We start from the raw sequence: 60,948 nt of genomic DNA on the forward strand, positions 1-60,948 counted from the left end.
AAACACAGGAATCTTATTAACCCATAACGGCCTTGGCTTCGTATGAGCATAAATTACACATCTTAAATAGAGCATATACTCTGATACGTAGCAATAATCTGTCAAAACCTTCATGAACCAGAATAAAACAGAGCAACACAATTATACAGAAGTTAATAAAAACACTCATAGAGGTATATAACATAAGTAATACTCTGACAACCTTAAGCCGCATATATCGCTATACACTTGTGTAAACATATTTTAACAAAAAAAACAATAAACAATAATAAAAAGAACCTTGCAGCCCAAGGAAGAGGGTTGGGAAGGGAAGGGGGAAAGAGGATTTGCACCACCCAAGGTTGGAGAAAATATGAGAAAGCCCTTAATACAAAAATACAGAGATAGCGCTCGAACAAATATACAGGAGCATTAAGATAAATATGTTTGGAATCAGGGAGATTCTTTAAACCAATCCCACATAGACCAAACTATTTTAAATTGTTCCATCCTATCCTCATCTTCTGCCAGTAGCATTTCCATATAACAGATTTTTTCTAGTTGGGATACCCAGTTAGTTATAGAAGGAGCAGCAGACTGCCTCCATAATCTCGGGATAAGGACCCTAGCCGCGGCATAAAAAAAGGCCGTAGGGCACCTCTTTTAATACTTTTAAGCGAGCCCGGTATCATGGATAAAAGAGCCACATTAGGGGTGGTGGGCACTGTAGAACGGAGCATTCATTAAATATCTGAATAATCAGGTCCCAGAAACGATATATCTTTGAGCATTCCCACCAAATATGAAGCATTGTCCCCCTATGCGACAAACATCGCCAACAGCGATCCGAGTTTGTAGGAGTAATTCTATGCATATCCACTGGACAACAATACCACCTAGACAAGATTTTATAGTTGACCTCCTGGGCCCTACAAGTCAGTGCCATCTTGTGTGTGAGGGTAAATGAAGTTTCCCAGTCGTCTCCAGTTATGAGACCGGCCAAATCCCTCTCCCAATATCTGGTGTATGTAGGGGCTATAGCCTCAGAATTTTGTGTGAGTAGCTCATATAGCCTTGAGACAATATGGGGAGGGCGAGAAGGTGAGCTAACTAATTGCTCAAATTCCATCAAATTTCTGTGTAGTAAGGATGGATCAGTAAAAGAAGCCACAAAAGACATTAATTGCTTGTATGAAAGCCAGGATAGTAGCTTACTTCTGTATGGAATATCTAGGGAGGATAAAGGGGGAACCCGCTCATTATGAACTATATCCTTTAGGTGGCGGTGTTCAGAGGCAGACCAGGAAAAAAAATTTGGTAGCTCCCAATGCCGGTGGAAATGCTGGGTTATCGAACAATGGTGTCATGGGCCCTGGTCTCGTAGACAATTTGCCCGATCTAAGGAGAATATCCCATATACGTAATAAGTCCATTGAAAGTGGAGGTATGGAGGAAGACAGCCGTAATAACGACTGGTCCACCCAAGGCAGAGACCGGAGACTCACTGGGGACATAAATTCTTCCAGCAGCACCCATTCTTTCAGCTCCCGACTATGAAACCAGTCTGTCAGGTGGATTAAGACTGATGCTCTATAGTAGGAAACAATATCAGGGGCCCCCACACCTCCTCTACATTTAGGTTTAACCAGTACACCGAATGCCAGTCTGGGGTGGTTCTTATTCCATAGGAATTTAAGGAACAACCTATGTATTTTACGCAGATATGCAGTTGGTAAAAATATGGGAACCGTTTGGAATACATATAACAATCTGGGGACAATGTCCATTTTTAGAGTGTTTATGCGAGCGAACCAGGAAAGAGGCAGGGAGTCATATTTCTGAAGGTCGGATTGAATTTTACCATATACAGTGGAATAATTAAATGAGAACAAAGTAGAAGGGTCCGATGGTATCATTATACCCAAATACTTAATGGCAGTAGGACAGATCGGAAAGGACATATTATTGTGTATAGTGGACATTTGAGTCGGTTTTAAGGTAACATTTAGAAGTTCGGATTTGGAGTAGTTTACCTTGAAATTGCTAAGTGATCCGAATTTGTCAAATTCCTTCAGTACTGAAGGTATCGTAACATGAGGGGATGTTATATATAGTAAAAGATCATCTGCATATAAGGATAGTTTATAATGGGTATCGCCTAGCTTGATCCCTTTAACATCAGGATTGTTACGCAAGGCTACAGCCAAATGTTCCATAACTAGGGCGTAAAGCAATGGGGAGAGAGGACACCCTCTCTCTTCTTGATTTGAAAAGAGTCAGAGAGGTTGCCGTTAACCCACACCCGGGCCCTGGGTGAGGAATACAATGCGGCAATTCTAGAGACCATATTGGGGCCCAGGCCTACCTGGCGTAACGCTGAGTACATAAACTCCCAACAAACCCTATCGAAGGCCTTTTCAGCGTCAATGGACAGCAGGCACATAGGAGTACCTGTAGACTTAGCAAGTTGGGTCAGCAGTATAGTCTTAATAGTATTGTCCCTGGCTTCCCTTCCATAGATAAACCCAGTTTGATCCAGATGAATCAATGAGGGCATATAAGGGGATAACCTATTGGCAATCAATTTAGAAAGGATTTTTGGATCAACATTAATCAATGATATGGGTCTATAGTTAGAGCAAACCAAATGGTCTTTGCCAGGCTTAGGAAGGACCATAATATGAGCTTCCAAACTCTGTGAAGGAAACGGCATGTCGACGGATATGGAAGAAAACACCCTAGTCATGAAGGGAACAAGATTAAGGGCATGAAGTTTATAAAACCGCGGAGTAAAGCCATCAGGGCCAGGGCTTTTCCCTGTCGGTGTAGCACATAAAGCGGGAGAGACCTCCTCTTCAGAAAACGGGGTCTCCAGTTGCGAGTATGAAAGTTTTTTATTGTTTTTTTTTAACCTGCCCAATCATTTTGCTTTTTAATTTAAAATTGTTCCCTGTTGCACCACTGGAAAATAGATCATAACCGGATCTAACCAAAATCAGAAGTCCATTTAAAGGTAAAGGACACTACTTTTGTTTTCTTAGGTTGCTATGGGTTTGTGGTATACTAACTAAAATTCTCATTGTTGTTCTGAAATGAGAGAGATGGCCAAAGAGCAGATGTAAATGATAATTCAGCCTAACTATTTGCATCCAACTCTATTCCAGGCAACCATAATATTATAAGTCATGGTACAAACTGTCACCAGTTCCAAGGGATTTTGAATAGGAGGTATAAATGAAACCTTCTCATTAGTTGAGCCTCAACCAGCACCCTAGTGTTCAAGGTAAGGGGTTGGGTTTGTAACACACACTAAAATAATTACATGATATAAAAATAGTCTAGCACTTTTCAGGCGAATGCAACTACCAATCATGGTGGACTTTGATACCAAGAATTGGCGGAACACAAACATAAATATTTCAGACATTTAGTGGACATTATATCTGCTTGATAATAGATTTTCCTTTTTTGACTGCATGTTTTATTTAAACCATCATATCTCATGGGCTGGTTATTATTTATATTATTTTTTTAAATATATAATTGCAGATGAAAGGTCATTAAAGGATGCTATTATGTTTAAAATGTAGATGTTGCTATTGTTGTGTTATGTTTGAAGGTGTAAGAGGTGCAAAATTTGGGTCTGTCATACTCTGGTTGCCTAACCAGTTGTTATGAACGAAGGTGTGGACCCACTGTGCCGCTGGCCAGGTAAACTCTAGAGGGGCGTAACTAAGCAGCCACCCGGTCTTCACTAGAGCCTCTGATGGTGAGGATAGGCTTGGGCTGCGGGGTAGCTACCAGGTGCCACTCCAGAACAATCCCCAGGCCAGTGGCAGCTGACCACAGGAGTCAAGACCAGGGTGCAGACAAGCAGAGTCCAAAAACGTAGTCCGAGATCAGGGTCAGGCAGCAAACAAGCAAGGTCCAAAAGCGTAGTCCGAGGTCAGGGTCAGGCAGCAAACAAGCAAGGTCCAAAAACGTAGCAAGGTCCAGTACACAGGAAAGCAGTCAGATAAATCACTAAACACAGGGTAATGCTGGAAAGCCAGAGATTGCTCAGGCAACTTCCTGTAATAGGAGGTGCCTTTAAATCCCTGCAGGACATCAGCCATAGGCTGTGGAAAACAGAGGGCGTGTGTGTGTTACCTCAGAGACACACCCACGCCAAGCTCACAAACAGAGCAAGTCTCAGCATGGAGGAAACACTGATATGGAACATAGGTAGTGTTACCTGAGAGATAGAACCCGGCGCCCATGCCTGCGATTAGGAGCAGCGGCGCCGGCACGACCTGCAGTGCTAACACCAGTCTAATGTGTTCAGTAATAATGGAATTATCTGCTAATCCTAGTTTTTAGGATTAATTATTAATATTAATGGAATTATTACTGAACACCTGGTACAAAGTTTCAGAGCAGCAATAAATGAAATTGATAATTTTGGGGAAATAACTTTAATTCCTTGGTAATGGTGCTATGATATCCCTGTGCTGTTGCACAACTATTTACCTTTTTGGCACAATTATTTTACACTCCAATGTCAGATGTCCCCTTATGCACCAGATTACTAAAGCTGAGCAGGGTGGTTTTAGCTCAGCAGGGACAGACTAGGATTAGCAGATGGACAAGCAATCCAGAATGAGGCAAGGCAGTAACACAGAACAAAAGTCACACAAAATGTTTCAATAAACTATCCAAAGGGCCAAGGCACGTAAAAATTTTATAAAAGGAAGCTCAGTTGCTTGTAACACAGGAACTTGCAGACACCACAAAATGTCATGCTCTTCGGCACTTTTGTTACCCTAAAGTTTTAAAGTTGTGAGCTTGTTTAAAACGTGATACCCAGCAATACTGTTCATGGAAAAAGTATGGAAGTTACCAGCTGTGAACCTATATAATTACTTTTACCTGCTGGCAAAGGAGCACCCCACCTTTCCAAATCCCCCTTCCCTGGTAGTTCCCATGCATGCCCACCTGGCTTTTCTGTAAACTTGAGATTTCTACAGGGATATTCAGGATAACAGACAATCTCATTTAGGCTAAATGAATGTGGAACTGCTCAGCTCTGACAACGTCAACGAATAAGCTGCCTTAACCTCCCAACCGTTAAGCCCGTACTTTTCCGTGCAAAAAAAAGTTTGCAATTATCGTTAACCCCGTACTTTTCTCACTATATTAAAATCTCACTTACCTGGTCCCGCTGTGCTCATCCAGCGTCGGGTCCGTGTTCCAGTGTGTACAATATCTACGAACGATCGTGTCGTTACCTCTATGTGCAGGATCGGTGCTATACGATCGTTCATATATATCGTGCAGGGACGTTCGTCGTTCGTTTTCCGACGATAATAATTGGAAGTGTGTACGTAGCTTTAGCTCTTAAAGATTCCCCTATCAAACAGCTACAGAATGTGTCATAACAAATCACAAGGTACTATACATAAACCCCAGCAGCCAATGATTCACAAGGTCCGCCTGAAACACAAAATTCATTATTTCAATATACAGTGGCCATGCCTATCCTGTGACAGATAAAGCACTGCAGCAGCTACACTAGGTTCAGCGTTATTGCACGGTTTGCAGTTTAGTGGGGTATTATGTCATTCCACAGCCCTAGATCTGGAAATTTTTTATAATGGTTCTACAGTTTTCACAATGTCTTTAAAATTACAGGCTGTCCCTGAAGACTAGTGTTTGCCTAGTTAAAGGAGGTGGATTTCTTTTATTGTACATGCAAATTTATAGGCTCCATCAGTATTCTGAACGATATACTCACACACAGCCATTACTTTATGGGCATCTGCCCATACTCCAAGACCCCTCATCCAGCCTACTTCTGGGCCCTTCATTTAACTGCAGGAACAGGTGGGGCCTGTTCTAGTATGGTTCTAGGCTGCCATGTGAGCACTTTTCCTGTTCTGGACTGCACTCCTGCCTGTTACACCCAGCCTCTCTACAATGGGACATATCGAAGGCAATTTATTCTAGGTTGCAGTGTTTTTCTGGGCCTACAACTAGCCTACAAGATCAAAGGCCTGGCCTTTTCCAGCTGTGCACTACCCTTCTGCTTGCTTAGTGTAGCACTCAAAACTGGGCACTAAGAATAGGTCAAACACCAAAGGCTACGTACACACGTCAGGTGATTCTCGTCTGATAATCGCCTCAGGGCTGATATCAGAGGAGAATCTGGCATGTGTACAACGCTCATCGTCCTAGGTCTGTCCGACCATCCTGGCAGATCCACAGACGAGGAACAATCTTTATGAAAGTAAAGGCGAAAGAGCGCAATGGGGTGCCACTCTGTCGTTCTCCCTCCTCCCCTCTCCATAGAGCAGAATAGTGCTGTATGTACAGCCTTGTTCATGCATCGTTCAGTTGTTTGTCATTGGAAAGAATTTTGAAAGATACTTTCCAACAACAATTATTGCACTTGTGTACGCAGCCTTAAAGGAACCTCACTTCAGTGTTTGAGGAAAGATTGACAGATTATTCAGTACTTTTAGCATCAAGTCTTACACTAAAAAGAGGACCAGTTTCCACATGGACATTTGATCTCTTCTTAAAGCAAAGTATGCTACACCACCCAATGATTGGATTGCTTGGGAATCCAAAGTTAATTTAACAGCAGACCAATTGTAAACAACCAATTTTTTGGTCTCAGAACAGATGTTTAGTGATCACTGTTGATAAATGTCAATTCAAAGTGTTATGCAAATCCACTTTTTTACAATTAAAAAGGAACTAAAGTAAAAACTGCCAAAAAATACACTTACCTTCAATCCCGCAGGGCAGTCCGATCCCTCTGGGGGTGTCTTGCATCTGGTCCTGCATCTGTCCCGGAACCGGCGCTCCAGATGCCTCCATCTTCTTCTCTTCTACCAGGTTCTTCATCCTACGTCACCCAACCCTACGAGATCGTATGACGTAGGACGAAAAAAACAATTTCCCCACGAAAAGGCTCCTTCTGCACATGCCCGAGATGCTCAGGCATGTGCAGAAAGAGCACCCAAGAGCCTCCCAGAATGCCTGGGGTAGGTATCCCGGGAGGCTTTGCGCCCCCATTCATTCTCAATCACCTAGGCGATTGAGAATTAGGGAGCGGTAATGCACCTTTTTTTTTTAAAAGGGTGTTGCACCTAAAAAAAAAAAAAAATACAGCATTTTTACCCTACATAAAAGAGTTGTCTACTCTTTTATGTAAAGTGAAAATTCTGAGTTAAGGTACGCTCCAGGCAAATCTGATCACGCCCTTTATCTTTTAGAGTATTCTAGCAAAGTCCTGTGACTTTCTGGCACATCACAGTGTTGATCATAGTGTGATCCATTTGCCAGTATAAATTAGTCAGGAACATCATACAGGCACCTAATGACATTCTATTACAACCGCAAGTCAACAAGTTCATAGTCAGCAAGACATTCACTGACTGAACTCCCTGATGTTCACAATTCCTAAATTGACATCTCTTCTTCACCCTTTATGGATGACCCAAACATAAGGCCCTGTCATTATTCACACTGTCATGGTCAAAATCTTACTTCTGACAAAGTAAGTCCTTTGGCTTTAATACATAAACGTATAAAGTTTCCTAGGTTATATTTCCTAGGTGTCTGGCGAGTGGGCACAAATCAGCCTCTGGGGCTGACCACCATTGAGGCTGAACTCCAGCCATACCTTTTTTTTTGCATACTTTACGATAGTCGTTTTGTGCACACTGTGATTTCCACACAACAAACATCAGAGGCTGCAGCAGGTACCTTAAGCCCACTTCATTTCCCCTCTGATGGACTACAGAGATCATCCAGCCCATTCCCATCTATCTGTGTTGTCCTGACCCCAACCGTAGTGCTTTCTGTCATTTAGTCTCAGCTTTCTGTTTTGATGTTTCTTGGGGTGGGCTATATGCAAAAGCCATACCTTCAGGAATGATTGCCTGCTGATCGGTGTGTAAGAGGCAATGCTGTGAGCTGAAAAAATCCTTGCTGGCTTACTATGCTGCCATCATGGTTTCTAATGTGCAAAGGAGTCACAAAAGCAGTAAGTACACAAGCACATACTCAATACACAGGAGTGATCTTTGTAATTCATGGTGCTGACAACTGATTGTAATTAGGAACATAATATTGAATGAAAACACCATCAAGAGAAAATCACATTAGGTATGCCTATCAAAAGGTTAGGGAGAAGAGAGATGAATGATACTGAGTGCCAGTTAGCCTGGAAATTAGGCAGTCTGTAACATGCTGCAACTTCCTGTAAAAGTGCAAGCAGGCAACTCTGCAAATCCTCCAACTTCATTGCAGAATGAACATTAATACATACACAAAGAGCTCAGAAGAAGATAGGTGACAATGTCAGTGCCTGCAGTGGAGTGAGGAGTTTGAGGTGAGTTTAGTTCTCATTGTCTTCCAATAAACTATTGCACAAAGCAACTTTACAGTGCGTAAAAAAAAAAAAAAAAGTGTAGGCCATAGATGAGAGTTCTTTTCCACTTCAGTTTTTTTTGACACTTTACAACCTTCATTTGAATTTCTTTAAATGGTTTTGCAGTTTCAAAAACGTATGGGGATGCAAAACTTGTCTGAAGTAAACTATAGCCTGTGAACATAGAACCAAAACCTTATTCAGAAAAGAGTTCCTCTTTTTAAGAACTCAAACAACCAATCAGAATCGTTCTGGTACTAGTATATTGGTTACTGCAGTCAAGAAGTTGTATTTAGGAATAAGAACCCTTTATTGAATAAGGCCGTTAGTATACAGAATGGCCCCATTGTTATCATGGTTACATAACAGCCATATTTATTTTTGGTGCCAAAATTAGATGGATGTGGATTGAAAAAAAATGCAATTTGTGACAAAAATGAAACACAGGCCTCTATGTCAATACAGAACTCAGCATTGACATAACAACTAGTGGGAGGAACTATGTAGCTCAGCGGGGGAAATGCTATTTCACACAATTAATAGTGTTGGATAGCATCCATAGCTTTTCAAGAAAGTGAAGATTTGACTCACTGCCCACTTCACAATCTTTTTTTAGCTTTTTTTTGTTTTACTGAAAACTCCCACCCACATGCTAGGTAAGTGCTATAAAAATTACAAAAAAAAGTTGTAATTAGAAAAAGTGAAAATAAAGTTGATCAAAAAAAGTTGAGGGTGATGTGCTAACCTTCTGGCATGATCTGGAAGTATGAGTAGTTTGAGAAATGATTACTAGAACAAATCTTGTAGGAATGCATGTGCTGTGAAGAAGCAAGGGGCTCAGTGGTTAGCACTCTGGCCCTTGCAGCATTGGGACCCAGGTTGGAATCTCAGCTGGATACTATCTGCATGGAGTTTGCAGGTTCTCCCTGTGTTTGTGTGGGTTTCCTCCAGGTACTCTGGTTTCCTCAAACATTCCAAAAAAAACATGCAGTTAGGTTAATTAGCTACTCCCCAAAATTGACCTTAGATTGTAATAATGACATATGACTATGGTAGGGGCATTAGATTGTGAGCCCCTTTGAGGGACAGCTAGTGACATGACTATGGACTTTGAAGTGCTAAGTAATATGATGGTGCTATATAAATACTGTGTAATAAAACACACACATATTATTATTATTATACCTCTATTTAATAATATAATTTATATTGATAAATACAACTTACAAGTTGGTCTCTTAGTTTTTTAGGCAGACTTTACTTCCACTATAATAGTATTAGGTGAGTACATATAGATTGATTCTACAAGGAAATGTTCTCTCTCTTTACAGACATAAAAGCTGCCCTGAAGGCATACTTTCTGTGATGGAATCTCCTCGATAACACAGTTTATATGTAGTGTCACATTGTGAACAAGTAAACCTGAAAGTCTGGGTCTATTTATAAATGTTCTCACTAGGGCTGTGGAGTCAGTATGTAAAACCTTTAGCTCCAAGTTTTTGGTACCTCCATGTAATGCCATGATCAGTGATTTTTCAGCTTTTTTAACGAGTTATCTGTCAACTAGTTTCCCCAATTACTCTGAGAAGTGAGAGACACAATATAAGTCTTTACCCAGAGCAGTTTTGCAAAAATTGTTTATTTATGTGATTTTTTCCAGCAACAAAAGAGACGAATGCTGTTCTGTTCTATGGAGAGGGAAGGACAAGCGGGAGGCGTCCTGCTGCGTCTTCCCCTTTAAGAAACAACGGTGCTTATTCCGGTTGGTCGTTTAGTGGTCCGGCTGGATGATTTGCTAAACAATGTCAGGTAACAGATGTACAAGGTGCTAGATTTGATTTGTTCCCAATTTGGGTCATACTATAAACTTTGTTCAGCAAAGCATTGAGCTGGAGTTTTGCTTCCAACACTGACTCCACAAGCCTGATGTACGGGTGCTAGATCTGTGTGCTCCATGTGAAATTGTATCATATGTACATATATGATACCGGAAACAAAGCACAGATCTACTACCTAAGAAGCTTCAGTCAGCCATCCAAGGTGTTTAATTCCAACATAAACCAGGCTACTATATAAATCCACACCTGTTAAACTTTACATCCAAACTCCACATCTCATATCATGCCATTCTTTATTTTATCAAATAAAAATATTTCTTATACAAAATAAAACCAATCAGAAAATGAATACAAAGATGTTATATTTATTATAATTAAAGGTATATAAAGAATGAAAATAAATCCAATGTATCTTTTATTATAAGAAGCAAGAAAAAAAAGAAATCAAAATAAAACAATTGTATAAAATGTTATATAAGTGTCAGATTACATAATAAATCAGTGAGAATAACTAACAGGCTTTAATCCTATAGCAGAGGATCAATTAATTATGACTATTATCAGGGAAATTGGAGATTTAACTAATTGTATTAGTTTAAAATTTTAAAGGGCTGTGTTTATCAAACATTCCCTATTTGATATCCTTCAGATGTCTGTGTTTTAATGGCAGTAATTACCAAACAATATTTGTCAGATTCTGTTTTTTAATGGAGCCCTAAGAATAATACATTTATGCCAACTTCAGGCACCCAAGAATTGCTTCTGATACCACAAGTGGAAATGGATGAATGTGGATTGTAAGAAATAAAAGTAATGCATAGTCCAATGTTGAATGATTTGTGTGAATATATAGTGGCTGCATGTTGTGGGGTGTATAGATCTGTAATTGTGTGCTGCAGGGGGATCACATAGGATTCCATGGCTAGAAATATAAGTGGAATAATGCTTTGGGCTGAGATTGTAATGCAGCAGACCTGATTTTTTTCCTCCCCTTGACTTGCAGATCTCTCCTCCCTAGTTTCTCAACGTCATATGATCCAATGGTGAATTGGTTGTAATAGAATGACATGCAGGGAGCAGAGAAGGCATAAATGCATGGATTTGTGTGAAGAAGCCTGCACAGTGGATGTCATGGAAGGCAGCCTGCAGTGATTTGTAGGGAAGGGGTGAGAAGCAGGGTGAGGGTGGCAGAGATCGCTGCTTGTCTCTGTCTTTGGATTGGCACTCCTATATAACTGTCTATCCCTGCTTGCTTGGAGAAGGTCCGCCATATTCTGCCTTACCACGCCCGGGGAGCAGAGCCATTGGAAAAGGCTGCCTAGGAAATGATCGGCGTCCTGTGCCACCGACAAGACGTGACCGATCCGTGAAGGAGACCTTCCACAAGGACAAGAGACATTTATAAACCGTGTACTGAAAATCGGGGCGAAAGGGAAAAAATGTGTATGAGGGGGAAGGGCACAAGCCGATCTGCTTGTTAGAGGTGCTCTACCGATCTGCAGCCAACACACACAGCACACATCGCCCTAGTTATAACAAGGGATCGCAGCAGGCTGCCAAGGAGTGAGCTGATTTCGTCCCATGGATGTCACCATGTTGTTTGGTGCATGCTTGTGAGAGGAGGCGGAGCGGGCGGGTGACAGCGGATCGGGTGTTAGGTGTACACGGGTAACGGGCACTACCCACCCCGGGGTGCCATCACATCAGCCGGGGCCACCGGAGTGCCTTGGCCCCTGTGTGGAGCTCGTGTTATATTGCAGCCTCCTCTGCCTATCTCTCAGCACAGGCCCCCCTTGTCTCCTACAGCAAGGAAGCAGCAAGGCAGCGGCGGCTCGCAGGGTGGGGGTCTGAGCAGCACTCGGGAGACATGACTCTGGAGTCCATCATGGCGTGCTGCCTCAGCGAGGAGGCCAAGGAAGCCAGGAGGATCAACGACGAGATAGAGAGACAGCTCCGCCGGGACAAGAGGGACGCCCGCAGGGAGCTCAAACTGCTGCTGCTCGGTCAGTACCACAGGGATTGTGTGTGTGTGTGATATATGTGTATTGTGTGTGTGATATATGTGTATTGTGTGTGTGATATATGTGTGTGTGTGTGTATTGTATGTATATATATTGCACCCCTCCCTGCTTCATGTGTGTCCATTCATAGGGAATGCACTGGCGGTGCCCAATGTGTAGTACAAAGGAATGTACAATCAGTGTGTGTGGACCATGGCAGCATACATTCACCACACGTCTGTCAGATGGCAGCATATTCACCCAGTGCTAACAATACAGCCCACCGCCTGCCATTAGATCACCATTTTCCACATAGGATGCCCATAAGCCATGTTACTTACATGTTCTCCACCCATTCACACGCTTTATTCACATATGGAAGTAGTCGCCCAATTCTACCCAGGAAACAAAATGGGGGCTGCGTTTCTGAGGGTCCTACATATTCACCGTGTATTGGAGGGGATGCTATGTGTACTCGCCCATTCTATATAATGCCAGCATCTTTATTGTATGTTGTAAATGATGGAATGATGGTTATGTGGCATTGGCAGAGGAAATATACCCAACACTGGTTGTGGGGCATTATATATATATATATATATATATATATATATATATATGTGTGTGTGTATTATCCCCATACATGTTCCATGTTATTGCTACACGTTGCATAGGATGTCACTATCCCCATACATGTTCCTTTCCAGTGTCATATATTGTATGGGATGCCAGTATATTACCCCCATACGTGTTCCATGTCATTGGTATATATTGTATAGGATATTGGTATATTATCACCAAACATGTTCCATTTCATTGTATAGGATGTCAGTAAGTTATCCCTTATACATCTTCCATTTGTACATATTATACGTTCTTCCCATACGTGTTCCTTTCCAGTGTTATATATTGTATGTGTTATTTGTTTTTTTCCCCCTATACATGTTCCATTGGTACAATTGTATAGCATGTCAGTATTCGCCCCAATACGTGTTTCATGTCTGGTATAGATTGTAGAGGTTATCCTTATAATATCCCCATACATGTTCTGTTTTCTTGGCATATAAAACACCACATACATAATTTTTCTTTTTCATGTTGTAATCCTTTTATTGTATGTTCAAGGTTTTCGTGTTGATCCAGATCTATTATTACTGCGTCCATAGACAAGAATGCATTCCATCATTTGATATTTGTATTAATATTTTTGCAATAACGTTAGGTGGAAGATGGACAGCCTGGAGTAGCCACTGTTATGTGTTGATGGTAGAAATTGGGGTTAAACATGATCTAGAAATTATTTTTGTGGCCTTGGTTTGAAGCGAAGCATCGAGATTGATTTGCTTTTTTATAAAGAAATATTTTGCGTGTCCGTGAAGGTGCTATGTGTTGGCATATGATGCCTGCTTGTGTGTTGGGTAATGAAGCCTTGGATGCAATGAGTATATTTATTTTTAAGAAATCGAGGGAATGTGAAGGTTTTTCTAACGTGGCGTAGGCTTCTAAGAAGCCATAATGTATTCTACCAAAGGATTGCTATACTTGTAGTTGAAGTGTGAATTTTCACATTTCTATGGAACAGCAGACTTGGCACCATCTGCATTGGTAGTTATTCTGCTTTGTGAATCTGCAGGCATTTAATCATGGAATATAGCAGCACTACAAATAGTGTGTTCAGTGTGCCGTCATTGTGGCATTATGTTTGGCTTACCAGTAGACTTGGATAGGGCTGCACCTTTATCATCGGGCCTGTAGCTTATTCAACCCTAATGGGTTGTGTGTGGTCATCAGAGACCGTAAATAAGTGGCTCTACTCAATGATTGAGCTTGGTATTCTATGTTTATAGATTGCCATTTGGATGGGCCTGAAATTCAACTGTACAGCAAGAATGACAAGTTCATTCTATTATACAGACCAGGCAGATTTTTTATGATCGTGTATTTGTATAATGCCAACAGGGTCCATAGTCATGTCACTGTCTCACAAGGAGATCACAATATAATGTCCCTAAGTCATAGTCTCTTCATTAAACACAATTTGTTGTAAAAGTTTATATTTTCTAAATGAAATGGTCTGATGTGGCAGATCTAGTTGTCGTCTCATGATTACCATACCATTATTTGAAGATTTTTAGTCCCTGAATATCCTCAATTTTGTTCAATCAGCCATTGTAGTGTGCGCTATTAATGAACAGGGATCATTGGCTTGTATGGGTACAGTGGGCAATGATGTGGGTAATGATGGATAATTGGCTGCCATTTATATAGACCAGTGTTTCTCAGCAGGGTTCCTCCAGAGGATGCCTGGGCTTCCTTGTGCAATGAGCAGTTTGTGAATTTTTTGTGGTCTGTTTAATACCTATAGATACCAATTATTGGTATTGGCTATCCGAAATAATGGCAGCTTTCCCACTGGCCAACAAAGTAAGATGCATTCATCCTCCTGACCACCACCCTAATGTACTGTGAATTGTGTTTCCCCAAAAGGTAGAGAAACCCTGATATACAGTCTGGACTTTTTGTCTCCAACAATAGCTCTCCTCCAAAATTAACCTGCCATTACAGAAATATAATGGCGCCCGTTGTGGACTTCCTTTCAAAAACTCTAGTTGCCTGATTGTTATACTGTCTCTCGGCTTTTAGTACTTTTAAAACCATTGACCTGTAGCAAGTATGTTGATAAGGAAAAGCCGAATGTCCTTATCTGCATACTTGTTCTTGGTCTCCGACTTGGTTGACGCAGGAAAGTTGGCATGACATCTAGGGAGCTAGTGTTTTCAGAATGACAGGATAACTTTAAGGCTATTTGATTATTTAGGTATAATCTCCATGTGTAGGGCATGAAGCCATGTTAATACTAATAGCCTATGTTTCCCAGATTTCAAAAGAGAGCAATGGGTTCATTTTTATGCAATGGTTAGATAAATCGCCAGTCATGTGTATATTGATAGCATTTCAGTAGAACCCTAAAATGCACCTATGTGTTTTTTCTCTTTTGTATTACAAGAGAATGAAAGCAAAACTGTAATTGTTGTAAGGCAGTTCATTTGTTGGACATCACCATCTAATATGTAGCATGTAGGGAACTGTAAAATTAGGTTTAGTTGTCTGCAGTTCAGTGTGGTTGATAGGTCTTTCTTGGGGAGTTTCCTTTTCATTGTCCTAAAGGAGATTTTTTTTAAACTCTTGGAATATGTTACTAATAATATTACTTTAGTTTTGTTCTTAACGGTTTTGCTTTCCATTAAAAGAAATAATCTATATATCTACTAATAGACATAGTTCCTGGTGGGGAATTCAAACCAGTAAATAGTCTTTAGCATTAAATTTGTAGGTTGGTCAGAATTTCATTTTGATGGTCAACACATCTGTTCCTAGGTTTCTTATGATAGCATTCTAAGCATGTGTTTTCAAAATCATACCTGCCCAAGGTTGTTATTTTACTTTCTGAGTATCAAATCGCAATTGGAAAGCCATTCATTCCGAAATACAAAATCCAGAAAATCCCTAAGACTTTGCACACCTTTGGCTTTATTGAAATGAAAGGTTCAGTTAATCTTTAGGTTGATCTCATACTTCTGCATTGCTGCAACATATAAAGACACCTGTTTTGTGCATTTTTAAGTTGTGGTGCTATTCTTAATGGTATAGCCATCCATCTAAATTGCATTGACCATTTTTGAGAAGTAGGCAGCCTATTACAATGCATCTACTGCCGTAATGCAATGCATTTTATTGCTGGAAATATTATTCATTAACGCAACAGTATGAATCAAACTTTGAAGTATTTAATTAAATAAAACTAAATTTTAGCTCTAAATGTTGCTATATTTTTCCTTTATTGCTTAAAGAATCATTACGTTCTAATTCTAGGCAAAAATGCGAAAAATACCATTGGGCTTTTTTCATGCCTAGAAAAAGGCTATTGAGACAGCGTTTGGAATCGAACCACCTTGGCTTATAGAGAAAAATGAAAATTTTAGTTCACCGTGAATGTGTAGATTCAAAACTGGATAGAAAACTATGGTAATGCATGGTCCTCTTCTACCTGAATAATGTCCTATGCGCATACACACTGCATGAAAGTATGGACAGCAACAGGCAAATATAAAAATGGAAACCCTAGACCAATGCCCCTTAGTCTAGTAATAAGGCCAGTGCACATGTATGCATTTATTATTACTAATATTCAATATTTATGTAGCACCGACATATTATGCAGCGCTTGATATTAAATAGGGGTTGCAAATGAGAGACAGATACAGACAGTGACACAGGATGAGGAGAGTACCCTGCCCCAAAGAGCTTACAATTTATGATCATAAAACAAGCTTTAATGCACTTTACTGGACCTGGCAAAGTCGGCTAACAGGATTATGGATATGCTGGCATCTAAAGTGATTCACATGTACATTAATTGGCTGTGTAAATAGTTGTTTTGTATATTTGTTTTGTTTTTTCTTGCCTGGAGTACTTCTAATTGTTTTTAGCATTTAGTCCTACCAGTAGCCTATTACAAACAATTGATGCAGGTGCCATATTCATACGCAAACCTGATGCAAAGACGATCGGATATAGTCTTGCTCTTCTAGTATTTCTACATTATTTTCTAGAATTAATATATAAAAATCCTATTTTTTTGCCAAAAAAACATAATGCAATTGTAAATGCAAATTAGTTAACTTTTTGTATTTTATTAGTTACAGAAAAGCCTAATGATGTCTATTTACCAATGTTTCATCTTGTGGGATGGGTATTATATATCCATGTTGTGTTTTTATGAACTGAAACTATGTTTTGTGTTTTAGCATAATGATTGCTTAGGCAAAACATCTATTTGCAATCATTTATTTTTTGCTAATGCTAATAGATATTCACTGCACCAACAGCTTAGAAAAAGGATATAGTCAAATTCGTAAGTTGCATTTAGTGGTTAATTTTGCATTAGATAAATAGAAATACAAATTATGACGCTGCCACAGTTTTCATGAAGATTGCAGAATTATTGCTTCCTGGAATTAAAATGAGAGAAGATGTTATCATTGAAGTACCCAGTGGTTGCTTTTCATTTGCAAATTTGGTGCCTGGTTGGCCTACTATATTAGGACAGTATGTTTATTGCTGATAGAAAACAAAACACATGGATCTAAATGTCTTTTATATTTGTGGTATTATGTTGTATGTATATTATTAGTCCTTGGGTAAACTTGGATAATGCAGTGATTAATTGTACACAAACATACATCATTAGGGTACATGTATGATCTGATGCTGATAGGAGCCCCTGGTACACTTGTTCCTAGGCAATTGGTCCATGTATAGGGATCTTACTTCATGCCTAAGTGCTGTTTCAGAGACCATTAGTAGACAAACTTGTTTCTTGAATTGCAGGGGTTTGAATTAGTGTGTTATGCAACATGCAAATGTGCTTTTTGTAGTGAAAGCTGGACTTTCAAGTGACAATATATCTGATATTGATTGTGCCAGAATAGAAATATGGGATCTTAATTGCTGACTGGTTTTCCAGGGTGGAGGCGAGTGGTCGTTGTTATACTCAATGACCAGGACCAAGTATATACAGTTAGGTCCATAAGTATTTGGACAGAACTTTTTTCTAATTTTGGTTCTGTAAATTACCAAAATAATTTTAAATGAAACCACTCCGTTGAACTGCAAACTTTCATCTTATTTCAGTGGATTGAACAAAAAATGTAAGGAACTAAAGCCTTTTTTTTACAATCGCTTCATTTCGGGGGCTCAAAAGTAATTGGGCAATTGACTCAAAGGCTATTTCATGGGCTGGTGTGGGCAATTCCTTTATGTCATTATCAATTAAGCAGATAAAAGGCCTGGAGTTGATTTGAGGGCGGGGAGTGGTGCTTGAATGTGAAAGATTCAGACAACATGCGGTCACAGGAGCTCTCCAAGCAGGTGAAACGAGCCATCCTTAAGCTACAGAAACAGAAAAAACCCATCCGAGACATTGCTACAATATTAGAAGTGGCAAAATCTACAGTTTGGTACATCATGAGAAAGAAACAAAGCACTGGTGAACTCAGCAACGCCAAAAGACCTGGACGTCCATGGAAGACAACAGTGGTGGATGATGGCAAAAATCATTTGCATGGTGAAGAGAAACCCCTTCACAACAGCCAACCAAGTGAACAACACTCTCCAGGAAGTAGGCGTATCGATATCCAAGTCTACCATAAAGAGAAGACTGCATGAAAGTAAATACAGAGGGTGCACTGCAAGGTGCAAGCCACTCATAAGCCTCAAGAATAGAAAGGCTAGATTGGACTTTCCTAAAAAAAAACATCTAAAAACGCCAGCACAGTTCTGGAAAAACATTCTTTGGACAGATGAAACCAAGATCAACTATTACCAGAATGATGGCAAGATAAAAGTATGGAGAAGGCGTGGAACCGCTCACGATCCAAAGCATAGCACATCATCTGTAAAACATGGCGGAGGCAGTGTGATGGCTTGGGCGTGCATGGCTGCCTGTGGCACTGGGACACTAGGGTTTATCCATGAGATGACACAGGACAGAAGCAGCCAAATTAATTCTGAGTTGTTCAGAGACATACTGTCTGCTCAAATCCAGCTATATGCAGTCACATTGATTGGGAGGCGTTTCATAATACAGATGGACAATGACCCAAAACATACAGCCAAAGCAACCCAGGAGTTTATTAAAGCAAAGAAGTGGAATATTCTTGAATGGCCAAGTCAGTCACCTGATCTGAACCCAATTGAGCATGCATTTCACTTGTTGAAGACTAAACTTCAGACAGTAAGGCCCACAAACAGCAACTGAAAGCCGCTGCAGTAAAGGCCTGGCAGGGCATTAAAAAGGAGGAAACCCGGCATCTGGTGATGTCCATGAGTTCAAGACTACAGGCTGTCATTGCCAGCAAAGAGTTTTCAACCAAGTGTTAGAAATAAACATTTTATTTTCAGCGTTTTAATTTGTCCAATTACTTTTGAGCCCCTGAAATGAAGTGATTGTGTTACAAAAAGGCTTTAGTTCCTCACATTTTTATGCAATGTTTTTGTTCAACCCAGTGAATTAAAGCTGAAAGTCTGCAGTTCAACTGCATCTGAGTTGTTTCATTTAAAATGAATTGTGGTAATGTACAGAACCAAAATTAGAAAAAACATGTCTCCGTCCAAATATTTGTGGACCTAACTGTATAGAAAATGTATTGTCCCAACATTTGTCAGTCAGTGATTCTTCACCAAGCAGTAAAAGAAACGTAACGATAACCTTGGTGTGTGGATTCACAAAAACAAGTTGGCACTACAAATTCCCACTGCACTATTGTGACCGTTTTATCACATAGTGAGAGCTCTGTGCACTTAGGATGAGGGCCCTTTATGTACATGGCCAAAGGTTTCACCATTTAATGGGATTATGTATTTGGCTGGCAGAGGCATATAGTAAGAGTTATCCCTGAGATAATCGAACCTCATAACTTTTTTTTTTTTCTCCATGTTTACATACTGGTAAGCCATTTTCAGACTACATATGATTGAAAGCTGAGTTTTTTTTAGCTTCCATTCTAGTGTAATCCTCATCTTTTCCTGTGTCTACATCTAAGGTATGTTATTTATCCAAAGCCAAACTAGAGCTTCTTCCAGGTTCGGTTCTTGAGCTATCTTGATTGACCATGCTGGAATGATGTCATTCATTCTTGTCCGTTCTGCAACAAATAGCTGCCTGCACACAATTTGTTTTTCTAGTTTTGTTAAGTTTTGAGTTTAGTTGGTGTTAAAAGCAGAACTAGATACATTTTTATAGCGATTTTTTTTCTTCTTATTTTTGCATTCAACTAGTGGGCAGTTTGATTAAATGTGAACGTATGACACCAAAATGAGGAAGCGTAATAGATATCACTATATTTCCCGGCATTCCTTCACTATGGCAGTAAGTGCATGTTACATAGATGAAAGGTGTGGTCTTTCCAAGGGAAATAACATTGCTCTATGGATACATTATATATAGTTATAAGCATTGTCTCCCCAGGACAAAAAGTATGTTACCGGCAGGATTAAAAAGTGAAAATAAATTGAAAAGGCCTAAATGGGGCTAAACTAACATGAACCAAACCCTTAGGATTGGTAACTGCAGTATATTATTTTTGTTCATGGGTTGCACTGTACTTTGTAGAGATTTTTGCTCACTTCTCTTCAGGTTTCTGAGACACAAGGTTGGGTTTATTGTATGCGCTTTCATGTAAAATGTGTGGTTTAATGCAACAGTATGTGTTGATTTGCTTAAGTGCCATTTATTTGTAACTGCACCCAAAATGAACATTAAAGCGGGGTTTGCACTTAATTTTTTTTCCACCTACCTTTTCTTGCTAAAGAGCATTTAATAAATATACGTACCACACCCAGCAAATTTCACATATTCTTTCTGTTGCTGCCTGCTATGTCTCAGACTGTCCTCACTGCTCATGTGTGGTATTGTTTACTGCTTCATTTACATTTGTAGAATGCCCCTAATGGGGCAGCACCTAATCTCATGTGCAGAAGAAATGGCCCACAGCCTCCTTGGATACCTGACATAGGGAGGCCACAGGTTTCCCATTCGGTCTTTATCACCACAACAGTACAGATGAAATGGGTGGGTACACATTTAGAAAGTAATTATTTGTATAAGTAATATATTTTGATGAAAGCACTGCATTAACAAAACACTACAGGGATTCCCACAATATCACAGTAATAGTTTCTTGAAGTATTTTGCTACAATTTTAGACTGTAGTGTTACACTATGTATTCTTGATAGGCAAACATCTTATTAAAGTAGGCCACCTGAGCCCTTATATATTCATGTGAATAACGGCTGTGTCATTATTATGTAAACGTACGCTAGTGATTAAGAAAAAGATTAACTTTTTTGATATTTCACTTTTGTATAAAATGGCTTATGCCATTCTTATTCTTTGCCCTGGGATCTTCCAAACTAGACACACGCATGGATTTCAGTCCATCTTCTACCATTCCCGGGCAGGAGAGAATAGTTCATTGTGGTGATAGCACTTACTTCTCCACCTTACCAAGTTAGCTAATGATCATTAAATGTATAAATCTGAATGAATTCTTTTCACCCTCTGACTGTTGGGGTACTTTTGGGTTCTTTTGTTTATCCCCTATTCTTCATATAAATGTATGATTAACTTTGGGCAAATAATACATTCATTTAGATTTCAGAAACACATATATGCAAACAATACACAATTCTATTTCTCAGCTTCAAACCTTCCTACTCTTCTGTTCCCTGACTGTCTTTCTGCTGTAGCTTTTTATCTTCCCCCTTACTACAGCTGAACATAAGTTAAACAGAACAGAATTTTCCCAGTGTTTTAATCCATTTCTCTACCTGAACTAACAATGTAGATAACATCCCTAGCTTCTCAAGCAATCTGTCTAGGGGGTAATATTTGATTTGTTCATTAACCACTTTTATCTATATTTCAAACTGATATCTCTCACCCATCAGTCTCACACAGGGCACTATAAAAATCCTAAAGTACTGTATGTCTTTATTTCCCACCACCTCTGTTTCAATTTCTTCTGCCCTGCCTTTCAGCCAAACTCATCACTGGTTGCTAATTACACACGTCCAACATACAAAGCTCTTCTTTACGCTTCAAAAAACTTTCTGCTCTTCACCCGAAGAGGACCCTGAAAGTGAATACTGGTTACTGGGTGCTCCCCAGGATATGTGGGTCTTGGGAAGTACAGATCTATGACTATAGAAAAGATCCTAATGAAAAAATTATAGCTACCCAGCATATACTTTTAAAATTTGTTTAAAACATTCACCAACTGCACCACCTAGTTATTAATTTTTTCTATATACCATTTAGAGATCCTTTATTCTGCCATTTTTAGTTACTTTCTGTGCATATGCAATTGCCATAGAAGTCCCCTATGATCTTTCCTTATAATTATATACCAACAGCTGTTTATTTGCATGGAGTTTATATCACCAATCTCGCTGTAAGCTGAACCTTTGTGTTTGAAAGCCAGCACTGCTAACCATTGAGGTCTCTGCTCAATCTAGTAATTGTACTATCATGACTTAACAAGAAGATGAGGGTGACCTCACTGTATTTTTTTTTTTTTTTTTTTTTTTTACTTTTTTTTTTTTTTTTTTTATTTTGTTTTTTGTTTTGATCATCTAAAACTGAACAAAATAGATATGTATATAAAGTGGGCGTTAGATTCAGAACCCATTAACATATGCATTAGGAATCTTCACATTCAAGAATAAATTGTAGCCCTGACATGGGTAAATGATGTGCTGGTAGTCAACCATCCTAATGAGCTAAATGTTGCTTTTATAAATCTCCAGCAAACAAATGCTACCATTTACTAGAATAACTTTCATGTATAGAAACCTTGGAAGCTTGAATGAGGCAAAGGATTGACTTTCCCTCACCCTCTTCTGCATAAAGCACCTCACACCATTTCACTTGGAAAGAGACCATCTGAATTCAGCAGCTACTCTTGGGTGAACTTTGTATTAAAATAAATTATATAGAAATGTAAAATGGGTTTTAAAAAAAGCCAGGGCGTAAAAGCTGAGGTTTATGTGCTTTGGAGGTTCACTCAATTTCACATTTAGTAATTCCTCCCACTGAAGTTACAGTATTGTGATTTCAAGACCATGGGAAATACCTAAGGTTTATAACCTTTTATGCAGAGATTACAGGTGGTGCAATAAAATGAAATTTAGGCATATCAGTTAGAGGTAAGGATTGATACAAATGTAAAATTAATCTCTCCTTTTTTTTTTTTTTTTTTTTTTTTGTAATTTGATCAGTTATCATTGCATATCCAGGTCAGGAACTAACTATATGGTTGTAATGTATATGTTTATGATTTTAACGTCAAAAATTTTTTCCGTTTTTGGCTGGCCATTTTTATAATTTACACCGCTATTAGTTTACACAGATGTAATGATGTTATTGGTGTCCCTGTTAGGGAGCTGGTGACAGAAGTTGACATAGGAAGTTGGAATTCTGAACCAGGAAGTCAAATTGTTAATCCACAAACTAGGAGCGTCGCCTGTCTGGCTGTGCAATATGGAAAATGCGTGCAGATTGTGAGATAACATACTATAGGTTATGTCTGATTTCACCTTACTGAGCTGCTGTCACTCTTTCCACACATCTGTATGACCGACATCAACTAAAAAAATTCTATTTTATTAACTTGCCCAAACTAGGAAACCAATGACCTAATAGATAATTATATCATTTAAATACGTTTATTGTGGTACATCTACAGTCTTCAAATGTGTAGCATCATATTAGTTGACCATTAATGCTGGTTCCTAGTCTTCTATATTAGCGGAATGTGTAGTCTGAAGGAACAGTTTTATATAAGAAATGCTCTCCATGTATAGATCTTAGGAAAGCTTTAAATAAAACGGACAATACAATATTGTGATGTCATCCTTGTGTTCAGCAATTATGAATAGTTCTTATGTTGCATTGCTTATATATTATGCAATAGGGCTTGATTGCTTCTATAGTTGTTGAGCTTTAAATTTAGATATAATAAAGCACCTCAGAGGAATGGCTTTGTAATTAGGCTCCTGCCTTTTTCAATTTGAAATGGTTCAAAAGCATTGTTTCACTTTAGTCAGGAGGAGAATGAGGAACATTTTATAATCCTTGTCTTCAGAGTTCTTTTACAACCTGATGTGTTACCATGCATATGTACTTAAGTGCATTTCACACCACATTCTTAGTATTTCTTATGTTTGTCAGCTTTACAAAATGTTAAATTGCCTGCCAAAGATGGGTAGAGTAGGCTGATCAGCCAGAAGGATATTTGAACCTAATGTGGACAGGTCAAGAAAACAATTTTAGACTCCTTTTGAATGGACCTCCAAACCCAATGATTGGTCTTACCTAAAAGTCATCTGTGCAGTAAAAATGTATACATAGCTGCACTGCGCTAAATTTATGGCATGGCCTAAAGGGGCATGGTTAGTATGGCCTACTTCCATATTTTGGCTAAGAGACATTACTGATCCCACCTCCTTTGGGTAAGAAGAAAAGCTACCCCCCCCCTTCGTAAAACGATAGATAAGCAAGAAACTAGCTGCTATCAGCCGACTCTCTGTCTAGTAAACCTGCACATCCTAATTCCCTGCTACCCTTTTGTTACTTGAATTCATTTATTCAGCAAGGGATATCTCCTTTTATGAGAGGAAATCCCCCTATTGTCCATTGTACAAACAGTCTCGCCAGTTCCCCTGAAGAAGCCTGCTGGCGAAACGCGTCGGTCTAAAGCTACGTACACACATCAGATTTTTATCGCCCGATCATCGGCCAATTATCGGGCGAAAATCTGCTGTGTGTACAGTCGGTGTCGTCCGTCGTCCGGACGACCGACCTGCCGGATCCACGGACGATGGACGACAGCCGATCCTAATGAAAGGGAAGGGGAGAGCGCGCAGCAGGGTGCCGCTCCGTCGCTCTCCCCCTCCCCTCTCCTTAGAGCATGAACGGTGCTGTATGTACAGCACCGTTCATGCATCGTGCACTCCCTTGTTGTTGGAAAGGATCGTGAAAGATCCTTTCCAACGACAAAAATTGGAAGTGTGTACGCAGCTTTAGACTTCTACTTCTATAATTTCTAATGTCTAGATATTTGGTGTCACATCCCATGATATCAACTGGAAAGACAGAAACTTATTTGACTGTTTGATGGGTGTGAATGAAAGCTATGCTTTCATCTATTTATGAATTCACAATATAAAGTTGTTGTTGCCCAACTAAACCCCAGCTTTCTCTCGTTTCTTACTTCTATACTTTGTTATTCTTAGGAAAAAAAATGTAGGACTGTACAACATAGTGTGGTGGCCATTGGAGGAAGAACTTCCCTTGATGAAGGTCGGTAAAGAGGGGGGGGGGGCGGGATAAAGAATTAGAGCTCAGTTTGGGCGGGAGGGGTTTAGAATGAATAAACATATATTAAAAATAAAAATATTGGTGCTACGTCCTGTTTTTCTCTCCTACTCTCCATCTCCTTCATACTCTGCTGGAATTACGCACCTTTTTTAGGTATATTGGGCAGGAAATTACTGGGCTAGAATGTTAATGAATATTCTTGGAAATGAATGCTGGAACCAAGATTTCCAGCTCTTGGCTCTGGGTCATGGTGCACATAGGTGGGACACCAGGATAGTCCCTTTGTATCAGGGTCAGCCGGGAGTTATGCAGCCTTATAGTTGTTTCTGTGTTGTGAGTTCATCTAAGGCTCTGTTGCTAGTGACCGCCAGCTTCACAAGATTTGTAATGTCTTGATTTAATTACTGTTGTAATGTTGCTTACTGGCGATAACACATTTATGCACTGTCTGTGGTATTTTTTTTATTTGTGATATTTTTTTATTTGCACAAAGTTAAAGTTTCAGGACAAACTTTTGTCTACCTTGACTTTCTTTTTTCCAAGCAGTACTGACACACAAAGGTTTATTATAATGTCCTGTCTTGTTCTGAAAAATTAACTGTTTGTCCGAATAAAAAAGTATCATGGACAGTGTTTAATTCTGTATTAGGCGTATGTAACCATATTGGTGAACTTGCACTAATCCCCTGAATCTTACTGGACGTAAATCTGCACTCAATTAGTTTATTTTCTTGTATTTTCTCCGCTTTTCCACATTTTTTTTTTTTTTGTTTTTGTTTTTTTAAGTGTTGATTGCAATGACTTACATGGATGGTTGTGCTTCTCTTGCCATGCATGTTAATGGGAATGCCCAAGCAACTGAATCGGTTCAACTGCACCTTCAGTGCATTCTGAATAATCTTATAGGTCTCTAAAACACAATACATTTGACCCCTGATGGTTGTCTACACGGTCCTATTGTTAAATTGATATTTAATTAAACTTTTGTTCATGGACGTCTAGTTGGCAGCAGGTGGAACAAACCTAAAACCAGTATAACCACTATATCGAAGGACTGGCAAACTACAATCTATTACAATCTTGGTTTGGTTTAGATATGATTAAATTATGGTTAGCTGAGCACAGACTGGCATCATCCTTGTTATACACAACACTGTGGTGTGATTGATTTTACCAGACCCAGATAATGCCATGTGGGAGGAATGAGGACATGCCCACACGCAGACTGAGAATTTTAGTTTTTGAGAAGGAGTTTTGGAAGGTTTTCAAAATTATAGATCTTTCACTTGCTATTGGGTCTTTTCCCATGAATTGCAAAGCTGGGCCAAAGTGTATATCACATCAGTATCACAACCTTTCGTTGTGCTGTATCACTCAAATCACAATTGGTTTGGGTTGTTAGATTAGGAAAATACTTAGATAGACTTAATTTAGGAAAACACTTAGATAGACATAATTAGAGCATATGGGCTAGTCACTCGCCCTCTGTGTGCATGTTGATGAACCTTGGACACGCTGCATATCGGCTTCAAGAACTTTATTACTTTGCTATATGCTACCATTTGGCTGGTGCTATTATAATTGGTTGTCATTCACTTCTGTCACCAGGTATAGTGTTTGGCTGATAGGTGTTTATAATTGATGACAGCACTGTAAATTTTCTTTTTAATATTTTTTTTAAATTGGTAGTTTATTGTACATTGTCAAGTTTATTGATTTTTGAAGTTTATCACTGCTTACAGCTCATGGCTATATTTGTTAGCTCTGAGTGTGGTTAATATGTATAGTCTTTTTATATGGGTTGCATGTTGCTAAGTTTCCATATCATAAAATTCTTTACAATTCTAAGTTGTATTATTTAAATATGATCATTTGCAATCCTAACATACCTCAGAAGGGCTGCTGGCTTACAGATTCACTGCTTGCAATGTGTGTACATGGCTGAATTTAAACAGGGACACAATGTACCTTACAAAACTAAATTCCTTGAATGTTTCTGTTTTTATGAATACTATTGTTCAAATCACCTAAAGTAAATTCATTTGGTAGACTAGGTCATTACCTGACTTGTATGTATATCTTAGGAATTTTAGTGATTTAATACTTTCTTGTGAAAAGGCTGTTGAAGTTACACATATAGTTCTGAGAAAAAGAAAATACATCTCAAGTTTTACATTTCAGGACGTCATAGGAAATGATCTCTTCTAAAAATTAGTTACAACCTCTGATGAACAACACATTACATATAACATTGTGTTACAATATGTTTAACATTAAGTCAACATGCAAAAACAGTGTGTAAAATAATAATAATAAAAAACAACACTTTCCGCTTTCATAGGAATTAAGAAGGTATGTAGCACCCAGGTACTCGTCATCAAAAGCATTTGATTAATAATCAGCAAGTATGACCATTATATAAAAGCATACAATTTGTCAATCATCAGCTACATTGGAGCATTCAGGTGTATGCTAAGCAGGAAAGGCATTGGCAATGATCTTAGAGGAACAATTGTTGCTGGTCATCAATCTGGGAAGATTTATAAGGTTTTTTACAAACAACTTGGAAGTTGCATTCTACAATGAGAAAGATTATTCACAGGTAGAAAACATTCAAGACTGTTTCTAATCCTTCCAGTAGTGGATGTCCCAGCAAATTCACCCCAAGGTCAGACTGTCCAGAGCTTAGAAAAAAATTGATAAAATGTAAGATCTACTTCTCAGACTGAAATGAAACCTGTTTAAGATGCTGTTGCAAGACCTGTTTAGGATGCTGTTGCTGTTGAAGCAAGAGTAGGCCAAAATTTCTCAACAACAATGCAACAGAAAAGTATTACTCCAGTTTTTTCTGCTGAAAGTGGTTTTTCAAGTTATCGTATTATGGGGTATAGTGTTTTTCAGACCTGAAAAATGAAGACATTTCTTCATGTTGGTACAAGATACATGAAACCTTGGATTTGATACAGGATGTATCTTGTTTTTTTTTTTTGTCACGTTGGTCTGTTGATTTGTTGATATCATTTTTATATTGCGTATCTATCTACAGTTTATAGTAAAATCGTGCCATTAACCAGCTCCATACAATTGTATAGGCCTAGGTTAGCCTTGGTTCCCAAGGTTTAAAGACTAAATTAATTTTTTTTTTTTATTATTTTAGTTGCACTTTTAATCTGGCTTTTGGAAAAAAATTGTTTCTACAATTTTGTGGAACCTGGAAGTACTGTTTAGTCTTTTCCTGTTTTTAAACAGATGAGCATTTTCTTTTTTTCTTTTAATATAGCACACTTCTAACGCTGCAAATTTTCTTGACAAAACTGTTTGTATAAAGAAAATGATATTTTTAAGCACTTCACTTAAGAGTGAAGACTTTGGGACTAATGCATGTAATACCCAACACAACTAATGAACTGGTTGGCTTTAGGTTTAAATTGAAAGATATGGAGAGCAAAGTTAAATTGAAATTTTATGTTGCTCTTAAAAACCTCAGGCTTAAGGGCGTCAGATGTGGTTGTTGGCTGGATGTTATACTGTTGAATCCTCTTTTGTTTACAGAGCTGTTAGCTTTTTGGAAGTGGATACTTATATTTGTACTTGCATTTAAATAAATCTTCAGCAGGATAGAATTACATTCATTCGTTACCTTCAAGCTGCTGGGACTAAAGTTGTTTTCTTGTATTTTATCGTACACAAAATAGCATTGGCATATGTATTCATTTACATGTGTATGTAGAACCTTAGATCTAATCTACAGTTGGTATTACATAGACAAGCCATTAAATCCCCGGTTATATGGAGGTGGAGTGCAAAATGCAATGACCAGACAGATTTGTATTAGATCTGATTTATGGTGGACTTTTTTTACTTTGTGTAATGGTTTAGTTTTTGCAGAAATCTTCCATGCATGACACATCATTCAGGTGTTTACCTGTGAATCTGACAAAACCTTAGCATCTTTCAGCATGATTCCTTAATAATTTGCTTCTGTTTAACATCAACTGTAAATTTTATGGAGGATAGTGCGGAAAAAGAAAATCATAGATATCAATGGGGTCTCCATCAGAATCTATACATGATCTAAGTTTGGTGCCGGTAGCTGTAAGTGTTGACATAAAGATTGTATGAATATTTTTTTGCTGTTTTCCAATTCTACATTTGTACAGCTGATGGTATTCATATATTATCGACATTTTCACAGCTTGTTTAATTTTTTTTAAAAATAGAAAATTAAATCAGAAAAAAGGCAGATTTAATTAGGTTTACACGTTCCTTTTAAGTGGACCTTAAATGTAAACATCCTGTTTAGGGAGGATCGTTGTTCTTTAAAGTTGAACTAAAATGATAATAAAAAAAGAAAAAAAAAATACACTTACCTTTAGTTCCGCAGATCCCTCGATCTAGTCCTGTGCCATATTGGAATTCTCCTTTTTCCCGGTGCAGAAGAATACCTGGGCACCGCCATCTTCGGTCTCCTTCCTTTTTCTGGCTGCATCACCCAATCTCGCACTGCGCAGGTGTGAGATTTTTGCCCAAGATTTTTACTTTATATTAAAGGATTGTCTACAACCAGTGAAGTATGATAATTAAAGCCCAACTAAATCTAAAATGTGATTAAGGCAAGCCCAGATCGGGTTAATCAGGCAATCGGATTAGGTGACTACAAACTTTTGTTTGGAATAATGGACAGAATATCTGTTATGGGTTATTGTCCCTGCACATTGCACTATATCTCATTTGTAAATTCAGGCAGGTGGAGGGTAAGTCGAAATGGAAATTGTAGCACTTTAGCTTTGTATACATGTTTTATATGTGTCACCTGAGACAAGATGATTTCTGTGTGCAACGGTCCCATGATGTCGTTCAGCGCAATGCTAAACAACTGACCAGGGACAGCGGCTGTAATTTACTATAGGGCAAGACCTCCCTCGTGTCCTCCCTTGCCCCACTCCAAAGAACCAAACAGCACAGTGTACAGTGCTCACTTGTTCTACAGTCACTGGAAACAATAGAAAAATGGGAAGAATGTTTTACACAAACAAAACATGGTGATTGTACACAGGTTTAAAGTAGGAAGAACAGTCAATGCCAAACTACATTTCAGCACACCAAGATTTCTATATATCCACATCCCCCATTGAAACGTTGAAAGTCCACTGGTGAGAGGATTCTGCACAGAAGCAAATGTTATTTCATGGTTATGGGAGCATTGAATTTCTAAAACATAAAAGTATGAAAATGTAACCATTTACCAAATATGAGAAAAGCTCACACACACCTTGCATTGCATTGTGCCCAGTTTATTATGGTTATTTTTTGGGAAAGCACAGTTATGCAATGAATTATTGAAGCACAGTCATCAAACTGTGATGATTTGGAATATTACTAAATATTTTGGAGATGGTATTTCTCTAAAGTCAATATTTATTTATCATTTTAAAAGAAGGTCCATTTAGACTTTAGATATTCATTGCACAAAAAAAGTTGCTAATCAACTTGGGTGAAGATGTACCTGTACAGGTGCCCACCAACATCCTTTAGTGATTAAATGGATAACCTTTTAATTCCTGTCCCATATAGGGTCATGTGTGTCCCCCATAGAACAGAAGAGGCTGCTTGGCCTGGCGGATACCCTGGTTGTACAATGAACACATCCATCTAAAACAATTGTTTCTGGGCACAGAAACTGAAAGTGTGTACTTTACATAACTCTGTACACTCCTGTGGAATAAAATAATGATCTACTATATTGTTATCCAGAGATCCCAAGGTTTCAACTCTGTGAATCACAGTCAACATGCTATTTTGTTTTAGTTTTTTCCCTTAAGACATTGTTTTTGTATTTATTACGATTTCTTTTCTTTTTTTTTCTATTATGACGAATGTAAATTAAGTTATTTTAGCCGTACAAGTAGCATTCTGAAGCTTTCTGTAAAAGAATTGTACAAATTATTGTTCTAAATGGGCAGATGACTACATAACCATGAATTAGTTGTTTTTCAGCACATAATCTTCGGAATGCCTGTCTGCTAAAGTATTTCTGAGATTTTATTGTTAACCCACATGCTTACCTTGATCTAACTTTTGTGGTAGGCTGTCCCACTCCCCCTTCAATTTCTTTTGCACACCTGTTTATTTCCTTCACAGTATGTTTCTGGGTTAAATAGCCTTTTCTGGTATTATTCTCACTGTGAATCCTCTATATCTGATAGGATAGCTCCCAAAAATGTATGCTTGGATAAAAACCAGCCAGATATTTTTCAGTATTTTAAAATGATTATATGAGAACATTAAATCGGTCCTCAAATTTATTCAAAACATTTACAATCTATATTTGGGCTTTTTTGGGTCCATAGTGTAGCCATTGTATTTATTATTGGAATCCGTCTTTTGTTCTGATCGATATCTTGATATAATGGTAGAATTTATTTATTAATTTAGATCACTTACCGAACAAGTCGATCACATGGATCCATTTCTAAATCAATCATAATATTGATCACAAAAAAAAGGAAATTCTCATCTAAACTGTCTTTGGTTTTGCTAGACTATACTTTAGATATTCTGCTGTTGCCAAAATGCAGACACCTACTGAACATTAAACTGCGTGTATGAGTGTAACCTCTTAACAGTTAAACTATGTAGCATTGCAAATCCAAGCGGTTATAGGATTACAACTTGGATATGCTTCTCCAGGACTCAAAGTAGAGGTGTATGCTTCTTGTGATGATCGGCAGCTACTACAGACATCCCATATTCCAGCCACTCCTATTCATTTTACAACTGAATTGCCTGTCCGCCTGAATCCTAAACTTTGTCCTTGGTCTGCTGCAATTAATTTTTTAAAATGTATTTTTCTGCTGGATTTTATGGGACTTAGAAGGCTTTACTGAACTAAAAAATGAATTAATTTCAGCAAACTAAATACATACTGTGAGGCAGTGCATGTCTGTGTAAAAAAATATTGTCTTGTGTTCACCGACATAACCATCTCCATACACTGATAGCTTTCCTTCCTGCATTTGTTCATTGGAACTCCCCTGTTGCTTTGCATGCTACATGTCTTGAGGTGGAACAATGCTTGTTTACCACATACCACACTAGACAGATCTTGGTAGAAATACTTTTTCTGGCTTCTGTAATATTTTGGGCTTTTAATGAATATGACAATATCCTTGATCTTGTCCTATTCTAATCATAACCTTGCATACTGTTCCATCTCTTTGTGCTTTTCATTATAGAAAAGATAAATGTAAACTTTCATTTTGGCAAATCAATGATATGATCAGCATGTATTACTTATCTTGCTGTACAGCGGGGTGACTTTTTTTTTTGTGACCAGATTATAATAATAAATTAAAGACACTTGTTTAAAGGGTGGTAAACACCATACAATTCGTAATTTTGCCTCTTCCATGCTAGTTACAATGGTGTCTGCAGGTACAAAAATACCCAGAAAAAAGTTTAGATGAAACTTAGGATAGGTTCAGACCTGAAGCAGGATTGGCTCCCATTGGCCAGCACCTTACTAGCTGCCCAGTCACTCGCTCCACAGCACATTTGAAAGTCGGTGGTAGTGAGCAGTACTGAACCGCCCACTGCCGCCCCCATTCATTCCCTATAGGGATTCAACAGGTAGAAGCTACATGATGCTTCTCCCCCAATGCAGTGGTGGTTATTTTTAAGATTAAATATTATTATTATTATACAGGATTTATATAGCGCCAACATATAACACGCGCTATACAATAAATGGAGGTTGCAAACGACACACGAATACAGACAGTGATACAAGAAGGGAGAACCTTGCCCTGAAGAGCTTACAATCTGGTTCACTGGTATTAGGAAGCAGAAAATGGATTGTAACCTTATTGCTAGTCTGAACATGACCTAAAATGGTCTCAGACTGATATAAGCTAGTTCGTCACTGGCAGGCTGATATATCTGTATAACTGATCTTCAAATCAATCTGAATGCATCTGTATGCAGCACTGCATTTGTTTTTGTACACGAGGCTCTAGAAATGGATATCTGGGTTGGTAAGCTTGGAACACGTCTTTGTTATATGCATGTTATTCTTGCATATTTCCCAAACCAAAGACTGATTTTCCATGTTTTTTTCCCATGGCACACTGGATAATCCTAGCAGAAAATACAGTTCCTTGTATTTCCTTTTATTAGAAGCTTGTACCCACACAAGCAGTACTGAAGCATTAGGTAGGTATGGCTTCCATTCTTTGAGCTAAAAAATGCTGTTTTCCTTGTAGTGCATTCTGATATGCTTCATCTCATTGCAGTGCTCTGCAGCACATAAAATCAAGTGCATTTTGTGAACATATACACCAGCACGAATGTGTTATGCAAACAACAATGCTCAGTGTTTGGTGTGAACAAGCCCTTCTTGAGTATGTGTATTGTCTACTTAAGCGTACATTTTTTATTTTATTTACTTCAATTTATCCAGATAAAGGTAAAGCAAACGTGGTTTCCAGTTATAGCTAAACTTACGAACTATATAATTATAGCTGACTAGATCCTAGGCAGTTCTGTGCTGCAAAAACCATATCTTTAGCTTGTGTTCCAGTGTGGAGCGAGTACAGGAACCTATTACGAGTTGATAAGCACACTTCCTGGTATGTTGTATAAATAAGAATTTGGTCTCGTTATGACCTGTCCAAGTTTCATATTTGGTTATGGATGTGTGTCAGAACATTTTGTTGTCTTTACACTTTGATCTCTCATGGTTTAAAAGTGGAGTAGCATATTGTTGTTCTAGTAATTTTAGGGAAGTTCCATCCCCTCCACCCCCTCAGCCCTGAACTGTGCCTAATAGTAGGTTCCTCTTGGCTCCCAGTAATCCCCCAGATCACCGAGGGGCCTTTCTTGTGGTTCCTTCTACTATGTGAACATGTTGCTTTAATTATTAAAAAAAAAAAAAAAAAACCCAATGGGTTGTTTACGGTTTAATTTTCTTTACATTTTAGTCTTTTAATTTTTTCTTTAATTACAGCCATAATAGGGGCCCTCATTTGGTTACCTGAACAGTTTGTATTTTTGTAATGTTCCACTGTCTCCAATTTTTTTGGTTCTATATTTATATATGAAATACATTTACCGTACACATTCTCTGACAATTTATTTAATATATGAGCTTTATTTCACTTGTTTATTTTCTATCATTTTTTAGGCACAGGAGAAAGTGGAAAAAGCACATTTATAAAGCAGATGCGAATTATTCATGGATCCGGATACTCTGATGAAGACAAGAGAGGTTTCACTAAACTTGTATACCAGAACATATTCACTGCAATGCAAGCTATGATTCGGGCAATGGATACCCTTAAAATCCCATACAAGTATGAACATAACAAGGTAAGTGCCTTTTGAAGCAAAGTGAATCTACCAGTAATGGTAAAAGTATCCCTGAATAAAATTATTAGATATGAACAATGGGATGCTAAAACTTTTATGCAAATCACAAGCAAATTGTACTGACTGGAAGCTTGAGATGAATCAAATTCTTGACATTGCTTTTTTTGTGTCAATCAACTTTATTGAGTTTTCAGAAAAAACAAACATTTAAACATAAAACACATACATCTTTTTTACCCATAACGGCGTTGGCTTCATATGAGCATAAAATAAACAACCTAGATACTGCATATACTCTGATAAGCATAGTAATAAACTGTCATAGTCCTTATGGATCAGAGTAGGATAAATCAATACAAGTATACAGAAAATACCATAAATCCACATAGAAGCATAGGACACAAAAAATACTCCAAAAGTCTTAAACCGCCGATAATGATAACATACATATAAACAACTCCTAATAAAAAACAGCTATAACAAGAAAGGAAAAAAAAACAATACAGCCCATGGGGGGAGTGGTGGGGAGGGGAAGGGAAAAAGAAAAAATACACTACGCAGAGTTAGAGGAGTTAGGAAAATACCCTCAATGCCAAGGCAACATCCTGACTAGCATTCAAGAACACTAAGATAAATACATTTGGAGTTGGGGAGATTCTTTAAACCAATCCCATGTGGACCAAACTATTTTGAATTGTTCCGTTCTATCATCATCTTCCGCCACCAACATTTCCATATGGCGGATACCCAGTCAGCTATAGAAGGAGCAACAGACTGCTTCCACAACCTCAGAATAAGAGCCTTAGCCGCTGTAAGAAAATGACGTAGGCTACCTCTATTGTTGACCTGTTACAATGGACAACATGTTATTTTAAAAACTGTACATTTATCATATTTAAATAAGTGGCACTGAGCTGCAGTTAAGGCTGAAATATAATCTGCGTCTATTTTATCTTCCTTTCTTCTTCCGCACCCTATCATGGTATTAAACATTTATCGTTAAAACAGCATTACTTACCTTATTTTACACAAAATATGGCAATTATATATGTGTGAGATGAGGGGTGTTGGGGCAAGCAGAAATTCATATTCAGATATTTTTACTCATGGGATCATTTTACCCCCAGGATAAATTTACACCACATCTGTCCATGGAAGTGCATTTCACCCATGGAGGTGCCCATTTATTAAAATGAGCTGCAAAGTGTATATGCACTTTGTTTTTTATGCGTAATAATGCAGTGCTATAGGATATACATTGTGTCTTGGGGATGCCATTGCAAAAAAAGAATAGCAATTCATTCACATACTAAGCCGGCGTTATTGCAACAAAAATGTGTAAGTGGGCCCTAAAAAATATGATAGAGGTTTAGACTGGGAACAACATTCTTGTCATGGCAGACTTACCTGCAGTGATGACTGGGCTCAGCACAGCTATCTTCTGTTCTTCTAGACTGAGCTCTTCTTTCCTGGGCCGTTTGTTGCTCCATGTTGATGTAACTACCATAAATTTGTGCTTAAGTCACAAAAAAGGTAGTTTTGCATGGAGTCTATTACACCAAATATTTACCTCCTTTAATGTAATGTTTACGTGTGCATGCAGTGAGTCCTAGTCCTTTTTTTATATACGCACATGCAGGGTTTTTTTTTTTTTTTTTTTTTTTTTTTGTTTGGTTTGATTCCAAAATGAGATAATGGTGTCTGTAGCAGAGCATCCATAAAGAGCTGGCAGAGTATTTTCTTGTCATGGTAGGAATTAGCATTTCCAGTTCATCCAGCCCACAGTTCCAAAAACCAAATATGGAAGTCATCATATTGAGCTTAAAGAATAGAAAGGTTCAGAGTTTTAAATGCTTTACATATGTTGCTTAGTAGTACTGAAATATAATTGCATGAAAATGTTTTATCTCTTTTGCAGGGTTTATTATCACTATCTAATTTGTTTGATTTGTTGCTTTTATTTGTGTCGATGAGTGAAGCTTTTCAACATAACTTTTTTCATCTGGAGCATCTTTATTTTTTCATGTCTTATGGTTTACGTTTAGACTTCAGCTTTGATGGGTCAGTAGCATCTCTGAATCCACATTGTTTATGATGGAAGGGTTATACTTACAAGTCTTAATTTTATTTTTATCTCCTCCCCCAATTTTTGCATTTGAGGTAAACTAGAGTTTACTCTGCCCTTCTTGGTTTTTCCAATTCCACCATGTCTAGGCTGCATAAATTTTTTTCTTTTTTTTTCTTTTGTGCTGTTTGTGATTAACTGACAGTGAGGATAGAGCAGGGGTGTCCAAAGTTTTGATTTGGTGAGGTGAAAATGTGTGCGGGGCGACCATTCAGCACATACTCGGTTAGTGTGGGCGCGGTCTGCACGGGTCCGGCACAGCTTACGCCCAATATAATGACGAAGGGGATTCCCTGTGCACACATGAGCACTTCTGTCCTGCCGATTATGCCTGCCAAGTAGCGGGCCTAAAATTGCAAGGTTTATCAACTCTAATGAAATACAAAATAGCCTTTTTGGTACGCGTGTGTTTTACACTGTGGTTAACATTGCTGACGGGCCGCATAATATTGATTTTATTACAGAGGCAGCGGGCCAGTGGAAATCTGAACATGGTCTGCAATTGGCCCCAGGTCTGGATTTTGGATATGCCTGTTAAAGAGTAACTGACACCACTCTGCCTAATATGTTGGGGACAAACATCTGTCCTAATTGCATTTATTAAAATATTGTACCTTTTCTGACTTACTTAAAAATTCAACTTTCTATCTCGTATGTATCCCGGGGACTACCTGTATATATCATTTGGAGTCCTTTTAAGAGGCACAGGTCTTAATTTTTGTTTACAAACACTTACCTGGCAGCAGTAAGATGGGTTTTCTGGTCTATCAGCAGTTGGTAAAAAACAACTTTGGCTGTAAAAGCTTTTTGTCACTATATGTTCCCACGTTAAACCAATTGTGTTTTAACCCAGAAAATTCAAGACATGCTATGAGTGCAGGGTACCCTGGCCATTCTCCTTGAGGGTGGAATTACTACAGCATCCTGCACTTATAGTATATGCATGCAGAGAATGGGGACTTTATTGATATTTAGGAAAGGTAATGTTTGCAAAAAGGGATACAGCGCACAAACCTGGCATTACTCACAGAAACCAATGTATTTTCTGCTTTTATGGAAATCATAAGTTCATGTAAAGCTTCATGGTATGTGCTTTTTTTACTCCTTACATTGCTAATTGTGACTTCTAAAGTGTGCATCTTCCATAGTGTGGTCTGTCATCCAGGCAGGGTCATCTCCTCTTCCTCGGTGCCATTGTTTGTATCTGTCTGTCATTTGCATCCCCTGGTAAATGTACAGTATTGTGTAACATGGTGGCGCCCTATCAATACTGTTTGATATTATTAGATTGTATCTAACTGTATCTGTTAAACAAAATAGACCACATTCCTGTTCTTTAGCTGAGTTTTAAAATAGAATTCCGAATCCCCCCCATTTTTTTTTTTTTTGTTTTTTTCATAAGTTAAATAAGGCTATTCATTTCTAACTGAAACATTCTCAGTGCACATCCTCAATAATAATTGCTGCTTTACTTTCCAGTAAACAAAAAAAGTGACATATGTAAGCAGGAATTAATTTTGAAATCACTTAAGGGACTGTTAAGGCTTTTTACCTCACAAATGGTGTAATATTGTGGGATAACAATGAAAACATAATAGGCAATTCTTGTAATCTAGAGCAGTCCCGTATTGCTTTCAATAACAGAGTTGTGAAAATGGTGATGAAATCTGACTGGTTGCTTTAGGTAGTTCATATTCTTATATCTGGTTTTCCATGATAAGCAAACATTTTTACCTGCTGACCCCTTAAGCGGGCTTTTCATGTAATTGTTTGGCTACCTAATCTGATTTATATTTGAACTTAAAGGGGGCTGAACTTTAAAAGTTTATGTAAACCCTAACAATTCACTTACTTTTATATGCTCCCAAATACACCATTATACCATAAATATTAAACATACCGTTCATAGTTATTATATTTAACACTATTTTTACAAAACCTGTTGATCTTGTCACAAATTCAGAGCTGCCCTATGTCCTCTGCACACTTCCTTTGTATCTGAAAGAGGCGTTATTGCACTTTTAGTGCTTATGTTGAATTGTGTAACGATTAGACTATATATTGTAAAGAATCGGAATGGTGGAGACAGCTGGGCAGGGCTAACTACACTCGGTCCACAAAAGAACTGTGTAGTTTTTACAGAACATAGCTTCAAAACAGAGCGCATATTTGGCAGATCAACAGGTATATTTCTGTACTTGTGTTCTACCCAGGAATTTGTTTTCCAGCTGGGTAGGGGGAAGCTGTAGAAGTGGAAGATGCAAAAAATTTAGTATAGCATAGATTTAGTAAAAATTTTAATGTTGCTCTCCCCAGTAGAGCTGGGTAAGAGTGCTAACTTCCATAGAAAGCCAGCGGGTGGCAACATAAAAATGCCACGTGGTGGAGCCTGGCTAAAAGAGACTTTATTATGATAAGACCTGGATAGGTGCTTATATATTGCATAAATGAATGTTTGCTATTTGGTACTTTAAAGTGGCCTTTAGGTCTTCCCTAACTTTTGCCTATTTTCCACCCACTAGATGTTCTAATCTCTCTAATAATAAAGTAATAATTATCTTCAGCACTGGGGGATTCTCCGGCAGCAACAACCCAATTCGCATGGCGTTAGGTGGATTCTTTAACAGAATGAGGGTCAGGCAGAGCTGTCCAATTAGTTTACCTGCATAAACGGTAATTTTGACAAAGCGTGTGACACTCTTTTCGGCAACTTATTTGTTGGTGCATCGATATGATAAGATCCCACATATCCAAATGCCTAACCATTATTACTTGTTCTAAATAGAAAACCTCCTGCTTGATATACTGACATAGACAGAACAAGGATTTATTTGTCCTATAGGAGCTAATTACTAACCATTTATTAATTTTTTTTAAACAAAGGCTCATATACATGGGCAATTTTCTTGTCATTAGTTCTCATATTTTTTCTACACATTGATTCTGGCATTTTTATAATCAAATGATTGCCAAACCGCTAAACAAATAATATTCACATACAATATTCAGTATTGTATTTTGTAGATTTCTGTACCCTGTGCTTTTACCTTAGTCTACTAAAGTGCATAATCATATTGCTCATCTACTCATCTACTTCCTGATAATCACATTGAGTAGATTGTGCCTTGAAGTAGAGTCTCATTAGATTAGTGCCTACCCTCCCAACCCTATAATGACAAGGGATCTTGGTTTTTCTTTCCTCTTTACCACTTATAATTGCTTGGTCACCCAAAATAAAATTTTCTACTGCTAATATAACCCAATCATTGTTCAGTCAGTTCAATTAACACCAGCAATTTTTTGGCTATCTTTAAGGGTTTGCATAAGTAACTGAAATAAGGACAGAAAAGCAGGGGTTTACTTTGCCTCAAAAAAGATTCAGATGTATTTTTCATCAGAAGGTTGAATTCAAGTGAGTTAAAAACACTGTACTGTATTGTTTAGGTCTCTTCCATTGTCCCACCTAAAAACACGGTATTGTTTAACTCACTTGAATTCAACCTTCTGATGAAAAATATATTTGAATCTTTTTTGCCACAAAGTAAACCCCTGCTTTTCTGTCCTCATTTCAGTTTCTTATACAAACTACTTTAAATAAAGTGGGTTGAACAAAAAAAATGCATAAAAATGTGAGGAACTAAACTTTTTTTTTTTTTTTTTTTTTTTTTTGCACAATCCCTTTATTTCAGGGGCTCAAATTGGACAATTGACTCAACGACTATTTCATGGTTACAGAACCAAAATTAAAAAAAAAGTTGTCGCAGTCCAAATATTTATTTATGGACCTAACTGTAGATACATAGGAAGGAGGAAACCAACTTTTTTTTTTTTAATCTATCAGGGTGGCATTTTTCCCACTGACCAGCAATGTAAGAGGCATTGTTCTCCTAACCACCACACTAATGATCTGTGGATATAGTAATTATAGCATAAAATATATATATCCCCTGAAGACCTGAACGTTATTTCAAATGTTGAAAAGTTGAGAAAGGCTGCCATAGAGGATGAATAGGTAAGATGACCACCTGTGTCAAACAACCTCCATATTGCCGTCATTTTAAATGAGCATAGCTATGTTAGGTTTATTTGTGATGTTCATATTGACTATAGATTCCAGGAGGACATCAACAGGTGCTATTTAAGTAGAACGGTCGCTTACCATTTTATGTAAAGAAAAAAAAAATATTAGTTTTTTCTACAGTAGCAGCAAAATTTATTTTATTTGCAAAATTTTTTTTTTTTTTTAACTGATCTATAAAAATGTGCCTTTTTTAGTTGAAATGGAAGGAAATGTTCTTTATCTGTTCAGTGACAGACATGACAACTAAACAGCTAATTTCCTGCCAGAGATAACTGGTGACAATATTGAGCAGTCTTGGTTCTGGGCATTCAGATTACTAGCATCACATATGGTGACCAAGTTTTGTTATCCTAAAATATTGAGATGTGTTTTTTTTTTTTCTGTCAGTAAAATTTGTATTTTGCTTTTCCTTTTTTTTTTTGTGCTCCTGGTTGTTTTTTTTTATTTTTTTATTTTTTTTATTTCCCCCACAAAACAAATTTGCCTTTGCAGTATCCCATAGCTTTTTACGTATAAGCTCGGGCAGAGTTATATCATTGTTTCTCAAGCAGGGTTCTTATAGAGGTTTCTACAGGTTCCTTGAGCTGTGAGCAATGTGGACCTCTTGGTTCAGTTACCACTGACACCAACGATCTTTTTGGCTATCTGTAAGGGTGACATTCTTCCCACTGGCCTGCAATGTTAGACATGCTTCCCTCTGTCCATCGCAATAATGAAATGTGAGCTGTGGATGTTGTCAGGGGGTTCCCTAAGACCAGAAAGTTACATTAAGGGTTCCCCCATGTTAAAAAGGTTGTCAAAAGCTGGTTCATAAATCATCCTGTTCTGCTGAAATGCAAAAATTCACTTAACCCCCATTTCTCTCCATTTTGGCCTTTTGCATACATTGGTTTTGTAACCCCAAAAATTCTTGTGGGCTTGAATCCCAAGAACGGGTCTATACATTGTGTAGAGAAAAGGCTCTCAGGAGATGTGACAATAGTTGCCATGCTAGCAGCCACCTACGCAAGAATTTACGTCCTGGTAATGTCACAGAAAGCAATAAAGGAAAAAGTTAGTTGTAGAACATGCTCCTGGGGAGATGGCAGATTTTGGTTGTGCCTGGACATACAACACAAACTTTTATCATATTTTAGATTTTGCAAAATGTTAGGAATATTTTTTTTTTTGCTAGTACCTTGGAAGTATCTAATGCCTGGCCCACAGTTTTAGGGAAGTTCCATGATATTTCTCAATTAATATGAACTAACAGTGCTTTTTATTTGACTCCTGGGAACTTGCTTTTGATTGATCACTCTCAAATATCTTCATTGCTATAGCAGCGAGTTCTGTTTTGGTGCAGTTGTTAGGGTTTACTTTTTAGGGCTGAGCTGTACAAGCAAGCTTGGATCCCAACAGAATATTCTCTGCTGAATAATCATCTGTTTTTTTTTTTCTAATCGTATATAGTACAGCGATCACTATAGTGAATAGGTCAGATGGAAAAATGACAGTTTTATAGAATTTTTACCTTATTTTACTCTGTTTTGTTTTCTGTTTGTATGATAAATCGGTTACCCAACCAGCTCATATGGATGTTTTAGGATCATATAGTTTTTAGACAATTGTTAGGGAATCTTAAAGAGCAGCTAAGGTTTTCAGGTGTGAGTGGACCCTTGTAAAACTGGAAAAAGGTTTTATACAAGAATGTCCTGTCCATTGTGTAATTATAAGAGAACTTAAGAAACTAGAGAACTCTTGTAAAACCCAGTCACTCCTTTGCTGCATATATATGCCAACCAATATTGCCTTTCTAGGGATAGCTGTTCTCAGACCGCATAGCATGCCTACATGTAAAATTATGAGATGTACTCAAGAGGAGTTAGAATAGTTCTATCTAATAGAGATGGGGAAACGAGCGGCAGAAAATTGGAATTTTATAAAATTTGCACACAAGTTTCAGTAACTTTAACTGAGATAATCAAACTCCGCAAGTTTGATTGGCTCAGCTTCATGTCCTATTGACTATCTCTTGTTGTATCTAACCCTGATACACATTTACCCAAAGCTTAGACCCGCTGGCTTCCATTAATGATTACCAATGGTGGTAGTGCTGTAATACTTATTGTATTACAAGTATAAATTAATTCTAGATAGCTGCACTATTGTAAGAGTTTAGTGGTACCAGTGATACAGCATCCTCTGGGTACAATAATGCTTTAATTATTCCCTTATTCTTTTATTGGCATAGTTAAGGAGTTGGACTGTGGGTGGTCCTAAGTGTAAGTATAAGATTTTCTTGGATTGCAAAGATCGTGTTAGAAAGAAGAGAAATCATTGTGTAGAAGTAGTGATGTCACATGCCTGCCATATCACAACCACACACCTGAGCAAGTGGGAGACCAGTGTTAGATGTAAAAGGTTGTACAGTCAGAGAAAAGTATAGTTAATGTTTATTGTTTACCTGTACAGTAAACTGAAATACATTATTGTATGTAATATTGTATCAGCCACTGTATATCTACACCTCTGCTGTCTTTACGATCCACCCTTTTATAGTTTTGCTGCGCCAAGAGGAAATGGCTTTTTTTTGCCAGGTACCTCCAGGAATATTTTCCTGTGTCTCTTCGTTTACGTCAGACTGCTAATGAAATATTGGTAATGCCTGAAGCAAACCCGCTTTCTGTAACACGAAATTAAAATACGACACGGGAACTTAAAAAAGCAGAATGAGTATAGAGTGTGTGGTGACCGAAACTTCTTATCTGGTTACATTGTCTGCGGATTTCACCATCTAGTGGTTAAACAAGAGCTGTGCTAGTTTAATATTGGCTTTGTTAGCCTGTGCAAGGATTATGAGAGCAACCTATTGGGAGATAAATATTTATATATAATAAAAAAATGGAAAAAAAAATAAAGTTGGGCCTTACTAGATAGGTCTAGATAGGCAGAAATCACAAATGATTGGACAGCTCTGAACTGATGATCTGTAACCTGGATGTTATAGGTTACTATAAATCACTTGTGCAGTCTTGTTGAATGCATTTTATTTTAATTATTGAAAATTAAAATATTTACCCTGGGCTTTGCATCCTATGATCTTTTACATGAAATCTGCCCAGCTGCTTTATACAGCAGTTACATGTACCAGCTTTTACAACAATATTGGTTGTGCTGAGCTCACCAGGTATAGTTAATCAGTGTCCCCTCCGAAATACAATTACATTTTGGTGCACAAAATAACGAAGTATATTCGTTTTGATTTACAAGACTCTTCCCATTGTAGTCTTCATTGTGTTTATAATTATTTTCTGGGCGCACCACTCCCTTCTTATTAAATCAGACTATCTCTTGCTGGCTTCTCTCCAGCGGAAATGCAGCACTTTGTATCAAATCTTCACTCACCAGTGCTTTCATTCTGAACATAAAAACTTCTAGCTCTGGGAGGCTGTGGTCAGTTACACTTCCGTTCGGATCCATCTTCCAAATCTGCATCTCAGTGATGACTAATTAAATATACAGCCATTCCTCTGGGAACACAAAATTCCTGTCTCTGCATGATAAAGATGAGTGATGTAAAGTAGATTTTCGCAGTCTAACAGGAAAAGAGGGCATTTAACTCGGCAAATATTAACAGAGCTCTCAAACTGTGCTTTCAGTCCCCCGAGTACTTGTGGGAAAGGCTGTTCCTCTGCAGTGTTTCCCACTGTTACCGGCTTTGTCACAGTCGTGGCCGGTAAAGAAATCTTTAACGTAGTCCACTCAAGTCTTGTGTTACTGCCAAGAAAATATGTAAGCAAGAAGAATGTACGCAGTCCATTTAATTATCCTATGGATATAACATTCTGCAGTCTAAATAAACCTGACAGTTCTAAAAAGATCCTAAAGTAATAAATATATCAAAATAAATGTAATGCAGGCACCTTAGGGAGCAGTAACATATATCTCATATCTCTAAGGGTGCTCAATATGTGATTTACAGCACTTTCTGGTCAAGTCTGTAGCTGGGCAGCCCAGTGCTACCTAACTGGCCATTAAGAGTCTTCATGGGGGGGAGTGGGCCAGGTTTGTCTCAACAAGGTAGTGGTCAGGCCAATGGCAAATTCACTACTGAAATGGAAGGAGTGGGTATTAGTCCCCACTATAAAAGGAAAAATTATTTTTGTGATTGTACATTGTGCTCTACTCCACATAGAAGTTGTATGTTCCGATAGAACCTTTAGTGCTCAACAACTGTGTTTGGATAAGGGTGTTTATGCTGTGTGGATATAAATGTTGGGGTATTTCCTACACTAATAGAGCTGAAGAAGCAGTTTAGATAGGCCGCAAAATGTCTTCCACCTTACAAAACAAGTCCAGTTGAATGTGTGTAACTACTACTGGGTGTCTCCATTCTGAAAACAAACTTGCCAACTGCAAAAGGCACAAATAGCAGGAACATTTGCATTGCTTTAGGGTGCCAGCACTTTAAAAAGAAAGAAGACTTCAAATTTGCAATAGCATTTGTTGCAGCACCCTAAGCTTGTTTGCAAATCTGCCTTATTTCCACTTTTGGAAACCTAATACCATTTGATTTAACTAGTGGATGTATAGAATATTTAATTCAGCTTGCAGGTAATTAAATCGCTAGAGTCTGGTAACATGTGCAATCCACTGACCTTAAGTGGAAATAACTGCCAAGATGTCATCCATTTATTCTTCAGGCACACTAGCTCCTGATCCAACCCTTCCTTATGGCATTTTCCTGACTTGTGCACCTATGCAATTATTTGCACTGTTCTTGGTTATGATATACACAGTATAATAGCTTGCAGAATGTGCTCTTTTTAGTTTTAACCTAGACTGTCCAAAAAAAAAAAAGTTTATACAAAGTTTGTCTTGGTTTTCAAACTTATATTTTGTTACGTACACTTAATTGTATAATGTTAAAGAACAACAGAACTCAAAGAACCATTGTCCCAATTCTTTCCAAGAGGGAGCAAAACTCATAGTAGCCAGAGTCTGCCATGAGTAAGGCTCCCTAAGGTAAGAATAGGGCCACAGTGCATATGTTAGAGGAACCACCAAGATGTTTTTTGTATATAGGCTGGCAGGCTGGCCACACAGTAAATATGGCTGGATCAGGGCTGAAGGTATTACTGTTAGGTTAAACATAAGAGGGTAGACATTTAAGGTCAACTATACCAAAGGTATAGTTGTCCTTTACAATGGACCTTCCACTTATATGAGGTCTGCTTGTGGTGGCCAGTTCCATTTAAACCTCATTAAAGATGCAAATCATTGCAGACCTATTTTCCAGGATGAAGACTCCAGGGCTGTCAATTTTTTTTTTATTCTTCCTTTACTACTTGGTAATTTTGAATTCTTCTTTTATAAACCATGGGAAAGTGGTGTCAAGTCATCAGGTGAAGCAATTAGATGTACTTCAACCTTTGCTATGTCTTTGATTGCAAATTTATATGCATATTTAAAAACCCATTGAACACTACTTGAAGACTGATTTTAAATGGTGTTTGGACTTCCTCCCAACACAAGGAAAGATTACATGCATTTGTCCCAATTTTGTGTGTAATTACAGTTTCGTGATTTTTTTTATATTTTAATATATAACCACTCAAGTTATGTAACTTTATTTAGCAATATTATGTGCAGGGGAAAAAAGCTTAATTCTGTACATAAATGCACAGTTTATTTTCAGAAACAGTAACGCTAATATACTTCTGGTCAAAGCGAGTGTTTATACTCCTGGTCAAAGCCAGCCCCTTTTAACTGGGCACACCACCCAGCACTTTTTAGTAACCACCCAGCTACTTTTGAAGAGTTGGGTCACAATGCAGGGGCCACCACTCACGTTCAATTTCTTCCCACCCAGCTTAAAAAAAATAACCTGGGTTGAGCGCTGGAATATTAAAGGGTTAGATACTTTACAAGGATATAATATAGCCTGTGACATTCTTCACCGGGAGAAGTGAGTACATTTTCAATGGGGACACATACCTTCAATGATGGCAACAAGGGTAAAGGAAGTAATTGTCTGTTTTTTAATGGACATAAACCGTATTTGTGCTGTTGTAGCTTTCCCCCACCTTTCTAAAAACGATTTACTGGCAAACAAACCTTTTAGGTCATGCCAACATAACTCTCCTTCTGATGAAGACCTATTTTTAGTCAGAAATGGAATGGGTTGAGGCAAGGGAACATGCGTTGTTCATAAGTGTTTGCTAGTAATCTATAGACAATAAAACCGTTGTCCATATCAAAACATGTTAGCCCATTGCCCTATGCTGTATTAACCTAAAGTTTAGATTGTTTTGGTTGCTGAGCAATTTAAAAGAAATCCATGACCTGAGCATCCGAGACTTTGTTATATATTTCCACCAAATATTGCTCTGTGTGGTCCTTGCAAGATACCAAGTCAAGAGCAGGGGGAGCATGAGCTACTTCTAATGTACTGTATGCAATTTTCAGTACAGTCTGTGAAAGAGGGCAAGGAGTGAAGCCGATTTGTGGATTGGATCATCTACTACTAGTATACTTCTATGTTTTTCCAGTTTCCAGGAAGGATGAACTTCATTCTCCGTCTGCTAAATGAAATACTTAAAATCTCAGGGACTCCTTTAAGTAGGCCAGGTTGGCAAAAAAATTAAAAGCTGCCTTGTAAACGTGGGTTGTTGGGCATATTTTAAATTCATTGCAAATCCCTGAGTCCCCCTTCTATACACCCTTGTGGGGGCTTCTGGAACTAGGCACAATGACTCTTGAGTCCAACATGTGTAACACCCGGTACTACCCACTGTTGATTCTTCTGCTGTGTATTGGCAGCTCAGTGTACAGTCTAACCATGAATTTGTGTGAAAGTTAGTTCATAATCTCTAGATTCAACCCTAATGAAGACCAGGACAAGTTGGACAGGGTGATTCTCTTATTCTCACCTGACCCCTTAGCACAGTGTCCCATAATATGATTTCCTAAAATCCCAATGAACATTGCCTTACTTAAAAACAAATCTAAGCAATTTTATAAATGCATCCTATGGAAAAAATGAGTGGGTGAAAAACTTGATCTTTAAACTTTAGCAATCCAGACAGCTGAAGTTAAAATTGGGGTTCCCCATCTGTGTCCTCTTTGTTCTATGGGGAAGCCGGGGAGATGGGAAGGTTAAGCTCAACCTTCTCGGGTAACCTGTGTATAACTGTTCCTTTTTATCTTTTTGAATTTCTGATCTTTGCTGAAAACTTTGCAAAAATTCAGATTCTCTTGTTGTGGTTTTTGTTCCCAGATAATGACCATGGACTTTGCTGCTCTCAATTTTTGTTTACTTTTTGTTGTACACTTGAAACCCCTGAAATAAAGATATGTTATTGAAAAAATGCAGATTCTCCCTAATTTATGCTTATTTTCTTAGTGCACACTGATTTACTTTATGCAGGGATGCTAATCAATATCTGATGACTGTTTAGTCAAGTAATGCAGCTGATGGCTTCCATGGCTTGTTCTGCACTGCTGTCTCCTAAAGACTGCTGATCTGATGATTGAGAAATACTCAAGACAATTCAGAAAGCAGAGATTCATGGAATAAATGAGGAAAATTGGGGAGATCCTTACACTGAAACTTTCTGTACTCCAAGGAAAACAGTTATGATAACAAACCTTGCTTGATTTTAACCCTTCTCCACTCCATGCAATTATGGTCAAATTGCTTTTTATTGTAGAGTCTGTAGTTTCATGTAATTAACTTTGACCTTTTTTCTTTTCAAAAGGGCCATGCACTGCTAATCCGAGAAGTTGATGTAGAGAAGGTATGCTCCTTTGATAATCCCTATGTAGATGCAATAAAATATTTATGGAATGACCCTGGAATACAAGAATGCTATGACAGGCGACGGGAATATCAGCTGTCTGATTCTACTAAGTAGTAAGTATTCTACACCAATTCATACCATAATATGGCTTCTCCCAATGTAACCAACAAATGCAAATTACAGCCCTTTGAGGAGTTTCTTGTAAAGTAAAATGCCATCTTTCTTCATAAAGAAATAATATATATATTTTTAAATTGATAAAGGGTTTTAGAAGGTATGCAAATAACATACATTTTAGTTCTGTTTTTTTATAATCCAGCTACATGGTTTATAGTGCTGCCTTATACAAAGTCACATTTCCAAGTTTGTCACATGCCTGTTCTGCAAACATGACCTCTTCTGTGCTGGAGAAAAGTCATGGCAAACAACCAGGCGAGGTTATACAAGCATGACTAGATTTATTTATTTTTTTGTAAAGCTTTTTATTTTATATAGGCTTAGTTTTTGGAAAATGGGAAGGAAGGGGGGCATAAAGGCAACATTTGTAATAGAATAATTTGTGTGATAACCACAGGTAAGTAAGATGCATCATTGCTTTCTCAGCAGCCATGCTTTAGAAAATGTATACTGTTGGGAGAGATATTATGAAAAAACGCCACAAAGCTGTTTGCTTCTAAACTCACCACATAATGTAAAATCAGAACAATTACAGAGGAAACTTCAAAAGGGAAAACACTTTGGACCTAATGTATGAAAATTCTCTTATAAGGAAAGGATGTTTGCAATCCTATTTCCTATTCAAAAGCTCCCTAAAAAAGTTTAATTAACTCCAAACAGCTTTTCAACACTTTAAGTCCCTACTGGTCTCCGACCACTTAGTTATCTGAAAATATTCAAATTTCACCAACAAGTTGACATTCATAACGGCCTCAATATGCAAGCCTATCAACATGCTCATTTTTCTAACTTGTGTGATACCCTTCAGTAACACCTGTATTTCCACAGAAAAATGCCCTCCCCAAAGTCACTAACAACCCACTGATGGCAAAATGGACCTCAGCCTCTGACACCATGAATAATTTTTCTTTGGCTCATCACAAAGCATCAACGACCAAACCACAATCTTCCATTTCCTCTTACCTATTATGAAGTTCTTTACTATTTCCTATTCCCACTATAACTTCACCTTGCTTCAAGTGTCTGCTACATTTGTCAACCTGTTTCTTCAAACTTAATATGAGCAAAACAAAACTTTTCTTTATTCCCCATTCCTTTGCTTCTAGTCACCAACTGTAGATAACACCCCATTACCTCAGCTTGTAAATCCCATTTCCTGGTAGTACCATTTTGGTTCTGAGCATTTAATTAGCTTTAAATTACCTTATTTACAACCTCCCGCTACTTTAAGCTGCGTACACACGTGCAATTCTTGTCGTTGGAAAGGATCTTTCATGATCCTTTCCAACGACAAAGGACTACACGATGCATGAACGAGTGTTGTACATACAGCACCGTTCTGCTGTATGGAGAGGGGAGGGGGAGAACGACGGAGCGGCCGATTATCGGGCGAGAAAGATTTGACGTGTGTACGCAGCTTCAGTTTAAAAAAAACAAAAAAAAAAACATATCCTGTATAACCACTGCAACATCCTGCTCTGTGGTCCTAACCCTCACTTACAAAGTTCTTCCCAACGTGTGTGTATATGTGTGTGTGTATATATATATATATATATAACATTCTCCTCACCAAATACCAGATTCTGTCCCAACTTCAACCTTTGCTTTGCTCATGAAAACCTTGTGTCCTCCATGTTGGTCACGTCACCTCTTCCAACTCTTGCAGACAACACCTTTTTTAATCCCAGTAAATTGACCATAGTATAAACATAGAAGTCAAGGAGTATGGGGTTCCACCACTGTATAGATTTGTATCTGGGATCTCAATTTTAAAAAGCTGGTGAGTGATTTATTTCCTAAGGAAATCTATTTTCGATGAAATAAACTTGAAGTATTTGGCTTACTACTGTTGAATTCATAACTTAGCACCTAATGTGATGTAAAATGAGGCCAGTATAAAGATTCTGTTTCTACCAACTTTGCATACACATTTAAAAAAAAAAAAAAATTGAATCATAAAGTGTATGTCTCATAAAAGTTATGAGCTGGTGACGTTGCATACGCTGAAGTTGATTGCTTTCAAATGATTTTTTTTTTTTTCTTTTTTTTTGCTAAGTTTTGGTTTATAAGAGGAAAAGAAATCTTTTCATGGATATTGCAGTTGTTGGCAGCTATGGATACATTAACCTCAAGCTGTGCACAATCACAATTCACATAATATGTTGTAATGTACATGTAACTAGAGATAACAGATATGTTTTTGGATGGTATCCTTCAGCACATGCAGTTCTTTATTATGTAAGTGTAGCTTGTAAGCTGCATCAATAAGATGTTTAATTATATGTTCTCTTATGTGCAATTTCAGCTATCTTAATGACCTGGACCGTATTGCTTGTAATGGATATCTACCTACCCAACAAGATGTGCTCAGAGTCAGAGTGCCCACAACAGGAATTATTGAATATCCATTTGATTTACAAAGTGTCATCTTCAGGTAGAGCGTAATTAGATATAACTGCTACTTGAAAATTATGGCTGTTTATATGCTGCAACCAAAATTCGCTCTGTACTGCAAACAAACCAATACATTAAACATTTGTATCTTCACATCAGCCTTTTATATTAGAATTACTGCTATACTTAAAAATATCAATAATTCTGCTTTATAAATTTAAAACATTTCAGTAATTTTAGACAGACATGTGAAGTTTGGCCATAACATTACATATGCTCAGTTTCACTATAATAAAACCGACAGTGGGTTCTTTTTAGGGTATTTATTATGATTCGGAATGATTTAAATGCGTTTAGAGAATAGTGCTGCATAGGTAATTCCATGTATAGTCTAAAGACGGTAGAAAAGAGCAAGTAGAGATGCAAAAGAGAAGGTGTAAAGAACAGCAAGATCACATCGGTAAGTAATTGTACAGGTAATGGAAAAGGACACCACGTGGTACAAGGAGAGCATCCCACAATCATGGTGGTCTAGCATTTGTTCACTCTCATATGAACTTTGCACCCATGTGCAGAGTACGTATGCAGCTTATAAAAATGGAGTTCTTACACAGTACTGGTATAATGAAGGACTGCAAGAGGATTACTTTTACAACATGAAGACAAAAAGAGAGAAGGACATGATATGTTTGGTACATTAGGCTAAATTATGTCCATGTTTCAGTAAAGAGAAAGCACCAGAAGAGCAGATAGACTAAGTTGCTCACAAAGAGGGGAACAGCCAAAGGAATTTAAAATAAACATAAAATAATCCACACAAAGATTTAGATGGCCAAAGGAATTTTGTATGGATCTCAGTAAACCTAAAAGTGGAAACTTGATTATTCAAAATCCAGAAAAGGAGTACTGAAATGCAGAGGGCAATATGGTGACTTTAAGGTGAGAAGCCCAGAATCTGAAAGATGATGGATGTTTGAGTGGGGGGTGGGTGGAACCACATTTTGTGTAGGTGACTAAACACCGGTAAAAAAAAAAAAAGTGCCAGAGATACAGTGCAAAACAAAACTCCAGAAGGAATAGGATAACTGAGGATAATCTTCCTGTATCTAAAGTGGAACTACAATGAAAGCGATTATGTAAACTATCATTGCTGGCCTGGTTTTACAATTTACAGCTTATCTAGTTTGTTTTGCAGTCCTCTGCGTTTATCACCCTATGTTCACTGACCCAGAATGAGTATATAGCTCAGGTGTTCAGCCAATTGTAGCAAAAGTTCTTTAGCACTTACCTGCATGCTTGTTTCAGGTGTGACTGATTGCTGACACCAAATCCGTTTACCATCAAAGCACTTCAGCATTCTTTTAAAGAGTTCAGCAATGGTAGTTGACGCCATCTCTCATGGTGGATCCATTTTAGGACAGATTTTGCAGTTGATCTTGATACTACAAAAAGTTATGGTCATGGACCCAGAAATTAGCATTCTATACCAATTTTTAATAACCTAAAAAAAAAATAGATTTTAAACAATTTGTTTTTCAAATGTTTTTGTAACCTGTCCAAATAATGTTCGCAGATAGGAATCTTGACTGTTTTGTCTTGCCATTTTACTTAAATTGTTGAAAGTTTGCAGACCACCCTTGCTGCTACAGTAATCAAAAAGTTTCAATACCTGTTTGATAAACCCACAGACTCCAATCAAGTATGCAGATCAGGATTAATATACTCATTGTAGTTTGTTTTAGATTAGTGACTGACAGCCAGACAACTGTTGTTCTCTCAAGGAGGTTTCAATTGTAGCCCCAGTGTTTAGGTTCAGGTTTTCTTCATATTGATCATGTTTTCTCAATAGATCTTTCTATTCAGCTTGTATGTTCTGTTAACTTGACATTTGCTCAAAATAGTAAAAAAATAAATAAATAAAAAGGTATAGTATAGGACAGGGTCACCCCAGATCAGCACTGACCATGTTATCAGTGACTGTCATTTGTTAATAATAGTAACTACATGTAATACAACCTACTGTGATGAAAAAATCAATACATGAAAATCCTTTCAATTACAAGTAGTAAATATGTAAAATATTATTTTGTTTTCCTGTTTCTCTACCCAAAGGGGCTAATCCTGTTATCCTTGTTACAGAATGGTCGATGTAGGAGGCCAGCGATCAGAAAGGAGGAAATGGATACACTGCTTTGAAAATGTCACTTCCATAATGTTCCTTGTAGCACTTAGTGAATATGATCAGGTCCTTGTGGAGTCTGACAATGAGGTAAACTTTATTTCTATTTTCTCTATCTAATCTATCTCACTGACACATTCCCTAGTTGAGAATCCATTACTGCCATTGCAGCACATGGATCTTCTAAATTCTCCACCAGAGAATCATTCATTGGTTTAGAACTTAGCCCGTATGAGTGGTTTTCACAGTGATCATGGGGTCACTACCCTGAGATCTCATCATATACAAGAATATATAAAATGTCTAAAGTGTACCCATGTTCATAAATACCAACCTTTTAAAAAAGTCCAGTATTGTTTTGTTGTAAAATCTGTGTTCCTAAACATAACTTGTTCACACTTTATTTGCTGCCACCCACAGTGTTCAAGCTCTTCAGCAGCAGTCCCCATCTTGCTTTATAATACTCAATACCCGGATCCCATTCCCCTCCTTTTCTCAGGGAACCTAGCTAATGGTGAAACGCATTGGGACAAGAAACATTTTATTTGATTAGGACTGAAAATCCAGGGATCTATTCTGTCTAGTTAGTTGGTCCTATACCCCATGACTTTACAATGGAAATTACACTTACTACTATTGTATATTGGATCACTGAAAACCCTTGATGTATCGAAAACTTTGACATCAATATATTTATTTACTGCCAAAAAAACTAGTTTAATTGGGGTGGCAGCTTAAATTTTTCGAAGGAAGTTTGCAACTTTGTTTTTGTTCACACTATAGCGAAGGGCATAGCAAACAACAATTCCATCATAACAGGTACATTTTCAATACTTGTTTAAAGATATTAACCAAAAATCCAAGATGATATCAGTAGAAAACTTGAGAGCTGAAAGTGAATGTAACATTACAGATTTTACAGGATCATTGAGAAGATTAGTATTTAAAATGAATATTTCCAGATGCAAAAACCCTCGGAGAAATGTCTGCAAAGATTGGGACTGTCCCTGAAATCCTGGGATTTCTCAGCAATGTATCTGGGGATTGAGTGATCTGGATGTCATGAATTCTGCAATAGATAGCATTGATAATTGGTCATTCATTACCATCTGGTCTAGCATATCATTTTGGCCATTCATTACATTCTGTTACTAAGCTTTTACTATTGTCTGGTGAAAAATCTTGTTTGGATCCAGTGTTTTGTGTGTGTGTGTGTGTGTGTGTGTGTGTGTTTTTTTTTTCCATCTCTTAAATTTACTTTCACATTTTGGATATACAAAACAAATCGTAAAAATGAGATCATATTGCTAGGCTGCTGGAGCAGGAAATCTGAGTGAATTACAGCAAGCAATTAGTAGCTCTGCAAGAACCACAATATTTAATTATGCCGAAATTATATTTCAGCTAAGTGGATGAAATGTTGGTCTTAGCAAATGTAAGATAATACAGAGAAATGCAAAAGTGTATAGTGCTGAGACTAAAGCTGAACACTTCTACAGTTTAGAGATTTTAAGTTTAACTTATAACCCAACTAAACCCAAAACCGATCAAGACAAATTCTTCAAACAATCATTTTATTTGGTGTCAATTTTTAATAGTACATTTGGAACTTTACATTTTTTTTTTAATAAAACAAAAAAATTGTAGCTCAGTTACAGAACCTTTCATGCTTTATAGTTTCAATGACTATGGACTTTGTAAAGCGCTGCTTAATATGTCGGCGCTATAAAAATACTGGCTAATATTAATTTACCAGGTAATTTTCTCCACCATTTTGCATCTGTACACTGTATCTACCTTTAAACCTGAGCTTTGTTGTATCATAGGCGGTGAGCTTTTCTCCTAGCATAGGAGCTTGGAACCTAAACAATGCATGTGTGGATGGCAGAAGCATAGGGACACTACCTAAAAGCCTGTCTCCCTAGAAAGGTTCACCTTTTTAGGTGGCAGGCAGGTATGCGGATCTTCACAAGACGAATGATATTCTACACAAGCAATGATTTTGTTGATATTGAGTCAATAATAAAATGGCATCATGATTACTGTTATTACATATAGTATAGTTTTGCCTTCCTCTAAATCTTCTATGTCCATAGGGTCTTATATCTGGGATAGGTTTTTTTCCCTAGTGGTTAAACTTGTTGGACTTTTTTCACTTGATGTGTTTTTTTTTCAACCTGACTTGCTATGTAACTATAGTAGTTTATACCCTAGCAGATAATATTCCCCGAATATGCCCTGCAGGTGAATTTTTGTATGTGTGTTATATTTATAAAGCCAAGAATGTGACGTTCATCTACCATTCATAAGTGGGTATCATTTCCTGAAATCATATAGTATTTAGTGTACTGCAGTGTGTGTGTAACCTTTTAATTTGATATCTGCTTTTTCAGAACCGGATGGAAGAAAGTAAAGCACTATTTAGGACGATTATCACATATCCCTGGTTTCAGAACTCCTCAGTCATCCTCTTTCTAAACAAGAAAGATCTCCTGGAGGAGAAAATAATGTACTCTCATCTAGTTGATTATTTCCCCGAATATGATGGTAAGTCATAATTTATAGGTAATTTGTCTGTTGATGGAGAACAACTGCATTGTCTGGACAAACAATGAGAATCTGTATCTGTATTTTTCCACACTAGAGGATCTGATGGTTCATTTTATTGGGTTGCACAAGGCGGCAGTAGTCTTACTTGGTTATAACTGGGCCTAAATCCAACTATACTGAACCCCTGTATTCATCTAGGTATATTCTTCATTATAAACAGGTTCAGGCTTGGACATGAAAATCATAGTGAGAAATCAATCCAGTGTTATCCTGCAGCTATAGATTATTAGATGAACTCATGCAGTGGTGTGTAGCTTCTTCCCTCCACAAATATGATTTGTGCGAAAAAAACATATTTTTCCTTTCTGCTTCATGTTGTAATCATGTTATTTACTTATTTGGTTTAAGGTTAAAAATAAAAATGTCACAAAGTATTTCTAAACACACAAACAAAAATATAATGTAGCAGCCTATGGTGAAAGCTCCTGCAAAGATATAGTACAATGAGTGGTCACCCTAGGATAGGAGGTGTTACTGGCAGAAAAACAAAGTGAAAAAATTTAGGACCGTTATCTGTTATGTTGCTTGGCTGAGCATTCATGTTTAAGTGGGAGCTGGACAATTCCTGCCGAAGGGCAACTAGATATATCCCCTGAGCTTTTTATATGTAAGGGAAACTTTTAACCTTTTTGCTACCAAGACCCTTTATGTAAAGTTACTTTTCATGGTCCTAGAGCAGGAAGATCCCTGGTGCCACAAGGTGTGAAAGGCATAATTTCCACTACCTGTAAAAGTAATCAGGCAGCCCCCTGATCATTTCTGCACCTAAGCCAGGTGCTTACAAAACAAATGTAAACTGTAAAGTGAAACTGTGTGTTGCCTTAAAACATAAAATTGTGAACAAGGTATTTTATTACAGAAGAAACATTGAACATGTATTCTGTGAAATCCTGTACAAGTCCATTAGTTTCCCCACCCCTGATATGAAGGTTTTATCTGTCCACTTCCTTCCTCTCCCCTCTACATAAATCTGAGGATTTGGCCATCCTGAGATTTTTTGTCCATAAAACACCCAGCAGGCCTGCACATTCATCTGCCTTCCTATATTTGAGGGCACAGTTAGTCCAGCAGAACTCAAGAAAGGTTCAAAGAACATAATGGAACTAATTTATTAAAGGTCCCTAGGAATGGAGAAGATAGATTATTTTTGGAGAAAATGGTGGATCCAACAAACCTAGAATGGATCTGGTCAAGGATTAAAGACATTTGGCATTTTTAAGAAATCCTTTCTAGGTTTGCTAAATCACCCAGGTTCTCCCATGATATAGTCCATGTTCTCCAGTCCTGGTGAGCTTCACCCATTGGACCTAATTAACTAAAACTCAACAAGACTGGAGAAGATATACTTTCATCAGCAAACCTGAAATGGATATGGTCAAAGATTGAAAACATTTTCTAACAAATAGCAAATTCCTTTAACAATTGGCAAAAGAAATACAATTCCAGGTTTGCTGGGTCACCCAGCTTTACCAATGAAAGCATTATCTTCTCCAGTCGGAGAGCTTTAATAAATCAGGCCCAATATTTCAGAGTGCCCAGACTCCAGTTTGAATTGGTTATATTAGTGTGTGTATATGTGTGTGTATATATATATATATATATATATTATTATTTTTTTTTTTAAAGTAAAAGTGTGCTTTCATTGCTACATTTGTTTGTGTGATCTTTTCTTCATTCTCTCTTCATAGGACCCCAGCGAGATGCACAAGCAGCAAGAGAGTTCATCTTAAAGATGTTCGTAGATCTGAATCCAGACAGTGACAAAATAATCTACTCTCATTTCACCTGCGCCACAGATACAGAGAACATTCGCTTCGTCTTTGCTGCCGTCAAGGACACTATTTTACAGCTGAATCTGAAGGAATACAACTTGGTCTAACTGTGCCTGCTAGTTTTCCCAATCCCCTTTGGGCCGTTGAAGAAATTCAAGAAGGACTGTATTATCTTTAAGAAAAGAAACAATTTGCATAATACTAATTTATTGCCGTCCTGAACTCTGCGAACGTCCGCAGAGTTTGTAGTAATTATTATGATTTTATTTAAACTATGTGGAGGAAAAACCGCTGCAGTAACCAGGCAGCACCATTTTCTAGGAGAAGACGACTTGTTTTGAATTGTAAGTCGTGTACTCACAAGGGCCGGTTTAATTTTTATTGCTTGTTATGTTTTTTAAGGCGAAAGAGCAGGATGCTTTCAGTTCTGCATGATGCACTGAGGCTCCTTCTTTGTCTTTTAATAATTTTCAAGTTAAGGTCTCCCCTACAATAAATCCCTTTCTGAGCCGCTAACACTAGTAAACAATTAGGCATAACTATTATTTGATTTCATTTTTTTTTATCTTTTTATTTTTTAAATTCAAGCCATCCTCTTTGCTAATTTATATACTTTTTTGAAGGATAAAAGTATTGATACTGTGATTTTTAAATTATTGACATGTATAAAGTAGATTTGGTTTTTGGTACTGTCTTTTGTCACTTCAAGGAAGATTTCACAAGAGCTCATATCAAGCAGTAGGTACATGAGTTCAGTAATTAGCCATCTATACATGATGATGACAGACAAGATCGCAGTCAGGTGATCAAAATGTCTGTGCAAGATGACCAAGCCTAACTAAAAAATAATGGAGGGAGTTTTTTTATTTATTTTTTTTGAGGGGTTATTTAGTGTGCCATCTTTTTTTTAACATTAGAGAAGAGACAGAATCTAGGTGGTAGTTTATATTTTACTTGCACATCCAAAATGCCATGTACACTACACTTTTTTTCCCCCAGCTTAGTGCATTGTGTTTGAATATGCAGATGCCTTTTTTCTTAAGGTGGTATTGTAGGTTTGACTGAATAATTTGTGCAAAATCAGTATCTAATTTGCCAACTCTGGCTTTTTTTTTTTTTTTAACTGTACATAGACAATTAAATGCCAAAACTGACTGATTAGGTTCTAATGTCATCAGATGCCTGCCAAAAAAGCCATTTCACACTTTAAAGTAGTTATTTTATTTCTAGTATTTCATCCTATTTGCCAAACAAACAACGCATGTATTACCTGTTTAGGTGGCTTTGTATTTAAATACAACTTCTGGTGCCCTTTATGTTGATAAGATGCCATATAAACGCTTTTTTTTTTTCTTTTTTTTTATTCTTCTCAACTTATTTCCCAAACATCCTCCAATATGTTGGATCATAATATAAGTGCATTGGTTTACTGAACTCTGATAAGTGGTTGAAACTTTTTAAACAAAAACCAGGGACCTTTAAATACTTTTAAGAGCTGCTAATATGCATTTTCTGTAAGATCATTAACACAACAGGTCAAAGTATTAGTCCCATAGTATGACGTTAAGGTGCAGATACAAACTAATAAAGTTTTTTTTACGTGTACACTTCAAGCTTTGCAAGTTTTTTTGTTTTTTTTGTTTTTAAACCATGGGAGGACATTTTGCAAGCCATTCAGTTAGAGGCACCACTGGGCCTTTTTATTTTATCATTTTATTTTAATTTTTTCATTGCTATGCAGCATTAGAGAGGGGGGGGGGGGGGTTGGTATTAGGATAGGAGAGATGGTTGTGATTGCTGAAGCCACTGCCTCAGGGATGCAAAGAGGAGCTGAGAATGAAGTAAACAGCAGTTACAGATGTTTACATTTACCTGTTCAGCCCTGACATCTGTTACAGATACTGAAAGGTTTAAATGTCTGGTTTAACACTATCCATCCAAAATTTGGCTCCCTTGTCCAAAGTTTCTTTATATTGCTCCCTGATACCAATGTAACTTAACAAGTATAGGTAAAAAATACAACTGTTTGTAGGTATAGTGCAATTATAAATGCTATAATCATTGTACATACATCTCTCTATTTCTATACATATATATATATATATGGCAGCATCCATATTGGCTTTGTAATCCATTAGTTTTTGGCAGACTGAATGTGCTGTATTGATAAATATGTATGTATATGTAATTGTATTGTATGTCTTATAGCTTATTCACATTTCAAATAATGTAATTGTTTTCCTTTAATTTTTCTTTTTTTCTCTTTTGTAATTTTTTTTTTCTTTTTTGTAATTTTTTTTTTTAAACAAGAATGTACAATTCATTTTTTAATTGGTGGGGATTTTATTTTTCTCTCCATTTAAATACTGATTCTAATGTTACTCTGGTACCAATGAGTAACAACTGTTACAAACAATATTTCTGAATAGTGGTACACTTAGAATGGATGTCTTTAACAGAGAAGGAGTTAAATTCTAGGAAATTGGAATTTCGGAGACACCATTAATGTGCATCCTTTTGGCTGATAAGAGTACAAGATTCTGATTTCACACAATAATTGGTTACTTATTGACCTATCAGCACAAGATGGGGGGGTAAAGCCATTGGAAAGACCTTTTCAGTCCAAGGAAGTTCAGAAATGTATAGTCCATGGAATGGCCTGGATAATTATATTACTCATTGGCTTTTTTTTATTTTGAAGAGTAAAGTAATCATTAGGAAATCAAAGTATAAAAGCATATATATATATATATATATATTTTAATCTAAACTTTTTTATGGTCCTAATTGCACACCTATTGCTTTTGCAAAAAAGAAAAAAAAGTATTTCAATGCATAACAAACCTGAGTATATCACTTACGTACAGTATATTATACAAGGTGTTAGCACACTTCTAATGTATATAATTGTCACCAATGTTGAATTTCTAGTCAGTGAAAATATAAATATATTTGTTTTGTTTTATTTTATTTTCAATGATGCTGTGACAAATGAAAATTGACACTGAAGCTTCACAAGATTTTAGTATTTGTAATTTTTGTTTGGGGGGGGTCGGGGGAATTTGATTATTGCTATGCACCGATTTATTTGCAATTTTCGTTCTGCTATAGGATGATGTATAGAATATGGCATTCTATAGCAAATGTCCACAAAAAAATAATCTTGCGCACGAATCTGTTTAGGCAGCAATATGGCTGTTTTTTTTTTTTTTTTTTTTCTTTGGCCATGTTTTCAAATAAAAATTTGGTAATTTTTTTTCCGATATGCCCGTCAAAACATAGATTT

The 60,948-nt window shown here is 37.5% G+C and overlaps 1 protein-coding gene across 1 annotated transcript; it reads left to right on the forward strand.

Annotated features, from left to right (window-relative positions):
• Positions 1–11,285: 11,285 nt before the first annotated feature.
• Positions 11,286–60,680, forward strand: LOC140325970 (guanine nucleotide-binding protein G(q) subunit alpha). The gene is made up of 7 exons (XM_072404114.1): positions 11,286–12,239; positions 34,359–34,543; positions 48,489–48,643; positions 51,013–51,141; positions 53,241–53,370; positions 55,674–55,827; positions 57,579–60,680. The coding sequence occupies exons 1-7, from the start codon at positions 12,104–12,106 to the stop codon at positions 57,767–57,769; spliced, it is 1,080 nt and encodes a 359-aa protein (XP_072260215.1). The 5' UTR covers positions 11,286–12,103; the 3' UTR covers positions 57,770–60,680.
• The last annotated feature ends 268 nt before the right edge of the window (positions 60,681–60,948 follow it).

This window comes from Pyxicephalus adspersus, chromosome 3 (genome assembly GCF_032062135.1).
Source record: "Pyxicephalus adspersus chromosome 3, UCB_Pads_2.0, whole genome shotgun sequence".
NCBI lineage: Eukaryota > Metazoa > Chordata > Amphibia > Anura > Pyxicephalidae > Pyxicephalus > Pyxicephalus adspersus.

What these genes read in the sequence shown, in the direction of transcription:
- LOC140325970 (XM_072404114.1), top strand. Translation starts at nt 12,104, where the DNA reads ATGACTCTGGAGTCCATCATGGCGTGCTGCCTCAGCGAGGAGGCCAAG. An exon ending in ACAAGTATGAACATAACAAG is followed by an intron (nt 34,544 to 48,488) that starts GTAAGTGCCTTT and finishes TCTTTTCAAAAG; the next exon opens with GGCCATGCACTGCTAATCCG. An exon ending in TTGTGGAGTCTGACAATGAG is followed by an intron (nt 53,371 to 55,673) that starts GTAAACTTTATT and finishes CTGCTTTTTCAG; the next exon opens with AACCGGATGGAAGAAAGTAA.